This window comes from Oreochromis niloticus, linkage group LG6 (genome assembly GCF_001858045.2).
Source record: "Oreochromis niloticus isolate F11D_XX linkage group LG6, O_niloticus_UMD_NMBU, whole genome shotgun sequence".
Lineage (NCBI taxonomy): Eukaryota > Metazoa > Chordata > Actinopteri > Cichliformes > Cichlidae > Oreochromis > Oreochromis niloticus.
The window spans coordinates 31,997,166-32,068,133 of NC_031971.2; the positions used below are offsets into that span (position 1 = coordinate 31,997,166).

At 38.7% G+C, this 70,968-nt stretch overlaps 5 protein-coding genes across 9 annotated transcripts; all 5 read left to right on the plus strand.

The window, feature by feature from the left end:
- Positions 1-2,806: 2,806 nt before the first annotated feature.
- On the plus strand, positions 2,807-19,052 carry b3gntl1 (UDP-GlcNAc:betaGal beta-1,3-N-acetylglucosaminyltransferase-like 1). Its single transcript, XM_013274275.3, has 12 exons — positions 2,807-3,255; positions 4,117-4,233; positions 4,328-4,427; positions 5,616-5,680; positions 6,476-6,541; positions 7,388-7,483; positions 10,824-10,919; positions 13,605-13,729; positions 15,966-16,101; positions 16,224-16,292; positions 16,413-16,487; positions 18,024-19,052. Exons 1-12 carry the CDS (start codon positions 3,121-3,123, stop codon positions 18,102-18,104), a joined length of 1,161 nt encoding a protein of 386 aa, XP_013129729.1. The 5' UTR covers positions 2,807-3,120; the 3' UTR covers positions 18,105-19,052.
- A 6,091-nt stretch (positions 19,053-25,143) lies between these two features.
- metrnlb (meteorin like, glial cell differentiation regulator b) lies at positions 25,144-32,147 on the plus strand. The gene is made up of 5 exons (XM_005454857.4): positions 25,144-25,685; positions 26,807-26,990; positions 27,076-27,301; positions 30,062-30,121; positions 31,300-32,147. The coding sequence occupies exons 1-5, from the start codon at positions 25,591-25,593 to the stop codon at positions 31,614-31,616; spliced, it is 882 nt and encodes a 293-aa protein (XP_005454914.1). The 5' UTR covers positions 25,144-25,590; the 3' UTR covers positions 31,617-32,147.
- Positions 32,148-37,436: 5,289 nt separating this feature from the next.
- LOC102080822 (polymeric immunoglobulin receptor) lies at positions 37,437-43,353 on the plus strand. Of its 2 annotated transcripts, none has more exons than XM_005454858.4 (8): positions 37,437-37,554; positions 37,761-38,087; positions 38,611-38,931; positions 39,058-39,357; positions 39,981-40,040; positions 40,297-40,398; positions 40,487-40,563; positions 42,174-43,353. In XM_005454858.4, exons 1-8 carry the CDS (start codon positions 37,515-37,517, stop codon positions 42,336-42,338), a joined length of 1,392 nt encoding a protein of 463 aa, XP_005454915.2. In that variant the 5' UTR covers positions 37,437-37,514; the 3' UTR covers positions 42,339-43,353. The 2 variants fall into 2 exon arrangements, with proteins under 2 accessions (XP_005454915.2, XP_019203071.1); XM_019347526.2 differs by having other exon boundaries at positions 40,303-40,398.
- A 1,599-nt stretch (positions 43,354-44,952) lies between these two features.
- Positions 44,953-58,676, plus strand: LOC102078374 (CMRF35-like molecule 3). Of its 4 annotated transcripts, none has more exons than XM_025908257.1 (8): positions 53,687-54,280; positions 54,538-54,617; positions 54,807-55,133; positions 55,315-55,635; positions 55,760-56,059; positions 57,242-57,343; positions 57,432-57,508; positions 57,797-58,676. In XM_025908257.1, exons 2-8 carry the CDS (start codon positions 54,581-54,583, stop codon positions 57,953-57,955), a joined length of 1,323 nt encoding a protein of 440 aa, XP_025764042.1. In that variant the 5' UTR covers positions 53,687-54,280; positions 54,538-54,580; the 3' UTR covers positions 57,956-58,676. The 4 variants fall into 4 exon arrangements, with proteins under 4 accessions (XP_025764043.1, XP_019203072.1, XP_025764042.1 ...); XM_025908256.1 differs by having other exon boundaries at positions 54,553-54,617; XM_019347527.2 differs by lacking the exons at positions 53,687-54,280; positions 54,538-54,617; positions 54,807-55,133; positions 55,315-55,635 and adding exons at positions 44,964-45,052; positions 45,169-45,495; positions 45,786-46,106.
- A 4,808-nt stretch (positions 58,677-63,484) lies between these two features.
- Positions 63,485-69,022, plus strand: LOC102081010 (polymeric immunoglobulin receptor). The gene is made up of 9 exons (XM_019347523.2): positions 63,485-63,586; positions 63,859-63,923; positions 64,109-64,438; positions 64,618-64,938; positions 65,071-65,367; positions 66,772-66,843; positions 67,110-67,211; positions 67,300-67,376; positions 68,333-69,022. Coding segments are annotated over exons 1-9 (1,425 nt in total). The 5' UTR covers positions 63,485-63,584; the 3' UTR covers positions 68,492-69,022.
- Positions 69,023-70,968: the final 1,946 nt, after the last annotated feature.

A 70,968-nucleotide genomic window follows, 5' to 3' on the forward strand; every position in this document is an offset into this window, starting at 1 on the left:
TATACACATGCATCAAGAAGAAACTGCAAAGAAATTCGATTCCTCACACTGTGGTTTGTTAACATTTTTAAAACAAGACATCAGAACCCTGAAAATTAGACTTTTAGTTTCACAGACAGGTCTTTGGACTGCCTTTGCTCAGAGAAAAATCTGAAGGGTGTTATGAAATGAGAGGGAAAGTTATATTTCCATGTTAAGGTTCTGCTATCATTAGATATTTTCCATTTATTACCCATTTATAATGGTATTTGTCAGCTTCCCATCTGCATGGGGTCCTGCACAAGATCAATTAAAACAACTAAAAAGGCTTTCTTGCAAACTCTCAAAAGGTCAAATATCTGGGTTTCCAAAAGTGAAACTAAATGAATCGAGAAAATCCAATCATGCCTGTACACCCAGAAACACTCGCACACTTCCCTTTCTCTTTAATGTCTGGCATTTCTGTCCAAACAAAATCAAGTGCAGTCTGATCGCAGATCTAAACAGCTGCAGTCTCAACCTTCTGATACAGTAAATCAACTGGTGTGCACATTTGATATGCAACATTGCCATGTGGTGTTGATTTGGCGAAGGCAGGGGTGGGGGTAAACAAGCAGCAGTGAGTGATTGTGGGAACAGTTGCGAGTGCGAGTGAAGACTGTGTTCTAATGCAAAAGTACCGATTAGGTTGTTAGAGACCTTGTGGGCCTGCATTGCAAGGAAATAGATAATCTTCACTTCCAGTCAGTACATAACCTCTGCTTGAACCTCTAAGACTGAAATGTCTAAGTATTATAATTGTGTTTTAGTTAATCGTGCATGGCTCACTGCGACTATCTATCTCTATCAATCAGAAATTAATATCTGCCTTGCTTCAAAACCTCCAGCGCAACAGTCTAGTGAAGATAAATTGATAGTTTGTAATTGAAGGACTCGTGTTTCAAAACAATAGATTAAATAAGACTGCTGTTTGCAGAGAGAAATAAGAGACTGATTACACATACAGGCACACATCCATAAGAGCATAAGCGCAAACAGTCATTGTAGCAGGTGTGGGCCAATGAATCTGTGCATTGAGTCTAAATATTATCTAAATTCTACTTATCATACATTAAAAAATAATTCCTGGTTTGAACCTCATCTGATGATGCTAGCTGTTGTTCCTGGCCTGCAGTGAGGCAGCTGTCCAATTTAAAGGACCATTCAGAGTTATAGATTAAGCTAAGCCTGACTGAGATGTTACAGTAACATGGGAACAATTAGTCTCAGCACGTACACATAAACACAGTGTGTATTCACTTAAAGCAGTTTTTTAAACGACATCCTGTCCATGCAATGCCCTGATTAGGGAGGACCGTGTGTGTGCAATAAAATTCAGAACTTCATTAAAGATTATCTCAGGACATTAACCAGAAGAGGAAGGCAGTTTATGTCTTCATAAAGTGGATAATACACAAGTTAAGCAGCTTGTGTTCCTCCAGGCTTTTCTCTTTTTATTGCTCATGAATGGTTTTATCAGTGCACAAAAAGAACAAATGAGGATTAATTTGAGAATAACAAGGGGGTTTAGCAATCTATACAGTGGAAGTGAAGCTAATGTGTAACAGAGTTTAGATATCATGACTTCAGCATCACTAATTCCTACACATACAGACAATCTTCCCTTGTGATTCTGTTACTTTTGAAAATAAAAACTATGATATAAAACAATGGCCCATCCTGTTTTTCTGTCTGCTCACCAAGACAAACATCCCATGCTATGGCTGCCAACATTAACATGAAAAACACACTGATCTGGTCCCTATTCAACATGAGAGCTAAGAGCTGCACTGTTGTATGTCATCAGTGCTGAGTCTGACCAAACAAAACAAAGAAGCCAGAACGACACACCCAGCTGTTTACTTTAGTAAGTTTTTGGATAAATCTTCTTCCATTTACTTGAAAATAAAATTTAAAGATACTAAGATACTACAAACAACGCATCGGTGACATTAGCAGAGTGTATGACTTAGTCTTTTATTGTGCCAAGAACAAGTCAAGCACGAGGCACTGTTGTGCTTATGGAAGGACGTATTAAAACAATGATGAAATGTGTTTTGTAAACATTTTTAAAAAATGTAATTACATGTTAATGTATCTACAACTATTAGTCTATTAAAAATATTAGATAGATAGATCGATCGATGGATCGATGGATGGATGGATCGATCGATCGATCGATAGATAGATAGATAGATAGATAGATAGATAGAAACATTGGAAGGACTCAATTGAATTAAGCATACTTAGTTTATGCAGAAAGATCTAAAACGTAGCAAGTGCACCTCTGAACTAGATTAAAAACTGAAATTTTTATTTATTTATATTTTTTACTAATATTTAAATTCAAAAAGAAAAGGGGCGAATACATTTTCACACCACTGTAGATAGATAGGTCGATAGATTAAAATAAGTAAATAAGTCAGTAAACATAAATAACTATAATAACTATAAATAAACTTATTGCACGAGTCACTTATTTATTTATCCATTGTGATTTATTTTACTGTAGAATCTTAAGTAGGAGATTAGGCTTCTCTTTTGTAAATTTGCGCAATGGATTAATAACAATAATAAATAGTAATAAAAATCCCAATATCTTGAATTCGACAGTTTATTTTAATATTTAAGTCTCATCTTACATGTTACCGGTGCCATGTTTTCAGAAAGGCGGTATCTTCAAACAAACAGCAGCGCATACGCTTTGTCTACGTCACCGCTCTCGATGATTGACAGTGAACCGCAGCGAATCCGGTGTCTGTCCGTGTTTTGCAGGAGCCAATGAGCGCACGGGAGTCATTATTTGCGGAAGTTATTAAACTGCTAGCAACACTGTGGGTTTGAGCTACATCTGTAGGATAAATTGTCACGATGTCCGCTGTCAAAATTCACAGGACACCTTTTAGGTGATGTTTGTAGTAGAAATGGGTCCACTTCATGTTGAGAAGTGTCCTAAAATGGCTTTGCTTTAATCCACGTGGATTCCGCGTGTCTGCCTGCCTTTCTGTCCATGTACAAACATTATTATTTGCAGCCATTTCTTATAGCTTATATTCGATACCCTCAAGTTAGCGGTCGCTTGGCTGCTTTTTTATTGGCCCCATGAGTAATAGTGAGGACACAGGGCAGCAGGTCAGGGAGTCAGAGGTCGACATGAACCCGCCGAAGCGGCTCCGCACCACGGAAACGCTGACAGGAGGCAAAGATCGGGAGGAGGAGAAGAGCACTGTGGATGTGGTGGGTGATGATGACTCAATTTAATGTCGATACTGACATTAAAGAGAGTAAAAGTTATAAAAAGTAATATGGCCAGTATTACCACCCTAAATAGTTTGTTTACGAAGCATACAGGCTTATCCTCGTCTCTATTTCGGTGGTGTGGCATTTACACACGGTTTCAAATTGTTAAGAGCAAACTAATAGAGCAGCAGGCTTGACTTCTAGAGATACAGGGCTTGTGTAAACCATTACAGATACTAATAATGAAAGTGTCATCTGTTGAGCCACACCAGTCAGCCAACATCAACGGCTTCCATTTCAGCACAGGGCACTTAATGACAAGATGGAAAAAACAAAACAAAACTGTTCCATTAAAAATGAAAAAGTCCCTGAATTATTGGTCCAGTTTCTTACCCGATGAAGGACTGACATGAAGTCTATAAAACAAGCCTGACTGATGGCGATCCCACACCAGAAATCCAGAACCCACTGCTAAATTATCAGCACCAAGTACCACTGGATACCCCCACATGTCCTAAGTCTATACCTTAGTTGTGTCACTTATTTTGGCAGCTGTAACAGGTTCAGTACAATATTAGACAGCTACTTGATTAGTCTGAACCAAGTTGTGCCTAATATACTGGAAATGTTGTACATATAGACACTGGCAATTTCAACTTACTATGTAGGAGTTTGACTTTTGTTATTTCCATGCCCTTTTGATTTAAGAAGTGCTACAGTTGCAATTTTACTCATTTTCAAGATCACTTCCCTCCTGCACTTCCAGTATATACCATCCTGCTTGATTGTTGTTTTTGTGGTTGCCAAAGCAGCAGTTGAACTGAGTGTAAACTTTCTATTTGTGTCTTCTTTGCTCAGAGTATTGTCATGCCAGTGTATAATGCATCATGCTGGCTGGATGATTGTCTGCAGGCCATATTGGTCCAAGACTTCACTGGATCCATGGAGCTGTCGGTGTTTGATGACGCAAGCACCGTAGGTTTTGTAGGCATATTTACACAAGTGAAAGAATAAATTGTCTCATAGTTTGAGACATCACTTAACTCTTATGCATGTGTGTGTCTTTTAGGATGACTCGAAAAAAGTGGTGGAAGGTTGGAGGGAGAGGCTAGAGGCAAAGGGCATCTCAGTGGTGATCTCTGGTCACAACTCTGAACAACCTAAAGGAGGTCAGTAACTTTTGGGATACGATCAGCAGTCAGTCCACGCTCCCAATCAAATTATGTGACCTTTATTTTGTATTTGAACGTGAAGGCCTTAATGCTAGTGGATGCTCATAATTCCCGTAACATCTTCCCAGTAGTTCCTATCACCATTTGTGGCAGCTAACGATATCAAATGAAAGCCATTGTTACGTTCCCCAGAATAAACTATGTTTGAGGTGAGTACTGACAAGTTTCTGGGGAGAAATGGAAAGTATGTAAAAGAAGGGGGATTTACTTACATGTAAAATCGATTTATATGAACATGGTCGACATAAAAACCAGCCATGCAGCAGCCCTTATACTGAAACAACCAAAAACAAAGGCAAAAGTTCAACCAAACACAATCTCTCCAAAGAACAGTGAAAGCTACTGAGCTCATTAACAAGAAGGCAGCGTGAATGCTGCCAAATTGGCCTACTGGCAGTAAATGAGCCATTTCTAACAGTCTTTATACTCTGAGCCCAGCTGATCAGTAGTGGGATCAGCTGCACTGAATCTGCACATTCACCATTTCATGAGGGTTACTGGGTTGAACAAAATGTTTCATTGAAATGGTGTCCAACAGGCTTTGAAGTACTTTTACTTTGTTTGGTGACTGTCAGAAGCGTTACACAGTTAGTAGCGAGGTGTGTATACAGCCCATTGTATTAAAACAAGCAGTGCAGACAATAAGTCAGTTTCCATTGGTGCAACAGCTTATCAGGGGCCATTTAAGATCTGGTCCTTAAATTCTTCCACTCTGTGATGAGTGTTGGAGTTATTCTTGTGAATGCTCAATTAAGGAGAAGTGCAGAAATACAGTGCAGACTTTTTTTTTCTGTGACTGAAACAGGAACTGGTACTCTGCAGCAATTTATACTGATTTCAGATGGATGTGTTAAGTTCATGTCTCTTACCTATTTGTAGAATGTGCATCATAACGTATTGCAACACATTTCAATGGGCTACAATCTGCAGTACATTTTAAAGGCCTCAAGCTAGCAGAAATGTAATAAATGAGCCTTTACTTAAGCGCTTACACACCGGCAGCACTTTTTCACGTTGTCGGATTTGATGGTTGATTAAGAATCCAAGCACACATTTAACTGTCTCATAAAGACATATTTAAAACCGTAAGAACAGATGAGCATGAAATGTTCTTTTGTCTTTCAGTGGGATATGCAAAGAATAAGGCCATATGTCAGAGTCGTGGACAATACTTGTGCTTTCAGGATGCGGTGGGTGTGACTAAGCATGCTTCATATCTTTCATAACACATACAATAGTGTGTCCAAAATAATGAAATCATATCGGGGTGTTCAGTTATCCAGAAAATACATGCAAACACAGATCTCAGCAGTCGAGTTACCGACTGATGGGCTAAATGAGCTGCGAACATGAAAGAGAAATTCAAGTTGGATGAGAATAGCTCTGTTTTTGACACAGTGCTTTGTAGCTGCTTATCTGAAACACTCATCTGACACAGCCAAAAATGAAAGCTCCAAACATCTGACAATCTTCGAACCTCTGATCGCCTCTGGCTATATTTGCTCTTATCTTTCTGAGTCGCATCATATCAACTCAGCTGTTTTCTGCTAACTTTTCACAGAAAACACCCAGTGCCTATAAGATTGCTTTATCTAAAAGCAGTCAGCTCCTTATGTTTATTCTCATGACTCTTTTTCTGGTATTGCTGATATACTGATATATTTTACCCTCTTAAACTTTAAATTTAGCCTTTATCTCAACCACGCTATGAAGATAAACTCTTGTTCTGTGTACATCACGTTTTTTCCCTATTTTCTATCTATCATTGCAGTTAGACAGTCCCCTCCAAGATTATAAAAAAATTGTTTTTTATGTTAAAATGCTATAATTGTAAAAACTAACAATAGAAAATCCAACCTAAACCATTTTGACCAAGCTCTAATATAGTTCATTAAGTGCAAATGAAAAAGGATTGTGTGTATTGTGCATTTGTTGTCACATGTTATTGGCATAAACATTTAAAATGATTATTTTCTTAACTTTAGGATGACATTATGTTGCCCCAAAGAATTCGTCTGCAGTATGATGCGTCCGTCTTGCACAAAAACTCTGTAAGTTCTCTCTTAAGCTTTTGCTTAATCACTTCCTTCCCTGTCTTTTCTTCTCACTTCTCTTCCTCCTCCTCTCTACCTTTCCCTCTGATAATCGCACTGTTAAAATGAAAACAACAACAACCCCAAAAAAAAAGATATTGATGTGAGAGTGAGCATGTGCATGCGTGTGCATGCTGCTGTACAGTTGGCATGTAGAACAGACTGAGTATCCGGTGTTGATGCTTTCTTTGACCCAGCAGGTCAGGGGTTATAGGTCATGTGTGTGTGGAAAATAAGGGCGACAGCATGGAGACAGCAGGCTTGCTGTCCTCCATAAACAACCTGCCTGGTTTGTTCCAACTGTAATTTTTTTATAGTTGTAGGCAAAAAAATGAGACCCGTATTTTGTTTTTCAGTTTTCTATAACCTCTCTCTTTATGTAAGACCTCCTCTGATTCTGATGTAATTCTTTCTTTACTTTTTTTGCTTGAATATGTCTCAAAGGAAACACGATATGAGGCAGTAGTTTGCATTATTTGGGTGAACTGTATTAGAACTTTTCGATGAATTATTAGTTATTCTGCCAATAATATCTTAGTTTTTTATTATGTGAAATAAAAAAATATGTTAAAAAATTCTATTAAAATTCAAAATCAAGTTAATATTTCAAACTCAGCCTTTAGTCTGAGGGTAATTACTCAAATCGTTGGAAATTTGTGCAGCTCGATTTACAAAAAAAACAAACACAGAAGCTCTTTTCTGATACAGAATTTTGTCTAAAATGACTGAAAATGTTTTGGGTGGTTCTTGGAGTGAAAATATTTATTTTACTCACAAAGTTGGTAATGTGTGTTTCCATGATAGCTGATTGGCTGCAGAGTCCAGCGGGTACCAGAGGGATCTACAGAGCGTTACACTCGCTGGATCAACACACTCAGTCAGGACCAGCTCATCACACAGGTAAATGAATGCAGCTTAGCGGAGCATGTTTTGATTGTCGACAAATGTGTGTTTTCGGGTGCATATGTGAATGTGTGAGGTCACGTGACAGGCAGCTACTAGGTCAGTTTGAAACAGGATACATACCTGCTGTACGCAGTTTCCACGGAAATGTGTTTGTGGAGTGGAGAGAGGACGCTGCATCACTCCTGACCTCTCTGTCTATCACAATCCCAGCGGAGGAAACAGGCCCCAGTGCCAGCTGTCTGCTGAGGGCAGCCTGTAGTGGAAGCTGGTAACTGTGGAAAAACCTTTGAGCTTTGTGTAGAAAGCCTTGTGCAGCTACCAAATCATCATACACAAGCACTTTTGTTTTATTATACTGTAAAGCTGTCTGAAAAATTGAGTGTATTACTATTACATCATTAAAAAAAATAAGAAAACAGGTAGCTCACTACTCAATAAATCTACATGCTTCAAACTGTTTCTGTGCTCCTTGTTATATTTCATACATTGATGGCATCTGCAGTCATGTCAAGGACTCGTTATACTATGAAGTACTGTGAAAACTAAGTACACCCTGTTATTCAGTAGCTTATAGAGCCACCTTTTTAAGCAACAACTTGAAGTAATTGGTTTCTGTATGACTTCATCGTTTTCTCACATCATTGTGGAGGAGTTTTGGTCCACTTGTCATTACAGCGTTGCTTCAGTTCATTGAGGTTTGTGGGCATTTGCTTATGCACAGCTCTCTTGAGGTCTTGCCACAGCATTTCAATCAAACTGAGGTTGGGACTTTGACTGCACCATTGCAGCACGTTGGTTCTTCTTTGCTGCTGTGTTTGGGATCATTGTCCTGTTGCATGACCCAGTTTGGGCCAAGCTTTAGCTGTTGGATAGTCTTACATTTAGCTCTAGAATACTTTGGTATACAAAGAGTTTATGGTCTACTCAAGGTGCCTGTGCCATGTGGTTGCAAAACAAGCCCAGATCATCATCCCTCCACCAGCATGCATGTCAGTAGGTATGAGATGCTCTTTTTAGAGGGATATAAGCCAAATAAGCCATGTTTGTTCAGTCTTTTTTTAATTGTCCTATGATGAACTGTAACATATAAGTTGCTGTGTGCTGTGAAAACTTTCTTTTTCACATGACTTTAGGAAATTAATTGGTAAAGAGCTCCATAAAGACATAAAAGGTCATGTTAAAGATTCTTGACCTAAGTGCTGACTACATTAATGGAATTATGATTTCTGTCATAGATGTGAAGCCATAAGGTAACCAGTGAATACACCCTGATAGATGCATAACAGATGCACAAGCTGTTGGCCCTGGCAGGAGGAACTATGAACTAGTCATGAACCTTACTAATCACTCAAAGCCATGGAAGATAGCACGGTGCATTTGGTCACTTGGCCAGCTTGGCCACGTTTTTGCTGTAATTTATGACTTTATGCTTGTACTCATAATCAAATTGAGTGGGCAAGTTTTGAGAGTTGTGTCCTCTGGTGTTTGCATACAGGCGCTCTAAATGGGCAAAATCAGTGTTGGCTGCATAAAGTAATAGTATTATTTATTCACACTATAAGTATTTAGAAATTTTACTTTTGGAACATTTTTTTAGGATTTCTTTGACGGTGTGAACAAGTGAAAATATTTCCATAAAACTTTGCATTTGAATACTTTACCCATTTTTAAAAAGTTACATTATTCATAAAGTGATAAGAGAACCAGTGATATAAAAGTAAAACCCCTGGAAGTATGTCTGTTTTTGTAAAGATGGAAGTCTGCTGTTTCTGACTTAACAAAACACGCTGTCACTAAGGATACAAGACAACCTGGACTGGCTCACTCTCCCTAACACACACACACAAGGTCTGCATAACTCCTTAGCAGACATTCCAGGATATTTATATGATATTAAGTTTCATGGAGCATGAGAATGAGATCATACATTGATTCTGCAGGCTTAAAAGCCGCTCCTTTTCCTTCCCCTTCTCTTTCTTGACTCTATCTGCCTTTGCTTTTACTTTCTTGACAAAGAAACTGGACTTAAGCGAGTTAAACTTTGAGATTTACATTGAGCACTGCTTCTTTTACTCTAACATTCATCTGTAGGGCATTAGATATGGTTGTCTAAAATGTTCTCTACCCCTCTGATTACTCACATTCACCCTAATGCTCTCAGTCTTTCCCAGAACTTGGTCTTATTCCTCTTATTCATGCTTTTGGCCACAGCTTACATCTGCAAAATGTTGCAATATTACTACAGAAAGGCAAAGAGATGAACGTAGGCGGACACACACACACACACACACACGTACACATACTCATACGCTCTAGATTCTGTCCAGCTGTTCGACTGCCTGAGTCCAGATGTTTTGCACAATTATTTTCATCTGTGATGCATTTCTGTTACGCAGTAGTATTTCCACTTCAACCATGAACAATTACACAAATACAAATGCATATGCACACAGTGTGTAAGACAGAGTGATGTAGCTGGAGAGGGAAGTAGGACCACCTGAAATGACCTTTAGATTCAATATGCAAAAATATTGCTGTTACAAAATACACACAAAGAGGAGGAACATGCAGGGGTGGGGAACTGAGAGGGGGCTGGGCACTGGTGTAACAAATGAGTTGGGGGGCTGCATCTGTAAAAAGAGAAAGAAATATAGAGGACATAATGCGATCCTGATGTATTAAAAGAGTTTTACGGTCAGAGAAACGAGGAGAAGCCAAAACAAACTCATTAGTCAAAGAATCATATGCGAGAGGATGGAAATGTGTATCCTTCCCCTGCACACTTCAGGAAGCACACATACTGCTTTAAGAAAGCACATGTGGCTGCACTCTAACCTATTTTGTTTTCAGGAATAGAACTAAACTTCTCCTGAGTGCAGCTTGTTGCTTAAATACTATTGCGAAATTTTTCAGAGCCAGTAACTTCAAAATCCATCCAGTAAAGTTCGCACAATGTGAAATAACAGAAATAGTATAAGAAAATAAAAACATAGTAATTAAATATCTTTATTAACTGAAAGTGGCACAAGAAAAAACGTTTTTTTAAATGTGTTGACGTTGCCTGTGCTCCACCCGGCACCCTGTGAGCTAAAGGTAAAAACGTGTAAAAACAGATGCATTAGATACATTAATTCTTGAATAAAAATGTGCATGAAACCTTTTTCAAATGAATCTCAAGCACAGCAACTCTTAATTTAAGTTGGACAGTGTGTAGCTAATATGACACTGTATATTGTCTCTTTATTAGGTTTTTGAACAGAATATACTCCTACAAATCTGCCACAAACTGAAAATTTATGAGGTTTATGAAATTTTAACTGTTTGTCGGTTTCAGGTGTACACCTCCCATGGGCCCAGTGTTGTCATGCCAACATGGTTCTGCTCACGGGAATGGTATCAGAAAGTTGGGCCGTTTGATGAGGGAGGCAAGGTAAGTGTTCCTATTACTCAAACTGACTCTCTGAGGTGTTCACAAACCCACTTTGTTGCTCTTGTAGACTCACCAAATGTCAGAAATAATAGTGATTGGTCACCTCCACACGCTTAAACAGTCACTTCTTGAATGTGTGAATTTGTTGTGAATGTCAGAAAGAATTACCCAGACGGAAAGGTGTGGAAAAGGAGGAGTTTTCAGACCCTGTTCGAACAGCTGATAAGAACATCCTTTAAAGCATTCGACTTCTCACCCTTACTCACATGAGCTGTTTTCACACATGAAAACTAGGAAATTCTGTGAAAATCCAACTGAAACCTTGCCTGAAATTTTCCTTTCTCACATCTAGCACACTGCTGAAAAATAATTGTGAAATGTTCTCACTACCAAAAATACATTTGATATCTGATATACAGTGGCTTGCAAAAGTATTCGGCCCCCTTGAACTTTTCCACATTTTGTCACATTACAGCCACAAACATGAATCAATTTTATTGGAATTCCAGGTGAAAGACCAATACAAAGTGGTGTACACGTGAGAAGTGGAACGGAAATCATACATGATTCCAAACATTTTTTTACAAATAAATAACTGCAAAGTGGGGTGTGCGTAATTATTCAGCCCCCTGAGTCAATACTTTGTAGAACCACCTTTTGCTGCAATTACAGCTGCCAGTCTTTTAGGGTATGTCTCTACCAGCTTTGCACATCTACAGACTGAAATCCTTGCCCATTCTTCTTTGCAAAACAGCTCCACAACTGCCCTGTGACGGCCTCAGAGGTTGTCTCAGAGAATATTGGGAGCAACAACACCATGAAGTCCAAAGAACACACCAGACAGGTCAGGGATAAAGTTATTGAGAAATTTAAAGCAGGCTTAGGCTACAAAAAGATTTCCCAAGCCTTGAACATCCCACAGAGCACTGTTCAAGCCATCATTCAGAAATGGAAGGAGTATGGCACAACTGTAAACCTACCAAGACAAGGCCGTCCACCTAAACTCACAGGCCGAACAAGGAGAGCGCTGATCAGAAATGCAGCCAAGAGGCCCATGGTGACTCTGGACGAGCTGCAGAGATCTACAGCTCAGGTGGGGGAATTTGTCCATAGGACAACTATTAGTCGTGCACTGCACAAAGTTGGCCTTTATGGAAGAGTGGCAAGAAGAAAGCCATTGTTAACAGAAAACCATAAGAAGTCCCGTTTGCAGTTTGCCACAAGCCATGTGGGGGACACAGCAAACATGTGGAAGAAGGTGCTCTGGTCAGATGAGACCAAAATGGAACTTTTTGGCCAAAATGCAAAACGCTATGTGTGGCGGAAAACTAACACTGCACATCACTCTGAACACACCATCCCCACTGTCAAATATGGTGGTGGCAGCATCATGCTCTGGGGGCGCGTCTCTTCAGCAGGGACAGGGAAGCTGGTCAGAGTTGATGGGAGGATGGATGGAGCCAAATACAGGGCCATCTTGGAAGAGAACCTCTTGGAGTCTGCAAAAGACTTGAGACTGGGGCGGAGGTTCACCTTCCAGCAGGACAACGACCCTAAACATAAAGCCAGGGCAACAATGGAATGGTTTAAAACAAAACATATCCATGTGTTAGAATGGCCCAGTCAAAGTCCAGATCTAAATCCAATCAAGAATCTGTGGCAAGATCTGAAAACTGCTGTTCACAAACGCTGTCCATCTAATCTGACTGAGCTGGAGCGGTTCTGCAAAGAAGAATGGGCAAGGATTTCAGTCTGTAGATGTGCAAAGCTGGTAGAGACATACCCTAAAAGACTGGCAGCTGTAATTGCAGCAAAAGGTGGTTCTACAAAGTATTGACTCAGGGGGCTGAATAATTACGCACACCCCACTTTTCAGTTATTTATTTGTAAAAAATGTTTGGAATCAAATACTTTTGCAAGCCACTGCATAAGCCTAAATCCAAGAAAGCTGGGACGCTGTGGAAAATGTTAATAAAAACAGAAGGTAATGATTTGCAAATCCTGTAAATCCACATTTTATTCATTATAGAACACTGAAAATATATCAAGTCATTTTACTGTTCCATGAAAATGTGAGCACAGCAACACAAAAAGTTAGGACAAGGTTTACGAAATGCTTGAAAAGTAAGTGTTGCTAAAAATCATGAAACTACAAACAGGACAGACAACACCCAGGACTGTTAACCAGCTGGAGTCCTATATCAGATAAGAGTGCAACACGTTAATCTCCCAAACTTCCAGCAGCGGGTCTACTCCTTATTTGTGGACTGTTGTTAAGAAGAAATGAACCCTTAATGTTAGCATTTAAATGTTGCTATATTGGATTTTTGGAATCAGAATTTACAATATTTAGACTAGAAGGTAGTGTGCCAAGTTATCAGCTAGCACTTCCAACCTGGACTAGCAAACTGCATCCATACGCTGTATGGTTGGGATACACAGACATGCATAAACAGAGTAATGAAACAATTTTACTCACCAAAGCTCAAACACAGAGTTCTCAGATGGTCTTTATTTAGCCACATACCAAGTCATCTTATTTGTCAGACAATTCAGTTTAAAAAGCACCAAATACTCAAGAGGTTCAGTTCAGTGACTCAGATTAGTGGAGGTAAGGCCTAGCTGCAGCTCTCTGTGTTTGGGCATGTGTCATATCATACCGTAATTCTTCTTCTCTGTCTCCAGGGAGTCCCAGAGGATCTTCTCTTTTTTTACCAGAGTCTTCGTCACGGAGGGCGTCTGTTCCGGGTTGACCAGTGCCTCCTGATATATCGTTATCATGAGAAAGCAGCCACTCACTCCGTCACTGAGTCAGTCCAACCATCGTTCCTCTTCAGCTGCATTCACACACACATACTTGGACATGGTGTTGATCCTCCACCTACTCACAGCTGCCCACTGGCATCCCAGATTTTCTCAGAGCTCAGTCCTCTTACACACTGATATGCGCACACACACATACACAGACACATGTTTTAGTAAGCTTGAGATTTTCAGGCTGTGTTTGTGGAATTTCAGTCACTTTCCCAGCGTATGAATCAGGAATTTCTATGCGTTTTCTTCTCTCTGTGGAATGTTCAGTATCTGTCCAGTGGTGCTGGGAGGGAATCGGATCTTGTTGTGAACCGAAATGTTTGACATATTGCATAGCGTTTTGTGTGTGCACGTGGACGCGTGTGTGTGGGTGCGCACGTGTGCGTTCCTGCTGTTGCCTGTGCATCAGCATGCAGTCTCTGCAGGTGTGTGGGTCTGCCTCTAAATCTAAAACACACCAAAGAAAAAGGTCTTTCCTGCCTTCTCTCCACTCACACCGCCTAACCTTTCATCCCTTCTTTCCTGTTATCCCATCTTCCTTCCCTCTTTCCTTCCTTTCTCCCTTGCGTCTAAGTGCTCGTATATCTGCCCGTGTTGACGCACTCCTTCACCAATCATCCTCCTCTGTCTTCATCTATCATCTATTTTTGGAGATCTATTTCAAGCTAGACTGCCTTCCACTCTCCCCTACTTCTTATTACCCCTTCCCATGTACTGCCTACTTACTTCCTCTCTTTAGTGAAATGAAACCATTATCTTATTTTTGTCTATTTACATCCATCTTGCTCATGCATGTAATTGTAGATGTGCTAAATGTGAGGTGTGAAGTCTTTTAAAAGATACTGCCAAACAGTAACTGAGTTGGGAGGCTTACTTACACAGAAATGCAGTGTTTGTAAATGAGATGAAAAGGTTTGTGTGTAGTTAATCTCTACCATATTGCTGCCCTGCCTTAGAATCAAAGCCTGTATAGAGAATGCATAATAACCAAGGAATCTGGAGACCACCCGAGCTCCACGATGGTGGTGGAATCGGGTTTGCTTGCCATATGAGGCCCAGTACTTAAAAAAGTAAGAAGTTCACATCAAGAGATGAGAGTGAAGTACTTTCTGAGAATGTCTGCTTGATTTCTCATTATTAGTGTCTTTGTTTTAAAATGTGAGTAGAAGGGAGTTAAGCTTGTAAACATAGACAGATTTAATCTTGAGGGTGTGTGTATGTGTGAGAGAGAGAACCTTGTACACAGTTGTGCAGAGGTTACAGGAAGTCAAGCTAATTTACATACATAAAATTTTCCATCTACTTAAAACAGCAGATCATGACTTAATAAATGTAGTACTTGCCGCTTTGTGGAGGTATGACACCGAAAGGATGGTTTAAATTTGTAGTTTTAGCTTTCATTTGTATTTACTGATAATTTACAATAGAGCACAACTGAGTTAGGCTGTCTCAATCAGACCGGTTGTAAACAAACTGACCAACATTTCATTGACTTCATTCAGCGTAGCTGCTGTTTTTCGATTGGTCATTGCAAGGTCTGTTTTGTACCCTTACACTTGCTCCTTCTTCAATCCCGGAGCTTTTGCAGTTAGTGTAAATGACGACTGCTCAACTTAAATCTAATTGAGAAAGTGGATGAAGGGATTCATTTCTGGTGAGATAGGTAGGTGATAAGAGAAGAGAAAAAAAAGTGGTTTTGATGTATTTTGACTACAGCACATGTAACATGTCACCAATGGTAAATATTCTTCCTCAGCCACTTTAAGAAGTTACAGTAGTACAGTTTTTTTTTATAGGAGATGAATTAACTCTTGGAAAGTCAAATACACAACAAACATACTTGTAGAGTCTTTTACTGAAAGCTGTTGTTTAGTCCCTAGCTCATAGCCAAAGAGCCAGCTCATGTCACTAGTAGTGACTCATAAAGTGAAAGTTTGCTCATTTTGACTCAGTAGGTGATACTTGCTCTTTGAGCCCCAGTGTGAAATCCCAAGCACAAGTGGTCAGAATGGGACTTCCAGAGAGAAATCTTAGAAAAACAAAGAAAAAAAACCCTGCAGGTGTTAAACGGGTTCAGAGGTGAGCTTCTCCCAAGACCTTCAGCTTCTTTGAAAGTGTTCAACCTGCTGCCTAAATTCAGCTGCTTTTTTCCCATAATAAATAAAAAGAATCTTAGAGTTGTAACTGTGACAGTCTGATTAATTTAGACTTCTCTGGCCTCTCTGTTCACAGAGAGACTATTTGGAAGCTGCGAGTAGACTTCCTGCAGGAGAGAGTTCTTAGCCAATGGGAGAGCTTCACCATATGGAACGCTGGTAAACAAGGCCGAAAGCTGTACCGATCGCTTAGCCCAGCCAATCAGAAGAAAGTATGTTGCCTTCAGATGGAAATAACCAGCCAAATCAACCTGCTTCCTGTGTCTCAGTAGATACAGATAATGAAAAATGTTGTGAAATGCGTGTTTGAAATTAGTGTCATTCTGTCATTTAGGTCAAAGCTTTCTGTGATGTGGATGAGAACAAGATCCAGAAAGGCTTCTATACATACGAGGAGTCCAAGGTGAGATCATATTTGTTACACTAAACAGGGCTCCAAGATGGCTTTATTCCACTGATTTATTTTTTCTAAAAATATGACCAACTTTTTATAAACGTCTCTCGTGTTCCTGTATTTTTCTAGGAAAGGCCTAAGCCAAAGATTCCAGTTCTGCATTACAAAAACGCCTCTGCCCCTTTCATCATCTGTGTCAAACTGGTGAGCAAAAAACATGTTTGTGTGTTGTATGTTTGCTGTTTCTGACCATCTGTTCCTCAGGTCTGTAATCTATGTTAACAACATAATGATCAAGGGCGTGTGCCCACTACACGACATAACACACACAAACACAGGAGAGGCTGTCAGGAAATGGGTAGAGACAGCAGCCTGATCTTTGATCGCATGATGCTTGTACAAACATTACATGTTTTTGCCACTATTGTGTTTGCATATATCACATATCATGGTTTGCATTTTATGCTCCAGATCTTGGCAGTACACATAGGCTTTACCTACAACAATGGCATTGTTTTTTTTATTCATTGCTTTTCAGTATGTAATGACATACACATCCATTGTGGCAGTTAAATCACTTAATATCTATTTATCACACAGCCAAATTCAGATTCAAATCTATGGTGACCCCCACCCCACCCCACCTCAGGGGTCTACTAATTGCTCAATTATGGGAATTGGGAGAAGTAATCAGAGTCGGAGGAGATGGAGACCTGGACCCAATCATGCTCTCTCTTGCTCTCTATGACATCCACATAAACAAACACCTGGACTCAATCACACTGGGTTTACACCCAGGTGTCAAATATTTATTATCAGCAAATATATTGATTTCAACCTTTCTCAAAGACTCTGGTTCAACCTAAATTCCTTTAGTTTAGTCAAACATTTATTGTTGTATTACTTTTGGCTTAAAGCCGAGGGAGTCTGTCATGTTTTTCTATCATCGGGCAAATTCCATAAGAACCTTTTAGCATTTTGTAATTCAAGTAGCCTCAAAAACAAGACTTCTGCAACTCCTCTTGGATCTGTTCAGGATTTTGAAAATTTGGCCCTTGACAGGAGAGTTTGGAATTCACAAGAGACGGGATGTTCCAACAAACTGTTGTTCAAATCAGGCATTCCTTCATATAAAGGAATGCCTGATTGAGTGGCAGAAAATCCTGCAGGAAAATTAGATATTCCAACATTAGCAACAGCTGCCTGCACTGGAAAACGAAAGAAAAAAGGGGGCAAATTTATCAAAACCAGAGTGTCAAAGATGGTCTGATAAGTTTCTATTGTACGTTTCTATTGTATCAGCCTCAAAATGCACATCGAGCATGTCGTTCTTTTCTTGCATAGTTAGTCTGTTAAGCTTACTTTCAGATGCAATCAAAGGTAACAGCTAGCTATGTAAAAAGCTCGAAGACACAGTGACACAGTTTGTGTTGCACACCAGTAACACAAACTAACATAAACATGTGCATCTACCTGTGCCAATCAGGTGGCAGAAGCTTAAAGACAAAGCTGCAGGAAAAGGTTTTTTTCTCACTATTTATTTCCTTTTCCTTCTTGCTTGTTGCTGCTTTAAGTAAGAAATACCAAGTCAAAATTCTGAAGACCACAAACCCTGATGGCTGATTTCAGCCTTGAAAGAAAATGATGATCTTTGTTACATAAGTTGTGTTGTAGAAATTTTGGCCTGCCATGATGTTTTCGGTTAATGTTCTTTCTCTCATGGCATCTTTTCATTCGTAGGACATGACTGGAAGCGACCTGGAGGAAAATCTAAATTCTTTGCAGCTGAAGGAAGGAATAGATTATTACCACTTCAACTGACTGTTCAGGGAGACGGGGACGACTGGAGGAGGTTTGCAGGTTAACAGGCAGTGGAATGCAGAGGAATACGTCACTTTCACATATATGCAAACTGAGAAGTAGGCAGGTAATAACAGGAAAAGAGTGAACACTGGAAATAAGTGCACATTTAAAAAGATGAGGGTGGGAGAAGGCTGTCGTGTATTTTAAGTCTTAAAATGGGTTAAATGCCATTTTTTGTAGTTTCACTTTGATATATCGGCTAACAAAGTCACAACAGGATATCCCAGCTCTGACTTTTTCTGACCCTCTCCTTAAGCACAGCACAAAGGTTTGTAAGGTTAATTCCACATTTCTTGCTGAGTGATGAGTAAAGGTTGATACCAGGCTCATATATTACATCAAAGAAAATATAAAACCAAGTGAAATGTAACATAACAAAATGTAACATAACAAAATGTAACGATAATTACAGCCTAACACCTTTGAGTCTCCTTATCTTTAATACATACAAAAATGTACATAACAGATCAAATGGAAACAAAACAATTTAGTGCCTTACAAAGGTGCACGTTATGTCTCACTTTTTGTACAGATTAAATTAAATAAATATAATTTTTCTGTAGTGTGTGTTTTTTAACCTATGACAGAGTCAGGCCAGCTCTTCCTCAAAGACTGTATATAAAACATGGAAGTGAAGTCAGAGCTTAAGTTCCTTTAACCTGCATTTTTTCTAATAGTCAGCAAAGTGTGACAACTTTGCTTGAAAAAATGAGTTCTGTTATATTGCAAAGTTAAAAAAAGATGCTTTCTCTCTAACACCACAGGATGGTGATAGCTGTGGTTGCAAAAACAGTTGGAGAAAAAGGCTTGACCGTTAGGGTTAGGGTTAACACTTTCCTATTGACTTTATTGGCTCAGCCACTTGTTTTCGATCATATTGAAATAAAATTGTATGTGTTTTGTAAATCTTGGTAATAGTGTTTTTCAGAATAGAGGGTTATCTTTTGTATGAATCCCATTCTATGCTCATTGATTAACAAGTTGTCAGTCATAAGTCATTAGCCAATGAGCTTACGATTTCACATTAAGTCCCGCCTTTCACAGTACATCCCCTTTTTTAAACCCTTTCCAACAATGACGGAAATGTGAGGCCTTAAAACAGAACTTCAGAAACCAACGGGGGACACCGCAGTAGCAACGTTTATACAGTTTGTGGTTTTTGGGGCCATATTTGCTAAACAGGCCAAGGTGTGGTTATTTTATTGGTGATTTACAAAAAACACACTGTTTTCTAAACACTGGTGCACTAAGTTCAATTCAATATCAAGCGCAAAAAATAAGACCTGATTTTCTTCTGAATTAAATAGCTTCGCAATTAGCAGCTACTGACATGTCGTAAACATCACTAAAATAGTTTGGATGCTTGATTTAAATATTCTCCTCCCTATATTTTGCACCTTGAGAAAGGAACTCAGCTGTGATAATACACTAAGCTAAGCTGACTGACTGCTGACACATGTATTTTTTTTTTAAATTAAAAAGTGTGTGTATTTCCCAAAATGTTAAGCTGACACTTTTAAAAGCGAAAAGTAACGATGAACTGAACCACAGTTGAAAGAGGCAGCACAAGGGAAGATATGAAATGATAGAAACAATAACTGAATCACAAATGTGAAGATCTGAAACCACAGATGACTGTTGTATATCATGCAAGAGGACATTGCCAGTGTTCATTACTGAAGGAATAAAATGTTACGGTTTTCTAAGTCTGTGAAGCCAGTTCGATAATTGCCAACCTGTATTCTTGAACTTGTAACTGAAGTTAAAGGGAAGTGCAGTCATGACAGAAAGTACAATTTATAAAGGGTGGGATGTTTTATGACCACATTTCTTAACAATTGTTCCCTGATGCAACTGTGTAAAATCAGATGCACGCACACATCTGCAAAGAATGTGCAAACACAGATTCAACTCACATTTGTTTCTCTTTCCCTGGGTCTCTTATGAAATCTAAAGAACAATAACCTCTTTAAGAGGGCACAATTTTGATACGTAAACACATAAAAAAAACGTTTATGTTACCTCACAGAGTGAGGAGTTTTTCTGCCCAAAGGTAAACAGACCTATCCACACAAAATATCCCCCAATGTTTGCTGGTTTGGCGACGTGGTTTGCATTACTGTAAATTTGGCCACAACAGTTTGAAGGGCAGCGATGGTTAAAAAAACGGTCGTCATCCCTACCAAAGTTTTATTTTCGCTACCTTTGTTATCATAGGCACAAAGTGACACATAATCACTCCACCACATTAGTAGGTAGGATTGGATTTAGTGTTGGATAAATAGCAGGAATGAGTCAGGTTTGAGGTGAAAGCCCCTTGCCTCTGCCACCCACACCGCACAGTGCTTTGTTTGGGCAGAGAAAAAAAGAATCACATCCACTTAGCCACTAGCTTCTATCTACAACCCCTCTTCCCTCTCTCCTTTAAACTCAAAAACTTAAAGGAACAGTACAACCAAAATCAGATTTACCCATTTTCCGCCTCCACCCTGGAGTGTGTTTTATCCATCTAGATTGTTGTTTTGATGTGAGTTGCCCCGTTTTGAAAAACAGGCTGTTTAAATGTCTGTCTTTGATATAATAGAGCTAAATTAATGGAGCTAAATGGCACATTTTAGTGTGCTGGGCAGATTGTTGTGTCCACACCAATGACCTAGGTGATTAAAAAAATCCCATAACATTGAATGATTTTTTTGTAGGACTTATTTTCTTTCTACTGTCCATGTCCACTGAAAAAGGAGGGTGCAGCTAGCTAATATTACATCTCAGCTGAGTGTGGAACACCATTAATGCTTATGTCCTGCCGAGCTGTCGCCTACTTTTTGTCACAGGTCGATGCTTTGTTCTGCAGATCGATAAACTCAGCCGGTATAGTTTTTACAGTGCCATTTAGTTCTTTTATATTCAAGAGAGGGGTTAATACTTCTGTAGCTAATTTCTCCAAAACAGAGTGACTCACACCAAAGTAATGTAAAAAAAACCCAACAACAACAACAACAACGATTTGGAGGTGAATTTTCCCTTTAATCAACGAGGCCTTTTCCAGAGAGAGACTTTACATGTGATTTGGGGGTTTTTACATAAATGATTTGCTGTTTTGCTTAAGGTGGGGCATATTCGAAACATAACTTTTCTCTGCTTCCGAATGCAACCCGTCATTCAAAGTGTGTGCAGTCATAAAACTGTAATATTCTTTGGATGAATGAACACAAAATATTTGAGAACAAGCTGTTTAAGTAAGACCGCATCCTGTCTAAATAACGCACTGTCCTTTTTAGCCACTCTGCCCTCATGATGAAGCACTTGGTGGATGATCAGAGTGAGCTCTAATGGAGGATCTATGAAAGAGAGTAAACAGAGCTTTACTCAGTGTATACACTCTGGTGCTCTGCAGACATCAGACCTCATAATGCACACACACAAGCGGACCGAATGACCCTGACCCTGGAGCCTGCTTGCCCTCGCTGGTCAAATAAATCTACGCGTGTGTAGAAGAAATATACACACGCATTCTTACGCAGCTGCATGAGCTCTGGCAGTGCAGCTGATAAGAAAAAGAGATAAGTGAGTGGAGTGTTTGAATGAAGGGGGGTCACGGGTCAGAGACTGAGGGCTTTTTCATTCACCTGGAATGATACAGCATTCCTTTGTTTCGCCATCTCCCTCCAGAAGAGGTTTTTGTGTCTGAAAAGGAGATGCACATGCATGCTGTATAAAATGCTGCACTATAAAGAGAAAGCACGCTTACTATTTGCAATAATTACCATCTGTTTTACCATTTGAAGTGTTATGCAATAGCAGTGTTTAATCAAATTAAAAGCAACTAACTGGGCGGTTCGATTTTTGATTGAATCTCTACAGAGCCACAAAACATCTTTGAACCTTATGATGAAGGCAAAGCAGCCTGTTTAACTATAAATACTTTAGCTCTGGATTTTCATTATTACAGTGTCATGTTTTGTTGCAATTATAGGCCTAAAATAACAAAAACTGATACCTTTGTTAATTTTATCACCAAGTAGACTGGTCCTTTTCTACGATTATTGAGCACCCACAGCACTTAATACAACATGCTTTATTCACCAATGCACCTTTTTTTCTATGTCTAAATCCTCTTTAACTCGAATGAACACTTCGGAGAGCAGCGTGGGATTGAGTATCTTGCCCACTGATAGTTTGGCATGCAGACTGGAGCAGTCACGGATAAAACCACCATCCTTCTGATCATTAAACACCATTGCTGTACCTCCTGAGCTACAACCACCAGCAAAACAACTACTGTGAAGTGGAAGAAAAAGTATCTATTTGCATGTACTTGCCTACTTTGAAATAGTAACTACAAAGCTGGTTGGGCTGGTCTGATTGGCCACACACAAGCCCTTCCTTATGAAGTTTGCACGTTCTCTCTGTAGGTGTGTGGGGTTACATCAGGTACTCCAGCTTCCTCCCAGAGTCAAAAGACATGTTGGGTTAACTGATCATTCTAAATTGGCCACTGATGTGAGGTATATGAAATGTATAAGTGTACAGAGTAAACCCCTTAACAAATGTATGGTCAAATGATCAACAAGGCCAGAAAACTGCTAGACATTACAAGTCCCTAAAGCTAATAGCTGAAATTTAATTTTTCGTCTGACATGTACCATGAAGCTCTCAGCATCATTAGCAATGAAATAAAAAATCAGGCCACAAACTGATTTCCTCCATGATGTCTTTGGGATATGAAATCTATAGTCATGCAGTCTTGGACATGACTATCCAGAAATGGATAATCTTGTGCAAGACTATGCATTTCTGTGTATACATCCACAGTAGCTACTGCCATTAAGACACTGAAAAATTAAGAGGATCGGGCACCAGGTGATAGGTGTAAACTAAGACAATTATATACAGTTGCTGAAGCATTTTTTTTAAATTCTAGAATTTCAGTGTATACGCTACACATTTTTACAATTAGAAAATGAAGAGAATCATTTACACACTCCTGTTGAATGTAAGCATTCAGAGTACCTCAGGTTACTGGCTGGTAATTAAACATTTACATTGCACTGAATGACTCTAGAAAGAAGAAAATTGTGTTTGTAGAAACTGTGTTTATTTATTTTTGATCTGTTGTAGTGATGACAATTCTGCTCAACATATAAACAGTATAAGAAAACGAATCATTACAGTCTAAAGTGAAGTAGATGCTCAGCCCAAAAACATATTACTCACTTTCACTGTCTTCCTTTGTAAGGAAGCATGAACTGGTGTTTCATTGGCGTGTGCTCAGTGTTCCTTCCTTTTATTCAACAACTACTGTCAAGCTGCCACACTCAGCTAGCTCGTACGTAAATTAGGATTTCTTAATAACAAAAATAAACCAAAAAAGACAGAGAGAAAGGAAGTAAAGGCCACAAAGGTTGTAATGGGAGATAGAGCAATTGTGTGTTTGGCTCAGTGAGGAAGAAAAGTGTAGACAGACGTGGCGTTCCTCCTGTCAGTCTGCTTGAGAAGAGCCAGGTGACTGCAGGGGAGAAGGTCAGAGGTTCTGCTGTTCTGTAAATACTTCACATGGTGCAGGAGCATCTGAGGTCAAACAGCACATCAGCAAGAGTCCTCTGTGGTGGTGACAGGATTAAACTCAAGAGTCCCTGTGTAGGCAGTGTCTACCCCTATGTCAAACCTAAGGGGAGATGCATTTTAAGGATAAGCACTTGTTTTCTGATTCATTACCAACGATAACTATATTGTACTACTTTGTATAAGCCCTTTCTGAGAGTGTTTATTCACGCAGTTGTTCACAAATCAATTCAAATACGAGTTCCAAAATCATAATATATAAGAAAAATATTTGTGAAGGCTTATAAGCAAACATCATGCATATATAAATCCCCAAATACATTACCATGGTTACCTAAATCATTAAAGATCCCAACATTACCCTGGGAATCCCAACATAGAAATAACAGTAAACACTGCATCGAGACAGTGGCACATGGAAATTATAGTATGAACCTCTTTTATATATACGCTTATTCTAAATTTGTGGTTTTCATAATGTCCAAATTATTTTTTTCACAGCCTGGTATTCCAAAATATTCATATTACACGGGGGGGGGTATTCTTTACTGTAATTTTTATTTTATTTAATGCCAGAAATCCAAGGAAATGCATTTTTATTTATCAGTTTCACAGGGAGGCATTATGGAATGCGTGTGGGGGGGAGGTAGGGGGGGCAGAGGAGTTGTTGCAGCATTTCTCGAAATGCGTCAGATTTCTCTGGCTGTCCGGGGGAATGTGACGAGTCAGTAACATGCTTGCCTTCTGACTGTTTTCTCACGGGAAAAACACCAAAGAGACAAACAGACGCTTAGAGCACGTATGTGACTTTTTTTTCATGTCATTTTTTTCTACAGGTTTGTATTTAGACTGAGGAAACCAAGCAGCAGGACTGTAATAGCAGCGGCGCAGGGACATTAGCCGCAGCTACTGCAAAAAGTGTTACAAAGAATAAAGTCACTCGTCCTTGAATCGGGTTAAACGTCCTAAAACATGACAAGGAAAAGCGCTAAAAGGCAAAGCATTGACTATTTCACATGTTTTAGGGGGAACGTTTGAGGGAGCTGCAAAACTCAGGCTGCTGTTCCAGACCTGCATGCTGATCTAATTTTCACGCTGATAATATGATCCATGTGTTTATAAAGCCGGCATGCACACAAACACTCACATAAGCAGTTTGAATAGGGGAAGCATAAGGGACCTGTTGGACTTAAAGGAAGAGCAAAGGTGCTTACCATGGTAGAAAAAAAAATATAAATATATATATATAGGCACATTAAACTTGTGTTTGCATATATATGAAAACACATGCAAACACAAGTTTAATGTCCCTCATATTCAACTTTTAATTCTGCCTAATAAATGTCAGTGTCTGCTGTGTTTTTATCTTTCAGTGCTTCCGTGTCATACAAACTAACACGAGTGCTCATTCCCAGTTAGTGGGTTCAGTTTTGTGTGTAGCTGGCCAGTATGTTCAGTGTTCCGCTTGGAGCTCTGTCTCATACACATATCTTTCCGGTGTATCTGTGGGAGTGGTTTGGAGTCAGCGCTCGCGTGTCACTCAAGCGGAGTCAGCTGCTGGCACGCGCCCCCGTTGCCGTGAAGCGGTGCTCACAGAGCGAAAGTTTTTTTTTTTGGTTTTTTTTCAATAGGCTCTGTTGTCTTGCTGTGGGCGCACTACTCCTTTTACAGACTTCTTGTCCTGATGCTTTCCAACCTCAGTCGCAACTTTTACCTCGGTTGATCCAGCAATGTAGCCCGCAGGCTTGCAGAGGAGTATTTTTGTGAAATATTTTAACTGGATACTTTTGTTTCGGGGGCTACAGAGCGCGCAGCTGGTTGGGCTTGTCTGGTGTTGTGTGGTTGTGCGGGATCCGGTGACCGCTGGGGCAGACAGGCCACCATGCTCCGGCCGTGGGCTGCGCACTGGGTCGCAGCTGTGCTGCTGTGTCGGGCGGTGGCACAGTACTCCAGCGATCAGTGTAGCTGGCGAGGAAGGTGAGGATGGAGACGAACAAAGGATTTGTGGTCTTATCAGTTCAGGAGCAGATAGCTTTTCATTTGTGAATGTCAGGCTGATAATCTTGAAGCATTGCACCGTTTTAAGTGATGGCACGGACAACACATGGTTCATTCATATAGGCATAGATTATTAAGATTTTGTTAAAACAATCTTGTGACTTAATGTGCTGTTTACTTACCCCGTGTTTTTTCACAAGTGATGAAAGAAAGAAAATTCAACCGTGTGTTAAAAGGATAGGTGTTTCTTTGAGCCAGTTCTGTTGTTACGCATGGTTTCGGCGTTAGATGAGTGGTTACATGTTTTAGTAAGATTTAACTTTATGTTCAAGAGGAGCCCTCATGGCTCAGAGTAAAATAAGTGAAAGAAATGTCAGTGAAAACTGGAGATGTTTTGGAAGTGCTTGTGGTTATTGCTGAGAAATGTAATGACGTCACATTTCATTATTAATCCTTAATTCATTTACCGGATTTTCTTTTTTTCTTTTCTTTTTTTTTCCAGCTCAGTCAATACTCTCGAAAAGGAAAGTGTCAATATCAATATGGCAAACAGATCATAAGAGTGATTTTCGTTGGTTTATTTTGACAGTGTTCCTCTCTATAGTTTCTCTAAAAATGCTTCCTTTAAGATTTTATGTATGCATGATCACAGGAATGTCTCTAATCTAGGTCCTATCTTAAGTAAATACAGCCACATGGCGCCTTTGATCACTCCTCCAAGTCCCCAAGTCATAAAAAATGAAAGCCTGTTCTTTACACTCTGTGTTGTAAAGTTTATCCGCCTTAAACTTCTAACAACTTAATTAGTCCCTGATGCTGAGGTGGCTTATCAGCACAAGAGACAAGTGAGAGATTTGCTGGCAGACAGCTGCAGGAGTTCTCCTCATCGGCGTCTTAATCCCTTCTATATGTTTCTTTAACTTTGTTTGTCCAGCATGTTACAGATGTTTCTACATCCACAAAAATGTTGTCTAGGTTCTGTAGCCTAGGAGTACAATCTCTTTAGTACTGGTTAAAGGTTGATTTGATGATGTAGTACTATTATAGTCCTTTTATGCAGCTATATGTGATGAAAAAAATCATCGTCTTTTTCTCTACAGCGGTTTGAGCCATGAGTCCCATCGCAGAGATGTGGAGCAGGTCTACCTTCGCTGCTCTCAGGGATCTCTGGAGTGGCTCTACCCCACAGGGGCCATCATTGTCAACCTGAGACCAAACATAGAGCCTTCACCAGGTCATATGTCAGGTCTCCATGTGTGCATTAAACCTCAAGTTTACTCCCAGGTAGAGTATGAGACCAACGATGAGAAACAGGCCTTAGTGTATAATCAGGAGTTCTGAATGTGTCTTCTTGGCCCACCTTGTTCAGGGTTCTCATGTGTACCTGGAGCAAGCAGGGGATCTGAGGCTGCTCCTGGCAGAAAAGGACCAGGCTCAGGGAACAGTGCATTGTTTCAGCCTGGCAGAGGGGGTACTATTTGTGGAGGCAATCCCACAGGCAGACATCAGCCGGAGGATCACAGCTTTCCAGTATGAGCTGGTGTACAGTCAGGGGCCAGCGACACACATGTACCCATACCTGCAACCTGGTTTAGGTAACAGCCTGCATTTTTTCGTTTTCATTATTTTGTGTTAAGCTCTTGTGTGACTGGTGAAATTCATTTTCTGGTAACTCGATGTAATACTGAGTAATTTCCTCTTGATGCATGCTACTTTTTTTTAGCTCTCGGTATTCAGTACTCAGTCCCAGTATTCAGTGTTACTGTTCGTAACACTCATTAAAGATCAAATACTGAAACGTATTTCTCTATTTGCTCAAATATCAAGCTATACAATCCAGAATATTTTAGATTGATTTCACATAATATTAAAAATGAATTGACTCAAATTTTTTTTTTTTTTTTTTTTTTTTTTTTTTTTTTGTCTGTCCCATTTGGTTCTTAAGCCGTCAGAATTGTTGTCTGAAGACCAACAAGGATACCAAATGGATTTATTTTGCCAAATGGATCATCATGGCATTGCCGTATTGGTCCATTTGATCAAACTTTGTTGTTATTATTTATTTTATTTTCAGTTGTTACAGATGGGACAGACATGACTGGGGGATAGGAAAGGGAGAAAGAAAGAGAGGAAGGAAAAGAAAAACAGAAGGGAAAAGGGACAGTGAGAAAGGGCACTTACAAAGACAAAGAGAAAGAAGAAAAAAAAAAAAAAATCTCCTGGATCACCTGTTGAGAGAAAAAGAAGAGAAGACAAGCAAAAAAAACCAAACAAAAACAAAGCAACATACTAAACACAACACCATCACGTTAATCTAGCTGAGTGTGAACAGCAGTAAATACTAAATATTGAAAGTTGTTGTGCAGCACGCAGGACAGACAGCGCACAATGTGCTTTGAAGTAGCAGCTAAGAAAGGTGTAGTTTATGTCTACGAACAGTGAACACCCGTGTGCACACCTGTGTGGATCAACGCGCTTGTATACAAAAGGTTTTCCCATGTAACGGTCTGCTAGAGGGTGTGGAGGCCCATAGCCCCGTCCCCCAGGGCATGAAGCAGGCATGGAGGAGATCCAGGCTCCAGACATCCAGAGGACCCAGAGTGCGAGAGCCCAAGGAGTACCACCGGAGGGGCATCCGTGCCACCTTCCTGGGAAGGGCTGAGGAGATCCCCAGACGAGGGGGTCACCCAGTAGCCACGGAGCAGAAGCCAGAGGGGGCTGCACTGGCGTGCCTGCCGGCTCTGCCGGCAGCCAGCTGTGCCAGAGTGAACCGAGTTGCAGGCCCCGAGGCCGGAGGCCCGAGGGCCCCCTTTGCCCCAGAAGAGGCCTGACCAAGCGACAGGCATCGGGCCCCGCCAAGTAGCCACCGGGAGTGAGCCGGTGCATACCTGAGCGCCCAGCCCCGGACACCAAGAACCACCAATGCACCAACCCCTGAGGGCATCAGTTACCAGCAGGGAGTGTGGTGAGGGGAGATAGGCCTCCACACTTGGAGGGCCTGGGAGTACCCAGGGAGGTGGAGTCTAAGACTCGACCTGACATATAGACACAGACAAACAGGCACACACAGACATAAACATGCTTTCCCACCCTCATGCACACATATACAAACACTCAGCACTCACCCAACGTAGGGACAGACATACATAGACATGTACACACAATCATACTCCCCAAACATACTCTATGCCCTGGGTCCAGGTACCCTCGCCCCCAGAGGGGGAAGCGGCACCCAGACCCAAGAGATGTGACCCTTTCCCCCGGGGTGGAGGCAAGCAGACCGCCCCAGTGAATTGACTCAAAATTATGTTGTAAGCAGGGACTATATAAAGAACAGTTTATTAATGATGCAATAATAACCTGATGTGTCAACATGAATTCTGGTAAGCTCAGAATTCATGTTGAGCAATCTTGTGAGAAATGATATCTAAAATGTAAATAATGAGCAGACAGTGGTGACAATTTCCTGAATGCAATGTCCTAATTTCAAATGATACTTAAACACTGAAAAAGGTCAAATATTCATTGTATTATGGAAACTCAAATAAATTCGAAGTGATTGCAGCTCAATTTTCGTTTTGGAAACTGTCCACAACCTTTTGGTAACTTGCTAAAATGCTACTTATAGCTGGCAGTTTAGTAACGTGAACTGAGGCTGACAGACCAGAGTTGGATAAACAAAAAGGTTTGGTAAGCATGAGGCCTCGTTACTGTTTCACCCTTGTTTCTTCATCTCACCTTGAAGTAGCCCCTTTTCTGACACCCCACCCCCCTCACACACTTCCTCACTCCCACTCTTCCCCGTATCAGCCAGACATATAAAAACAAGCAAGCCAATCGAAAGGTCTCACTAGGGTCAAGCACAAGGGTCAGCCAATCGTCTCCCAGCTGTCAATCAAGAGCAGATCGTTGCCACCCCCATTAGAACAGGAAAATTTGAGTAGCCCACCCATATGAGGGAAGTGGTGTTGAGAGGAACTGTGGTGGGTGGAGAGTCGCACTGGACTATCTTTATGAGAGCGAAGAAAGCCTTCCCAGTGAAACTTCCTGTCTGAGTGTGTGTGTCGGTGTGCCTTGGTGTTTTATAGCTGTTTTTATAGCTGGCAGGGTCAAGGGGTAATTCTCCAGCTATGTCTCTTCCCTCACCTGCTGTATTCATTCACATGCTCTCTATACCTCTTTTGATGTCTGATGTGTAAGAAAAACCCACCAAGACTTAGAGCGTGAAATAAATTAATGGTGAACTAGATTAGATAAATATAAATATACACAAACTAAGGAAAAATGTTTTTTTTTTTATAGTAGCTCTTTAATAAAGTTTTTTTTTCCCTTTTTTGTCATGTTTTCAATTTCAGTTGCCTGCAAGCCTTGTTCAGATGAAGAGGTCCTTATGGCTGTGTGTACGAGTGACTTCGGTAAATATCCACATGCTTACACATTAAAGGAATGATTTCACATTTTGTAAAATATTCTATGCTTATTACCATTAAAAGGTTTGGAATTTAAGCCTTGCATTAGATTATGGGCAGCACGGTGGCACGGTGGTTAGCACGGTTGCCGCACAGCAAGAAGGTCCTGAGTTCAATTCCAACATCAGGCCAGGGTCTTTCTGTGTGGAGTTTGCATGTTCTCCCCGTGTTTGCGTGGGTTCCCTCCAGGTACTCTGGCTTCCTCCCACTGTCCAAAGACATGCAGCTTGTGGGGATAGGTTAATTGGATAATCCAAATTACCACTAGGTGTGAGTGTGAATGGTTGTCTGTCTCTGTGTGTTGGCCCTGCGACAGACTGGCGACCTGTCCAGGGTGTACCCCACTTTTCGCCCTATGACAGCTGGGATAGGCTCCAGCGCCCCCCGTGACCCTGACAAGGATAAGCGGAAGCGAATGGATGGATGGATGGATAGTGCAGTGTTCTTATATTAAATTTTCTAGTACTGTCTTTAAATGACTCCATAGCTGTAGCATAAAACTATCTATCTATCTATCTGTATATATATGTATATATATATATATATATATATATATATATATGTATATATACAGATAGATAGATAGATAGATATGTATATATATATAAAACCAACACTGCAAGCTGATCTGTACTTTCCCAGAAATATAACCACATGCAGCCCACACTGCGACAACTGTGATTAGTTTCCTAATCACATTAATTTGCTGCGTAAACAAATCATATCAATTAGCACAAATGTACTCACACATTAAGCAAAAAGTAATGGGATATAATTGTATCTGATCACAGTGCTAATTAATGCATTAGCCTGTTCTGCTAAGCAGGCTTGAGGAATTTTCTTGCTTTTATAAATCTGACAATCATGTATAGATTTAGTCTAAATGTTCTCTTCATTCTTCTTCTTTTCATTTGAACATTTAGATATAGTTTACAAAGTCAACAGAAAGACTCAGACTTGCACAGTAATATAACTCTGATATTAGCAGTACACCCGGGTAGGGAGGTTATGACAGCAATTTTTGTTTTTTGTTTTTTTAAAAAGCTTTCATTGCTTTCTGAAGTTTATTTAATTTTAACCTGTTGATTTAATTTTCTTTTATTAAACCTGTTCCTTCTCTGTAGCTGGCAGTGGTGTCTTCCAAGGCGTCGCACCAGGTACTAACAAGCACTCCCTGGCGACAGTGACTCTGAGACGACTGTTTCGCCAAAAGAGCGGGGTGTTTTCTTGGGGTGGAGCCAGAGGACGGAGTTGGAGTGGTCGTATCAATGTTCCTGCACAGTGCAGTGTGCGTCCTGGAGGGGATGAATATCTTTTGACTGGGTCTGTCCATTTTGGAGAAGCCTGGCTTGGCTGTGCACCACGCTACAAAGACTTTCTAAAGCTGTACATCCAAGCACAAAATGCAGGAACAAACCCATGTCAAGTAGACACAAACTGAGAGATCTGTTCTCAGCTATGATTTTAAACAAGGAGTGCTTCAGTCAGTGAAGAAAATGCGCAAAGGTTACAGTTTGGAAGATGGGTTAATACGGGACTGGAAGGAATCTGACTTACAGATTTATTGTTTTCGTTACAGGCTACGTTTTCAGAATCTTATCAGTTTTATGACATTTTAATAGCCAATGTGCTACTTAAACCGAAATGTCCCTTTGGCTTTAATTTGCTACTGCATATGTAAATATGATTGTAAATCTGTGCATGAGTGACTGTGAGTGAAAGAAGGAACGAGAGGCTTAAATTTAAACTTGTGCCTAACTGGTTAACATTTTTATTCTCTTGATGATACTGCTCATTCTTGAAATGAAAGTTTGCTTTGTAAAAAGCTTTCTGTAAAATTTAGGAGTCTTCTGACAGAAGTGTATAGTACGCAGCTCTGTGAGTCTTTGTGTGTGTGCTGCTAATGAGTTCAAAGGGACTGTACATATTTACAGAAAATAAAGATATGTGTCGTTATCTCACCAAAAAGGTACACACTTGGCGTGTTTTTCAGGTTGTGAATGTGTTAGTATGACCTCTATCTATGGCCCTGCTTTACAATTTATTAACAAATCTGCCACTATTTGTCAGATACTGCACGGCACAAAGGGGCTTAGTGTGGTTGGCATGCAGATAATTGAAAACAACTGACAAGTGAAGTTTGTAGTAGGAACAGAAAGTGAAGGACCAAAAGTTACCAGGCTTTCTGTCCACCCACATGGATGCAAACAAAGACTTATTATCCACCTAACTAACCAAAAGAAAAAACTATTATGAGTGCTCAGTGACCATTAGCTGGCAGGAGAGCAGCAGTGCGTCAGTGCTGGCGTTGCTGCCCCTGTGGAGCTTTGATGAGCCACTGTTCTGTTTGGCATCTGCTTTCCCTGCACATGTATATGTGTGTGTTTGTGTGCGCGTGTGTGTGTGTGTGTGTGTGTGTTCACTACTGAGTGAGAGAAGTGGAAGCAATTATATTTTCCACCATAATAATCCGGGTAGCTCAGATACTAATGTGCTAATGTTTTTCTCTCAAATTTTCAAGTTTAAACTACACAAAACCTCTACAGTGTACAGTCCTAAAGGTACAGGATATTCATTGTATACTTAATGTAGGAGTAGTTTTGAATTGTAGACTAATGGCAGGAGAAGCATGTCTGCCAAAATAAAAATGGACTGCCAGATGGATTGATGGCTGAAACTACTAGGACTTGATGGGCGGAGAGCTGAAAGACGAGGCGGATGTGTGAATGACCTTAGAGGCGTGTATGTGCACCTTTCCTGCTGCCTGCTGTCAACAGTCTGTGTGTGTGTGTGTGTGTCAGTTTGTGTGTGTGATGTTTTTGCTTTTTCCTCAGGAAGACCAAGAATGGATGGAATGTTCCCCTTTCACACACACACGTTTGTTTAACTATTGTTGTGAGGACACTTGTTAAAATAATGATTCCCCAGGCCCTTACCTCAGCTCATCACAACAGAATGCCTAAACATATTTCTAACCTTTATTATAAAACTGCGTGTGCACCTTCAAACATCTCTTTGAAGATGTGTCTTAAATTGATTACAGGCCAAAATGTCCTCAGTCTGAAATTTTCAGTCAGCTCATAATAATGGTTAGCCAAGCAAACAAATACCTCAGTCTGCAGAGACAATCAATGTGTCTTGTAACACAACACTAAATAAACCATTCTTTATTCTTTTGGTTAACCTTTTCCAAACTGGAATAGAAAAAAAACATAAGGTTGGATTCTACTTTTATTTTTTAAATTGCGATGGTGCCTGCGATGGTTTCTTTTTCTTTATTAGTGTCTTTTAAGCCTATATGCTGGGCATATTGCTTAATGCATGACACAATAATAGAATTAATTCATCCTCATTATCTTGGCCATAATACTGACATACTATATACTGAGTGCTTTTTTGTTTTGTTTTTTGTTTGTGTTACTTCTATTGTGATATTGCTGTACAAAAGAAATCAACAAAGCATTTAAACCTGTTGCTGAGCACTTCCAAAAACACTTCAGCTACTTAATACTGCAGTTTTAGAAAGTTAGATGACTCACAAGAGCTACATGAAATAAAGAATGTTCAACACAGAAGGCTGAGATAATCTGACCTTTGATGGTGTGTACAGATAGAAAACAAACCCAGTTTTAAGGACTGGATTATTCAGGTTTAATGGAAAACGAGTGTGGGTTAAAACTTATACAGTGTGACCTTTACATATTCCAGTCTTTATGCATGTGTTCAACAACTGCTGAGAAACTATAAGAAAAGCACGAACAGAACTGGACTTCTTTATTGATCAACAACTAAACACAAGGACACAAGGTTAAAGTTGCCATCGATGGCTAGCTTAAAATGCAGCTAATATGCAATGTGTGCAGTAAGTGCTATTTGTCATAAGTGAGGATGGATCTGACTGAAAAACTATGAGGAACTGAATACTAATATCATTTTTAAAATAATGGGATACTTTCATAAGATGTTGTACATTCCATCTGGAAAGTACTCACAGCGTTTCCCTTGTTCCACATTCTGTCATGTTACAGCAAACTAATTTTACCTCCGAAATTGCAACAACAGTCAACTCAAGGCACTTTATAGTGTAAGGTAAAGACAAGTTATTTCATTATTATTTATTACTGGGTAGGGTGTCCCAACTTTTTCCTCTGTACGAATGCTATTTTTTTCATCTTTTTGTTTAATCTATAAAACAAGGTTAATTTCTGTTATTTACTTGCAGTTAACATATAGAGACATATAGAGAGGCAACAACACATACCATTAAAGCTAAAGATAGAGCCCATAGACCTGAGAGGGTCAGTACAGTGTAGAGCATGTTAACATACTAAGGTTCTGTGTGTGTTACATACAGTGTTGGGCAAGTTACTTTGAAATAGTAATTCAATTATAGTTACTAGTTACTACTTCAAAAAAGTAACTGAGTTAGTAACTGAGTTACAATATTCTAAAAGTAATTAATTACTTGGAAAAGTAACTATTGCGTTACTTAAAAAAAAAAACAAAGAACGTTTAACCCCCTGGGGTCCAGGGTATAATTGGCCATTTTTTTACTACTCTTGATTTTCTCTCCACATTTTACCTTTAAAAACTATTTACTTTGCCTTGTTTGGTATCATTCTTTTTAGCGCAACCTCACGTGCCTGAATTTACAGTTCTGTTTTCATTTTGACATACTGTATAACCAGAATTGATCTAAAATCAGACAAAAAACATAAAATCACAGTAGAAAAAGTTATATTTTTACTGTAACAACCATAAACATGTTTAATGAATCATATTTCATAACTTCAAATGCAAATATTAATTGTCAATTTTAAAATCCTATGCACAAGTTTTGCAAACAACAAAGTTATTTGCATCCATTTACCTTTTACCCTTTTTTTAAATAACCATTTCAAACTATTTAAAGAACAATCAGCTGTTCTTCAATAAGATGCCACAAATTATTTGTGCCACTCCAAAAAAATCATTTCTGTCCACTATAAAGGAGAACATCACAGCCTGATACCTGCAGGTCTGACAGCAGCAGGTGTATCACTCCTGTTTCTACCTGGAGACAGCAGTCGCCTCATTGTTCTGACACACAACACAAAACTATCCACAACACTACACACTAACTACACAAGACAACACATTAACTACACACTCCAAACACGCTAAACGTCACAAATCTCACATCTCAAAACTCGCTCTCTCTCTTTTCCTGCTCTCTCTCTTTCTCTCTCTCCCTCTCTCTCTCCCTCTCTTTCTCTCTCTCTCTTTCGCTCTCTCTCTTTCTCTCGCCGTCACTCCTAAAACTTTTTTTGTTTTGTTTTTTTGCTCATAAGCAGAGAGTGCTTGCTAGCGCTAACGTGGCGAAACTATTGAGGAAAAAACGCCGCGTATATATTGTTTATCATATCTGGTTTTACGTGGTCTATCAACACAATTTAAAAACTGGTACCTTGTTGCTTTGTCTTTAAGTGGTCATGTGATTGACTTACCACGACTACTTTATTCTTCCTCAGTCAAACAGCAGCACTCGATTGTTTTGCCTCCTTAGCTCCAGGTGTTGTGCTAGACGGTGATCGTGATTACCATCCGCGGGAGCGCGCAGCTGCTTAAAGCTGTAGCGTCCAGATTACTTACAGCTACTTCCGTGCAGCTAATATAAGATGCGGTAAGCTGAACACAGCTTCAACCGTCTGTTTGTTGAAAAATAGTAACGGACCGCGTTACCTTGTTAGTAACTGTAACGCCGTTGTAACGATAGGAATAGTAATTAGTTAGATTACTCGTTACTGAAAAAAGTAACGCCGTTAGTAACGCCGTTACTTGTAACGCCGTTATTCCCATCACTGGTTACATAGGTGTGCTTGTCTTGGGTTGTAGTCTGAGAAGACCACAACACACGCGCCCTGCACACTGCCAACATGCACAGAAACCCAACCCACAATAGCAAACACCCAATACCACCTGGCAACCCATCTTGGCAACGGTCCAGCTTGCCTTGGCATCCTCGCTAATTCGGGACACACTTATCCTTCTGCATGGGGGTCTTAATGCTAACCTTTAACTGTGAGAGTGTGTGAGATATGGAAACAGTTTGTGCTGCAGTATGCAAGGGGCACAGCTGAGCGGTCAGCTGGAGTCCAGGGAATGGCTGAGCTCAGGGAAAATACACATGCATGCTTCCACCCACATACTGTATACTACCAGTGGTATTTTATAATGCAGTGGTCAGGGTGGGGTCAGTGCTTTTCACATGGTGGCACAATATTTTAGGTTGTAAGTATGTCTGGTTTCTGAAGAAGAAGGCTGTTTGTGTGTATGTGGTGTTTGTGTGTGTGTGTGTGTGTGTGTGTGTGTGTGTGTGTGTGTGTGTGTGTGTGTGTGGTGGGGGCATATAGGGGTGTGATGGGGTATGTTTATAACACTCTTGAGTCTTTAGAGACTGATGCACTTAATCTTTAAATATAGAATGGAAAAAACAACTTTAGTAGTAAACAGAAGTAGACGCAGCGTGCCATTTCCTGAAATTCTTTTTTTGTGTTTCTGTGACTGTGTTCCACAGTGATCTTGACGAAAATATTGAGAAAAGGATGATCTAATGATTAACTTCTAACTATTACTATTATTAACTATTAACATTTTGAATGATTTTTGTTAAAAGAAAGACAAAAAAGAAATGAAGAAGGAAAGAAGGAATACTTTTGGAAAAAGAACTGTTTTTGATTAATATCAGTTAAAAATGACTTTTTATCGTCTAATTATCAAGATGTTTGAGAATTATAATAAATAATAAATAAATATTCTAATACCATAAGGTTAGAGTGTTCATCATGATCCAAATTGATTTGCACTGGAAATCACAAAAATGAAAAACTATTCAAAGCTTTGTAAACAAATCCTGCAAACAATATAAATCCAGAGCTATTTTAACACAATGTAAAATTATTAATCAGTGTTAATCAGGGAATCAGTCACGGTCCTGCTGAACATGAACCTTCTCATTATGATATTAGGTTGTAGTGCCCCTCAGTGGCAGGGAAATAAAGTGCTATTCTAAATGTTAAATTTGCCAGCTGTCTGTTTTAGTTTAAAGGAACAATGTTCCTGCAATTCATCAGATAGAACTCATTTTTTAGTACCAGTCTTATCACTTCGAATTACATTAAAGAATGTTGAAAAATTTCTACGTTTAAAAAAATGCAAATGAGCACGAGTTGAAAAACATTTGGATCTCAATGCAGAAGTGAAAGCTTCAGTACTGCCAATGACACGTAGTAGCTCAAACTGTGGGTGTCACATTTTCAGTACGTTTCCTGTCAGGTTTCTGTTTCTATGAAACAAAGCAATGATGTGGATCCTTCACAACCTGCTGTTCACCATCTGCAGTAAGTTGTCTAAATAGCTACAAAATTAAACAGATGAAAAGTACAAATTTAAGATTTAGATTTAAATGCATTAAATCTTTTTGCTTTTGTAGTTAAGGTCAGAAAAACAGCTTTCATTAGGCTCAGGAATGTTATACATGAATCTTGCTCTGACAAAATAAACAATTATATGTATTTTTTTTATATATATTTTCATGATTTTACAGTTGCTCTGAGGTGTGTGATCAGTGCTGTAGGGGTGATCCATGTGCCTGGATATGTGGGGAGTGAGGTTAACGTTTCCTGCTCCTATGATGAGGGTTACGAGTCTTATGAGAAGTATCTGTGTAAGAACAACTGTGGTAACAGTGATGTTCTTATTACAACATCAAATCCAGTGAAAAACAAATACAGGATCCATGATGACAAAACAGCACGAATCTTCACAACGACCATCTCTGATCTTCATTCTGTGGACGCTGGGAAATACTGGTGTGGGGTGACCAGAACTGGAAAAGATATCTACACTGAAGTCAAGCTTAAATTAGTACAAGGTAAATAAAGTAATTCTTCTCAAAATGTAGTCTGTCTGTCTGTCTGTCTGTCTAATCTTGCCTAATCTAATGTATCAGGACCTAATCCTTTTAATCAACAAATAATACATTAACATGCATTAACACATGTTAACACTAGTTAAGACATATTAACATAATACATTAATGATACATTAACATTAACATTAACATTAAAATGATTTTAAATGTTATTAATTAAATATATATATATATAAATATAATATAATTTTATATTATATTTATATTATATATTATTTATATATTATATATATTTGTAAGTCACCTAACCACATGATGGTGAAAAAAAAAAGAGAGTAGCCTTGATCATTTATTTCCACTGAAAATTATTGTGGTAATTATGTGGTCGGTGAGATCAATGCCTATCTGAAAGCACAAATGCGTGTGAAGCAAGAAAAAACCCACAAGAACCTGAATATAAAAATGTCATGCTGCTCTTCTGCGACTCTAACATGTCATTTGACACTGTTTCTATTTTTGACAGACAGATGCTGTGACACTGTGACCAAAGTTCAAAGTTATGAGGGATACTCTGAGTCTGTCAGTTGTACGTATGAATCTCAGTACCAGAACAACCTGAAGTACATCTGCAGAGGAAACCGGCCCTCCACATGTCTGCAGCAGGCACTAATCACCTCTGACAAAAAACAAAATGGGCGATTCAGACTTGATGATGACAAAGTGTTAGGAAAATTCACAGTGACCATTAACAGCTTGGTCAAAAGTGATTCAGGCTCATACCTCTGTGGTGTCCAAAGAAACTCTGACCTGGATGTTTTCTCTGCTGTTGAGCTGAAAGTCAAAGGTGAGAGGTCATAGTACTATCACTTTACACCAACTGAAAGACAGCTTACTGTACAGTTTTCTGCAAACACTTTTTAGGAAAGCTGAATAGTTTGTGATTTCTCAATTTTCTCTTTCCATGTGACAGAGTGGTGCTGTGTCAAGTCAAGTCAAATAAATGGTACTGTAGGACATCCACTAACTTTGCAGTGTCCTTATCCTCCACAACATCGGGATAACAGGAAGTTTCTCTGTAAGGGAGACCACCGCAACAAATGCACAGACATGGTGGCGAGTCAAAGTAGATTCGTAATAGAAGATAATGCATCTTCCAGCTCTTTCTCAGTGACAATCACAAAGATACAAGCAGATGATGCTGGAACATACTGGTGTGGGTCAGACTCTCAGTGGAGCCATGAAAACTACACCAAGATTCATCTTTCAGTTGGTGAGACGAATACTTGTGTACATGAAAATAAAATGGTTAGAGCTGTAAGTTTCACACTTTTCTCAGCCTATCGTGTCATCGTGTCATTTGTAGCGTGATGACTACACAGGTGTAAAAATAGGACAACTGAAAACCTCATTTACCACTGCTTACTTACTTACACTTTTTGGTGGCTTCAATATAGACACAGCCTCTTCCAGCCTCGGAGGAGTGTTTCTGATTGTGTACTTAGTTCTCCAAGCTAAAAGCTAAAACATTACTATTATACATAAACATATTATTATTATAACTAAATATTCTATTTTCTTATGAAATATTACCGAAAATGAAATCTATCTATCTATCTATCTATCTATCTATCTATCTATCTATCTATCTATCTATCTATCTATCTATATGTATACATACATATATGATTCAATTCATTCAATTCAGCCACAGAAAAACAGGCACCTATAACAGGTATATAACAGAGTGTTTTACTGTTTAAATTAATTAAAGTCTAACTTCAGCTCAGTGAATACTTTCAGAAAGACTTAACTGACTGTTAGAGTTCTACTCCCTCCTGGGGGTTAACCTTTATTTTTTTAAAAACGTTGCTAAGAGCCTTGTTTCTCCAACAGTCTTTCAGCAGCACACCGGCAATGGATCTTCAACAGTGAAAACACCAGCACAAATTTCAGGTATACTTATTAAGGGTACAGTATATACAGTATGCATCTTTTAGTCTATAGTGCTGTTGATCAGTGTTGTGAGATCAAATATTTTACCTCTCCATAAGCTATGGATACTTTTTGGAACTAGTTATAGTTTCATGGCAAAACAGAGAGTGTGTGCGCCCGTAGCCAACAGTAAATATCAATAAAAAGAAACATTATCACAAAGGATAATGTTTGAGGATGTTTGTTTACTGTTTCTGTTTTGGTTTCTGTTTTTCAGATGCAGGACAATATGTGGTTTACACTGTGCCCGCTGTGCTGCTGGTACTTATATGTGTCCTTGTGCTTATAGTTTATAAGTGCAAACATCAGAAAGCAAAAGGTATATTTTGGATTCATAGACATGCACAAATGTACTGAAATGTACATGCAAAAAGAGCATAACCATGTTTTATGCTGTGTGTTTTCAGGTAATGAAGCTGCCATGAACAGAAATACATCAAAGACAGGAGGTTTAGAGGAAGTAATGGGTGCAGCAGAAAATGGCGTAAGACAACAACAGACAACAAGTCTCACTATACCACAACTAACTGATTTTATTCTTAGCTGTGTTCAATACAGTACTTTGCAAAAGACTTTCATGTCATTTTTTAAAGTTCTCCAGGCTTTCCGAAGGTCTTTCAAAGTTTTTCTTTGGACATTGGTTCACACTCTCGTTTTGGTTTGTTTTTTTGCAATAAAAATAAAAGTAATGTTCGTATCTCCACTTCTCCAAAGCTGTACAGCCCTACCATATCCTCCTCCTGCATATGAAATGAAATCAGCTGATTGTAGCATGAGTGAGCAGGAAGAGCAAAGCATGTTTGTTTTGATGGGTTTTATTCTATCAACCTGGAGCACATATAACTGAAGAACCTTTGTAATGCAAGTAACAACATAATTGTAACTGTAGGGGAAATACAAGCCATCCCACATCATAAACATTTCATCATTTATGAGTTTTTATTATTTAATAGAGCAGAATAATGCCAAAGTGACGTTTGACACCAGATGAAAGCACTGCTACTGCTATGCACAGCATCATAGAGCCTATAGCACGGCTTTAGTCTTGTCATGTGACAGTGTTGGCGTTTAGTAAAGGTCACCAAAACTGCAATTCAGATTCTTTTAAGCAATTTCACTTGGAGAACAAGAGGTTTGGAGGCATTGATAACTATGCCTTATAACCTTTACTGTTCTGAGCATGATATCACTGAGAGCCCCGGAGAAAGATTCTACAAAACAGGTGTTTGAACTTAAGGATGAACATAAGCATTAATTTAGGATTTGATCAAAAAATTAAACTTAAATGTCTGTGTGACCACAAAAAAACGTTTTTACATTTAACTCAAGAATTCACACACTAATAATATCAGTGTTCAACACTAATATAGGATCAAATGATTAAGTAATCACATTTAAAATCACCATAATTGCAACAGGTGTGACAGTGATTTGATGACACAAAACTTGATGCTCATCTTGAAATTGTGGGGATTTTATAGGATTGACACTGATTTGAATTAGTCATCACAACAACTAGCATGGTTTAAGGAAGATATAATCAGTTAAGATTTTAAAACATAAGAGAAAAAAGAGAAGTAATCCCTTGGCTGGTTTTGCAGTTCTACAGTGTGAAATTAACCACTGACTAAAGAAATTTATAGTAGTGGATTGTCTCATTGAGGTATTTGGGGGTAGCACGAAATGTTTTTGATGACAGACACTGGTCCACAGGCTACACTTGAGAGAGCTGCAGCTTTATACTTTCTATGATGTTGAGCTGAGAACTTGTGAGAACAGTTTTAGACTTTTTAACTTCTTTTCACACTAAAACTTAGATAAACTATGGAATTTATCTGCAGCAATATTTGAAGTATTATTTAATTTAAATTGTTGTCCAAATATAAAGTATTTTATACGTATCTCTTATTATAACTCTTCATATTGTGAGTCTGGGTAGATGTGGTTGAACTCATTGGTGGTGAAATCAGATCATAAGACAATCTTAGTTTGAAAGTGGTGCTATTGTCGGAAAAAAATATTTTTTTTAAAAATATTTGCTTTATAAAATGTTTCCATAACACCATCATGTGTTTTCCATTGGTCTCTGAATAGATTTATGGAAACGATGAAGTTGTGAGGTATTCAGAGAAGCAGACCTCCAAGAGTGCCTGTAACGACTATGATGATGCAGGTGAAGATGAACCAGACTATGAAAACGTCACACAATCTGAAGAAATCTACTGTAATGAAGATTGTCATAAAGCCAATAGAAGATGAGATTAATTACATCTGTGCATACATTCAAAAACAGATTCAAAGTGTTTTATTCACCAGGGCTTGCACTTAATAAATGTTCCTTTGTTTTCTTTTCTTTTGCTGTTTTCACTGCCTTAGCACACTAAACCTGTTCAGGTTAAGGCATTGCTTGCTGCTGACAGCATGATGTGGACTGTTTTTTCTGAAACTGTGAGAAACCAGCCAAAAACTAAATGTAATCATTGCATTTTTCATTTTATGATACTTTTATTCTATTGGTTGCAATTGAAGATTTCTGACACAAGCAGTAACTGGATTCAATTTTACAGACAAAAGTAAACATTATTCATCAACATGTGTCACGTAACCATCTAATATCTGCACAAATGTGGCAGGTTTCCCCCACCGAGTGCTTCTATTAACCGACGCATATTTTTGGTAATGCTTGGTTTAATTTTGGTAGTACAACCACAGTACTGAGTAAGATAACCGCAGTATTGTATTGCTTAAATTTATAATGATGTATTTATATTATTGTTGTCTTGTTTTTCATATTTTTCTATGTAGGAAACTTTTTTCTAACTTCTAGAGAGTTTGGTGCCACTTGAATGAAACCCTCAATTTTAATTTTCTTCTGAGGAGATAAAAAAAAAAACTTCCTTCAAAAAGTCTCACTTTCATTGTCACTGGTTAGTGTGTCAGAGTGACGCTGTGGTTACACCACCAGTAATTTTACTGCAGTATTTTACAAGAGTGCAGATTGCATCACTTGTTAATGGGTATAAAGATTGGATTCAGGTATGTTTGTTGCAAAACTTTAGTTCTAACCTTTGGTTTTATTGTAATTTAAAAAAAATAAATGCTATATGTAACATTATAAGTCACTTTTACTTTTCACTTATGATGTGGCACCAAAACATTGGTTATAGGCATAAAGGGAACAATTTTGATGGTACTTGAAATGATTACATTTCCTTTTCCTGGGGGACCATTTTGGACTTTCCAGACAGACAGAAATAAAGGCGACAGAAAAACATGACTGTTGTTCCTCTTTTGTGATGAATCTTTCCATGAAAATTAGAAGTGACTGTAGTGGTAAGCATATTGCAAAGGAAACTTTTAAATATAAAAATAACAGCACACTTCTCACGCTAGATCTGGATGTGTCATGAAGTTGCTTAAAGAGAAAATCAGCTAAAAGTTTTCTATGAACAAATCTGTTGTGATTTGTGCTCATTGCATCAAAACAGAAGTTAAATATAATTCCAAAGCACAATATGACAAGGGAACAAGGAACAATTAAGAACATGTTGGCATACATGTTATCAGCTGTGCTACCAAGCTTAAACCAAGAAGGATGATTGTTGCTATATTAGTATTATCTGACAGAACTAGTTAGCTGCTTTACCAAATATATGGGGAGTTTTTAGAACTGTGACTGTAGAAATTCTTGGTTTACTGAACAAATTTAACTAAAAAAAGTTTTGATAATTATTCTAATAATTGATTAGACCAAATTTTCAAGGACCCAGCTTTTTAACCTCCTAAGACCTGAACTCTTTCATGGCATGCATTTTAATTTCTCTTTGCTGTTTGGGCTGATTGGGACCTGATGAAAGTAAAAACAAAGAAGTACCTGATTTTTGGGGGGATTTTTGTTTCTGAGAAAAATGAAATCCACATATGAGGTCATTTGTTTTAAATTTTGATAGAAGAGTGGTAGTATAATCTCCTCATAAGTGGATATCAGGCCCTTGTAGAGGTAAATTTGTATTTTGGTCTAGACACCCAAAACGTGATGTCCGCATATGTGGACGCCAGGTCCCAGGAGGTTAAATGGGCAAATTCAGCAGTTTTAGTTTTCTGGTTTGGCTACTGGTTGGACAAAGCAGCGTTGTGGTGGTGTTAGTTTAGTTAGTTTTTTAACCCTTGTATGGTGTTCGGGTCTGTGAGACCCATGCCATTTAGAGGCTGTTGCCCCTTTAGGCAGTATATACCATCAAAACCTGCAAAATATGGTATAAGGATATGTACACTTGATTAGAACTGATTTTATTTTTTTTATAACATTTTATTGACAAAAAACGAGAAGCACATTAATTCATAAATGTGATTGAACAAAGGTAAAAGGAAAAAATTAACCATGTTTGCTGTTCACATGGCTCGTAATTGGGATAAAGTAAACATCTGTTGAGTAATTTAACATAAAATTGTTTGATAGTGTTAATTGGAAAGCCAAAACTCGGGTCCACCAGACCCATGAACACTGGCTGAGTAACAAAAATACGAACACCATACAAGGGTTAAGACTGTTGCTTATTAAAATAATTAACAGAGAATAAAATGCATGTTTGCTGTGCTTCTTTTATGTGAATGCATCATTAATAATAAGACATAAAACTCAAAGGGCTGGTTTGTCGAGTGATTTTAGTTTCAGTTCTTTAAGCACAGTTTCCCAAATACACTTAAATACTTACAGTTAACAATTTCAGTGTAAAATCTAACTTTAACAGTGTTCTTTGTGTGAAGTCTGTGAATATTTCTTTCAACACCAGGAGGCATACGTCAGTTACAAATCCTAAAATGCTTTTAGAAGATGTCCAGTCACCTCTGTAGTGATAGTCTAGCTCCACCCTGGCTTCCCCGTTGTGTGTGAGTCATTCCTGTCAAGTTTCTGTTTTGATTAACCAAAGCAAAGATGTGGATCCTTCAAAACCTGCTGTTCACCCTTTGTAGTAAGTAGTTTAAATAGCTACAGAAGAATAACAAATCTGTTATTGGGAATGTTATTATACATGATTTTTGACATGACAAAACAAACAATTATTACATTTTTATACTGTCTTTACAGTTGCTCTGAGATATGTGACCAGTGCAGTAGGGGTGATCCATGTGACTGGATATGTGGGGAATGAGGTTAACGTTTCCTGCTCCTATGGCAAGGGTTACGAGTCTTATGAGAAGTATCTGTGTAAGAACGATTGTGGAAACAGTGATGTTCTTATTAAAACATCGGAATCAAGGAAAAACAAATATGCTATCCATGATGACAGAACAGCACGAATCTTCACAACGACCATCTCTGATCTTCATTCTGTGGATGCTGGCAAATACTGGTGTGGGGTGAGCAGAATTGGAAAAGATATCTACACTGAAGTTGAGCTGAAATTAATGCCAGGTAAATAAATTCTTATCAAAATTTATTGTATAATAAAGTAAAATAATTAAGATGATGTTAAAGATAATCAAGTTTGTGTTTCCAGTGATTACAAGGGGACATAAAATTAAAATATAATGTGTAAAGGATTATTTCCTTTATCTTTTTGACAGACAGCTGCTGTGACACTGATTAAAATGACACAAACTCTGGGTCTCAGGCAATCTTGTTGCAGCAAGCTAAATATGAAACATCATCTCTCTATTCTGTGGCTGCACCACATTTTCTGATTCCGTTTATATTTTTGACAGACAGCTGCTGTGACAATATGACCAAGCTTGAAAAGTATGAGGGATACTCTGAGTCTATCAGTTGTCCATACGAGATTCAGTACCAGAACAATTTGAAGTACATCTGCAGAGGAAATCAGCCCTCCACATGTCGTCAGCAGGCACTAATCACCTCTCATAGCAGAAAACATGGGCGATTCAGACTTGATGATGACAAAGTGTCAGGAAAATTCACAGTGACCATTAACAATTTGGTCAAAACTGATTCAGGGTCATACCTCTGTGGTGTCCAAAGAAACTCTGACCTGGATGTTTTCTCTGCTGTTGAGCTGGAAGTCAAAGGTGAGAGGTCATAGTTATATGTCATTAATTCAGCCAAAATAAAACACTGTTAAAGTTGAATGTGATTCTTAATTAGTTGGTGGAAATTACACCAAGATTCAGCTGTCAGTAGTGAAGTTGAACAGCCGTGTATAAGACAGCAAAATTAATATTTTTGTTTGCACCCCACTTGTTAACCATGGACTGCAGCTTTTAATTCAGTTGTCTGATGTGATGAAATAGTGCAGTAGCCAACTGGTTTCACACTAAATGCAAGAGATCTGCCAAAACTGGAACTGCTGAGAATACTGCTTACTGAAGTAGACATATCACTTTCCACAATATTGCATACGTGTTGACAGGGCCTCTTCTAGACTCTCAGTGATTATATTTTTGTCACCGATTATAAAGTAGTTTTTGACTTTCTTTCATATAAAACTGATGATGAAAGTACTATTGACCTGCAAGTTCTTTAACAGCTTTTATATCTATCTATCCACCCACCCATCTATATCTCTATCTTTATATAAGCATAAATAAGCATATCTTGCTTTATCCACCACAGCCCCTAACACAGTTTTTAATAGTGTATTTAGTGCTAAAAGCTAACCCCAGGTGTTTATATAGGGGGTTATCATTTATACAATAGAAGACAAAAAAGATATGTACTACCTTTTTATGCTTTCTATGTTATGTATTAAATTTGATTTTTTTTCTCTTTATGCCAGTGAAATACTTTGAAATTTACATAGGCTATATGAGGCTTTATGAGTAACAGAAAGAGTGAGTGTCGGAGCCACAATCCACAATGAAACACAGAGCATCCGGGAAATCCTGAGATGAGCTGCTCCAAGAATGTCTCAGGAAGCTGAATACAGATGATGATGAGCCACAGAAGGAGGAACTGTCATGGATGACCAAACCGCATGGGATGCACCATCAACAGATAGAGGAAGTGGCTGACATCAAGACATCCTACCAAAAAGTCTGGCTTAAAGGACAACACAAGAGACTCTGAACAAGGAGCAGAAGACCACAACTAAGATAAATCAGAATCCCACCAGAGCGCAACATCAGGAAGAAGGAGGACAAGATAACTGTGAAGTACCAGGGGCTGAAGGAGCAAGCAGACCAGTGAAAGGAGGTAAAATCCAAAGTGATCCAGTGGTAATTGTACAACAGCTTCAAGTACAGCTTAATAGTGGTTGTAGTAAGCAAGTCTCAGTTTCATCTGTGAAAGGAAGACTTCGAGCTACAGTTTTGACAAGATGAGTTGCAGCAAGAAAGCCATTGCTAAGAATAAGACAAAGAGGCTTGTCTGGGCCATGAAACACCACCATTGGACTACTGAATATTGGAAGAAGGTATTATGGACTGAGGAATCTAAATTAGAAATCTTCGGTTCATCACGCAGGATTTTTGTATCCCATCGAGTAGACGAAAGGATGGTTCCACAGTGTGAGAGGCACCCTGAACCAAAACTGCTACCACAGCATTCGGCAGCACCATGCGATACCCTCTGGTAGGAAGTTGGTCAGTGGTTGATCCTACAACAAGATAATGACCCAAAACATAAGTCCACGCTTTGGCAGAATTACCTCAGGAAAATAGAACAAGATGGTAAGCTTGAAAACATGAAGTGGCCAGCACAGTCTCCAGACTTAAACCCCATTAAGCTGATTTGGGATGAACTGGACGGAAGAGTGAAAGCAAAGACACCTACAAGTGCCACACATTTATGGGAACTTCTGCAACAGATATGAGAAAACCTTTCTGAAGAATATTTAATTTCTGTTCTAGAAACAACGCCACAGGTGTGTTCAGCTGTTATAGCTGCCAAAGGTGCTACTTTGCTGGGTCAAAATTTTAGAATACATTTTGGTCTATTAATTGATTCCATGATTTCTTTTTTCACTTCAGTTACTTATTTGTACAATGCTTTCATTTCAGAGTGCAGTCAGACATTAAACTGCATAGATTTTTTATAAAAAAAATGGAAAAATTGGGGTGTTCTAAAACTTCTAAAAGTGAGCCGTAGTGTATATATAACATTTGTAATTTTTTTCACATGTTTTGGATGGGTTTGGAGCAGAGATAAGTGACTAGTTTGATCAAATATGTGAATGAATCCGTCCCAACTTAAACATTTCTGTGATTATCTCTTTTTCAGACCATTCTCTATAAACCCTGGAGGTAGTGTTTTCTGACTGACCCCTCAGGCTCCAACAGTCATAAAATGTTCAACTGAGCACTGAGTTTCTGACATGTGATTGGCTTATTAGATTTATGTCTTCATGAGCAGTTGAACAAGTGTCCCTTACAAAGAGGCTGACAAGTGCATATTGGTCTGTTAATGTGGTTATCTTTAGGTGATGTGTACAGTTTCATGGTTACAATGTGGGTAATTCCCCTGGGATTAAACACAAGTAAAGTCAATATGCTCGTAAGTGTCAAAACAGCTGTGTAAGTGTGCACCTGTGATCAACAGTTATGCTGAAATGCCAATAACTGAAATGGAACTTTCTATTCTCTTCTTAATTGGTTTCTGTTTTTCAGAAGCGGTGCACTACGCAGCTTACGCTGTTGTCCCTGTGGTTTTACTAATATGTGTCCTAGTTTTTATTTATAAGTACAAATGTTACAACGTGAGAGGTATGCTATAGTTTATATTTACACACATATTCAGACTCTACACTCAAATGTGCATGCAAAAAGAGCTTAAAAATTTCTTAAACTGTATTTTCAGCAACTGAAGCTGTCATGAGCAGAAATACACCCAAAGCAGAGGATGTGATAGATGCAGACGAAGGTGGAGTAAGTCCAAAGCCTATATGTGTATAATACGCACACACACACACACACACACACACACACACACAAACACACACACACACACACACACACACACGATTATTGATATTAAACTGAGACATTGACCAGCTAACTGGTTATCAGTCTGCTTTGGTTTGGATTTAAACTTGTTATCTCAGGGACGCCTGTGGACAGAAGGAGTTTTTAAAACTACAAATGATTTAGTGATCAAAAGAAACATTACAGAGTGGTGTCGACTACTGTGATATTTAGAACAGAAAAGTGAAAATTTAAGAGAAGAGCTCACTCAGCCTGTTTTATGCTTCTTTAGCATAATGTGACATTAACTGCAAATTAATGGATTTTATAGTGCAATGATGTGTGGGAGTCATCCAGTTTTAGAACTTGTAGCTACTTTAAATCAGCTTCTGTGGTTCAGTCAATATCTATCTTAGATAAAACATCTGCATTTAAAACATTTTTATTATATTTCTTGTAATAAAAGTAGTCACTACATATATTATTTGAGCCTATGTATACTCATATACAGCAACCAGGGTCTCTGCAGCATGTGTGGTTCTCTAGTCTCTAATTATCTTTGTTGATTCTTTAGATTTATGGAAATCAAGAATTTGTGGTGACTTTCAAACAGCAAAGCGCCTTGAACCACTTGGATGACCCAGGCGGAGATGAACCAGATTATGAAAACTTTACAACTGAAGAATTCTACTGCAATGAAAATTACCATAAAGCTAACAGAAGATAAGTATGTACTGTGGGTCTCAATTGTATGCAGATCCTGTTTGATTCATCCTTAACATGAGGTGCTCAAAAAATGTACCTCTGTTGTTCAACACTGTCACTGTCTTGTGATCAATACTTCATTACTATCATGAAAAACACCCTGTGAATATTTATAGATTAAATTCATAAATGTAAAAATATTTCTTTCACTGATGGACATCATGTCACGGTCCTGGGGTCGGTGACCCAGTGTTTCTGAGTTTTGTACCTTTTTTCGTTTGGATTTCCTCATGGTTTGTCACTGTAGTGTGTTTTTCTCACTGTGTCTAGCTCCCTAGCCTTTTAGTATTTCCTGAGTCCAGTCCAGTGTTTCCTGTTTTACTTTGATAGTCCCTGTCCTGAGTGTAGTGTGTCTGATTTTGCTCCTCCTTGTCTCATCAGCCTGATTTGACCCAGCCTGTTTCTCTGTGTCAGTGTCGCATCGTTAATGTCTGCTCACCCTCATTCCCCACTGTGTTTTCCGTCTGCCAGTTTAGTTTAGTCACGTTACCAGTTTTGCTAGTTTTCTGTTTTGTTCTCTGTCCAGCAATAAAGCTGAGTTGTTCAAGTTCATTTTTCCCTCAGCGAGTCCAGCTCTTGGGTCCACCACTCCTGCCTGCCTGGACACAGCCATGACACATCAAGTCTTTTGCCTTATTATACAAGACTATAATCATATAATTGAAAGTATAAACATACTTTAACATGAAACCCTGTCACAATGTGATGGTCCTTTTTGTCTATTTATTTTAAATAAATGCACATTTCTTTGTGTTTTGGTGAACGATTTATGAGCATAATTTAAATGGAATTACAATGTCTGTAAAGACCTGAACTGTTATACATGAATACATCTCCTAGGTGCTTTAACACTGCTGAAAAAGGTGCTTCAGGTGCAGCAGGAGGGAAGTCACAGAGAAACTCAAAGTTTGTTGAAGAAAACCTTCCATTGAGCAGTTTAAGAGTTAAGAGTTTTCACTAAACTTGTTTTCTGAAACTGGTATTTTCTGCAACTGGTGTCTGGTCAGGCATTTAAGCCGTCCAACCATTTCTGACTTTTAGTAAACTGAAAGTGAAATTTAAAAAAAGAAAAAGCAAAACTCTCAGTTTTGCTGCTTAGTATGTCACACTGAGCCCTCTGCTGGCACTGTTTCAGTGTAACACTGAATACAGTAATTATGCTGCAGTATTCAAAATAAGCATCACTCATTCATATTGAGTCTGTAAAAATGTAAATGACAGTAGTGGTAAGAATTTCAGGGTATCCAGATATTAACATTTAAATAAAATTATATCACAATGTCTTCACATTAATTCTGGATGGTTCAACATGCTGTTTAAAGGCTACAAGAACAGTTTCTAAGAGCAAACCTACTGTGGTCTGTCTTTGTGATTGTCATTTTGATAGACTGGGTCATGAAATCACTTCTTTTTTTAATTTTTTTTTTTTTAGATATGTAATATTTATACAATTGAATTTATGAGAGAGAGAAAAAAAACGCAAACTCTGCATTCTTCTCTTCAAAACACTCCACAAAAATCAGATGAATGATTTTCCCCTCTGCAGTTACAGTGGCTGGGCCAAGTCAATACAATACAAAAGCTCCACACTCTGAGAGAAAGGCTCTCAGTCCTTGCAGTTGCACAACTCCATGTTTTTTCTTTAGCTGCTGAGTATCTTTTTCTTGTGTCTGAATCATAACTTCCCTCCCCCATTTTCTGAGGCTGAGTCAATGCTGGTTCCTCGGACACAGGGTGGTTAAACAAAGCATTTCATGTAATGTTTTGGCAGTGCAGAGCCTATCAATACTTCTTTCACCACTAGATGGCATATATCAACTATTTTATAAATTTTAAAATTCTTTTATGAGAAGGGCCACCCAAGAATGCTCCATCCCCGCTGTTCTGACAGTCTCTCTTTGCATTTGGCTTTAACATTTGCATGACACAAAAAGACCCCAAATGTGAGTACAACAAAATACAAAACCAAGCATGTGCTTTTTCAAGTTTCCTCCTCCATAAAACAAAGTCAAGGTGTTGAACCTTCAATACTTGCTTTTCACTTTCTGCAATAAGTTGCTTAAAGAGTAAGTAAATAAAAGATTAAGTATTGATGTAGATTAAATATGTATCTGTGTGTTTTACACATAGATTTTATTGTGTCTTATAATATATCCCTCAATGCCTCAGGCCCTCTGTACTAGTCTGACCTGCTGCACCCATACACACACACACACACACACACACACACACACACATTGCACTTACTTCCACACCCTGCCTACAACTAGCCAGTTTGATTTCATGGTTTTGGCGCTTCAATAGGGTTTCAGGCCATTTACTCCTTCCCTCATCTGTCAGGACTCTGTGTACAAAAAAGCCAGCAAGGAAGGAGACGCAGCGCATCTCAGCCTAACTCAGGTATATTATATCCTCCTCTGTCAACAAATATGCAGGCAGACTGGAACACTCCACTCCTGATCCAAAACTGCTGGATCAGGAGTTCATTCCAGGCAAAGACCGGGACCGGATGACCCAGAATGGCTTGGGTGCCATAAGTTAGCTCAGATGTTTAAGCCTGAACTGAAGCACTTCATATGAACTAAATTTGTTGAGTTGAAGGGTGTTTTTTTGATTTTTTTGTTTTATGGGTGTTTAAACATATTTCTTTGTGTTATTAACAGATTGAACTGGGTTGTTTTCATTCAATATTTAGAGCACTGAGTTTTCACTTTTCCACATCCTTTGTGTTGTTTATAAGACAACAACAGTATAATCTTACATGTCAGGAGACAGAGCTGGCTGGCATCGCAGAAGTTAAAGTCTAAGAGTCTAAGCAAACTGTTGTATTGTCATTTTGTGGCAAAAAGCAGACCTAAATAGCAGATTCAAATAATGTCTAGCAAGTTTAAAGTGTTTCTGTTTAAGGAATGACTTGTTTTTCAATTCAATTCAAGTCAATTTTATTTATATAGCGCCAAATCACAACAACGGTGGCCTCAAGGCACTTTATATTGGAAGGTAGACCCTACAGTAATACATACAGAGAAAAAACCCCAACAATCATATGACCCCCTATGAGCAAGCACTTTGGCGACAGTGGGAAGGAAAAACTCCCTTTTAACAGGACGAAACCTCCGGCAGAACCAGGCTCAGGGAGGGGCGGCCATCTGCTGCGACCGGTTGGGGTGAGAGAAGGAAGACAGGATAAAGACATGCTGTGGAAGAGAGACGGAGATTAATAACAAGTGTGATTCAATGCAGAGAGGTCTGTTAACACATAGAGAGTGAGAAAGGTGACTGAAAAGGAAAAACTCAATGCATCATGGGAATCCCCCGGCAGTCTACACCTATTGCAGCATAACTAAGGTTTCAAGGTCACCTGGTCCAGCCCTAACTATATGCTTTAGCAAAAAGGAAAGTTTTAAGCCTAATCTTAAAAGTAGAGATAGTGTCTGTCTCCCGAATCCAAACTGGAAGCTGGTTCCACAGAAGAGGGGCTTGAAAACTGAAGGCTCTCCCTCCAATTCTACTTTTAAATACTCTAGGAACAACAAGTAAGCCTGCAGTGCGAGAGCGAAGTGCTCTAATGAGATGATATGGTACTATAAGGTCATTAAGATAAGATGGGGCCTGAATATTTAAGACCTTGTATGTGAGGAGCAGGATTTTGAATTCATTCTGGATTTAACAGGAAGCCAATGAAGGGAAGCCAATACAGGACAAATATGCTCTCTTTCTAGTCCCTGTCAGTACCCTTGCTGCAGCATTTTGGATTAACTGAAGGCTTTTCAGGGAGTTTTTATTACATCCTGATAATAATGAATTACATTAGTCCAGCCTGGAAGTAATAAATGCATGAACTAGTTTTTCAACATCACTCTAAGACAGGATATTTCTAATTGCATTATTAATTATTATTAATTAATAATTAATTATTATCAATTTTATTATTATTAATTTTATAATTTAAAATTGAAGAAAGCAGTCCTACGTATTTCTTTAATATGTGCATTAAAGGACATATCCCGACTCCAAGGTTCTTGTTTATGGTTTGAAGGCAACTGGTAGTAGGTGAGGAGTGAGAGGAGCCTTGGAGGTAGTTAGTGGGCAGGTAAGTCCTTACTCTGAAAGATTACAGAAAGCTGGTGTTAGAGCTGGTAAGTAGAGCTGAAGGTTTCCACAGGTAACAGGTTTCCAGATATGCAAGAGTTCTGTGATGGTGTGGAGCAGGTAACTAGGAGAAGTAAGACAAGACTGGCTTAGAACAAACAGGTACTTGCAAGCAACAGGTAACAGAGATGGCCTAATAGTCACCATATACCAAGAACAATCTAGGAGAAAACTGTTGCAACCTCCAGCTTGATATACACCACAGCTAGGCAAGTGTAGGAAGGATTGTTTCAGTTGAGAGACTCCACCCAGGGGCGGAGCAGCAGAGAGAAGCCAGCCCACAAACTCCACCTGAGTTTTAAAGGCAAGGAGAAGTTAACATAAGAACATATTTCCAGCCTGCTGCCCTACAACACTCTCAAACCAAAAGGAAAAAATGGCACTGCAGCACATCCACCAACTTTGGAGTGTCCTCATCCATACATAATGTATGTATGTGTGTGTGTGTCTTGTGTTTACTTAAGTGCTGTGAGAACTAGTATGTTTGTGCACTATGAAATCATTTTAACATTTGTTAATCATTTGACAATAAAACAAAAAGAAGCAAAAGGTTGCATATGTCCTGTATGTGCAGTATAAATTATCTAAATCTAAGAGTTTAAAAATGTTGTCTAAATGCAGAAGGTAAAGGCTTCAGCACTGCCATGACATCCAGGAACTCAAACTGCTGTGGTCATATTTTTAGTACATTTCCGTTTAGGTTTCTGTTTTTACAAAGCAAAGCAGAGATGTGGAGCTTTCAAAACCTGCTGTTGACCATCTGTGGTAAGTTGTTTAGATGAGTAAATACATAAACAAATTAAAGGAAGATTTAGATTAAATATAAAAATCTGTTTTTGCAGTAAGGGGCAGAATACCACACCTTGTCCATCGTGTATACAGCACTAACATTGCTACTGTGAATGCTAACATAACAAATTAAACAATAAAATATGTGTAATACTTTCTTTGCAGTTGCTCTGAGATGTGTGATCAGTGCAGTGGGGATGATCCATGTAACTGGATATGTGGGGAGAGATGCTAATGTCTCCTGCTCCTATGATCAGAATTATGTATCTCATGAGAAGTACCTATGTAAGAACGACTGTGGCAACAGTGATGTTCTCATTACAACATCACAAGCGAGCAAAACCAAATACTCAATTTATGATGACACCAGTGCACGAATCTTCACAACAAGTATCTTTGATCTTCAATATACGGATGCTGGAAAATACTGGTGTGGAGTGATGAGAACTGGAAAAGACATCTACACTGAAGTCAAGCTGAAATCAGTACAAGGTAAATAAAGTCTTCTCCAAACGTCAAAACCCACAGTCACACACACACAAACATACACTTTATAATTGGTTCAACTGTATTTGTTTTTTTCTTAACATCTCATTCAGCAAGCTAAATATAAATCATCATATTTGTTCTGTGGCTGTAACACATTTTCTGATGCCATCTGCATTTTCAACAGACAGCTGCTGTGACACTGTGACCAAAGTTCAAAGTTATGAGGGACACTCTGAGTCTGTCAGTTGTTGGTATGAGTCTCAGTACCAGAACAGCCTGAAGTACATCTGCAGAGGAAATCAGCCCTCCACATGTCTGCAGCAGGCACTAATCACCTCTGACACCAAACAAAATGCACGATTCAGACTTGATGATGACAAAGTGTTAGGAACATTCACAGTGAACATTAGCAGTTTGACTCGTAATGATTCAGGGTCATACCTCTGTGGTGTCCACAGAAGCTCTGAGCTGGATGTTTTCTCTGCTGTTGAGCTGGAAGTTGAAGGTAAAAAATCATAGTAATAGCTCTTTACACCAGCGCCAAGAAGACATTATTTGCTGTCAGATAGTCTCTAAGAAACTTAAATATTTGATTATTCTGAAATAATGTTTCTCTTTCAATCTGACAGAGTGGTGCTGTGTCAAATCAACTAAAATAAATGGTACTGCAGGACATCCACTAACTTTGCAGTGTCCTTATCCTCCACAACACTTGGATAACAGGAAGTTCCTCTGTAAGGGAGACCACCGCAACAACTGCACAGACATCTTGAGGAGTCGAAGCAGGTTCACACTGCAAGATGATGCTGCTTCCAGCTCTTTCACAGTGAGGGTCACAGAACTGGAAGCAGCTGATGCTGGAACATACTGGTGTGGGTCAGACTCACAGTGGAGAGTTGGAAACTACACCAAGATTCAGCTTTCAGTTGGTGAGATGTGTTGTGTACATGAAAATAAAATGGTTAGAGCTTTAAGTTACACCCTTTTCTCAGCCTATCGTGTCATTTGCAGTGTGATGACTGAGTACACAGTAAAAATAGGACTGCTGAAAAACTCATTTACATTTTTTGGTGGCTTCAGTATAGACACAGCCTCTTCCAGCCTTGCAGAGCAAATAGATGTTAAAGGAAATAATCATACGATGAACTAATTATTATTATTCTAATTCTAATTCTTATTATTCTAATTCTATTATTATTCATTTTTCTGATGAAATATTACCATTTGCGTAAAAAAATTCCCCACTCGCCCCTGCGGGCAGTCTATCCTTCAAGCTCGGGTCCTCTACCAGAGGCCTGCGAGCTTGAGGGTCCTGCACAGTATCTTAGCTGTTCCTAGGACTGCGCTCTTCTGGAGAGAGATCTCGGATGTTGTTCCTGGGATCTGCTGGAGCCACTCACCTAGTTTGGGAGTCACCGCACCTAGTGCTCCGATTACCACGGGGACCACTGTTACCTTCACCCTCCACATTTTCTCGAGCTCTTCTCTGAGCCCTGGTACTTCTCGAGCTTCTCGTGTTCCTTTTTCTGATGTTGCTGTCTTTTGGAACCGCTACATCTATCAGTACGGCTGTCTTCTTCTGTTTGTCTCCCACCACTATGTCCGGTTGGTTAGCCACCACCATTTTGTCCGTCTTCTCTGGAAGTCCAACAGGATCTTAGCTCAGTCACTCTCCACCACCCTAGGGGGCGTCTCCCATTTTGACCTCGGGACTTCCAGGCCTTATTCGGCACAGATGTTTCTGTATACTATGCCGGCCACTTGGTTATGGCGTTCCATGTATGCCCTGACCGCTTGCACCCTGCTGTTATGTGCTGGATTGTCTCAGGGGCATCTTTACACAGCCTGCACCTGGGGCGTTGCCTGGTGTGATAGACCCCAGCCTCTATGGATCTTGTGCTCAGAGCTTGTTCCTGTGCTGCCATGATTAGTGCCTCTGTGCTGTCTTTCAGTCCGGCTTTGTCCAGCCACTGGTAGGATTGCTGTATATATGTATATGTATATATATATGTATGAAAGTTAAAATATTGATAAAAAGATTATCTATGCCGACAGTTCTGCATGTATGTACTTGAAAGTCTAATGTTTCTGTTTTGTTTCCTGCTTTTCAGATGCAGGACACTATGTGGGTTACACTGTTCCTCCCCTCCTGCTGCTACTGATGTGCGTCTTTGCGGTTTTAGTTTATAAGTGCAAACATCAGAAAGCAAAAGGTATATTTTGGATTCATAGACATGCACAGATGTACTCAAATGTGCATACATAAAGAGCATAACCATGTTTTACGCTTTGTGTTTTCAGACAATGAAACTGTCATGAACATAAATGCACAGAACGAAGACGCTTTAGAGGAAGTGATGCGTGTGGCAGAAAATCACGTAAGAAAATTAAAGTTCAAAGACTTAATAGTGTGCTGTATCTATAACAAGCCTTATTATAGCAAACTGGGCAACACAACTAACTGTACATATTATTTATTAATACAATTTGCACTTTTCTCTTACATTTTACTGTTTTTAATTTTTACGTTCTCTATTTTTAGAACTGTTTTATGTGTACATATACCCTGCACTATCTCATAGTATTAGGCCCTTGTAATCTTTGCTCTATAATGAATTTCAAACAACATCCATAACATCATCATGTGTTGTTCATTGGTTGAATAGATTTATGAAAGTCAAGAAGTTGTGATATACTCAAATAAGGAGACGGCCGAACTGCAGAATGCCGGTAATGACTATGAAGATTTAGGTGAAGATGAACCAGACTTAAACGTCACAACTGAAGAAATCTTCTGTAATGGAAATTTCCATATTGCCAATTGAAGATAAACAGTGTGTGCATTTGAGGTCAATCTTTGGCTCTCACCTGTATGATCATCCTGTTTAATTTGTCTTTAACATTAACAGTTACACAGCTAATCTTAATGTACCATAATCCAGGCTTCTCACTCTCTCACTGAAAACGTTGAGATTTTTGTTTAACCATGACAAAGAGCTGCTATTTATACATATATAGCTTCACTTCTTACTCATTTGCTATTACCCTTTCTTTCATTTTTATTGCTTAGTGTTAGCAACATAATCTACACTGATTTTCTGAAACTGTGGGAAACCTCAAATGCAAATGACTAACATCAATGTAATGTAAATAAATCTGCAAATTAAAATAAAACTTTAGTCATTCTTGTCTGTTTTTGCCCCATTTAAACATAAACAGTCACATTGTCAAGTCCAGTTATTTTTATGATACGTTTATATTTGTTGCAATTAAACATTTATAACAAAGGCAGTTACTGGATATGATTTTACAGATAAAGGGAAACACAGTGTTTATTCTAGTTCCATACATTGGATGGAACCATCAGATGTATGTAACAGTGTAGCAGTTTTCACTTTAGTGTAATCACAGTACTGTCATGCAAAACTTGGATTTATAATTAGTTTTTTAAATATTATTGGTTTAAATTTTTGCACTTTTATAGTTGAATGCTGTGTGCCTGTGGCTTTAACTTTGTTGTGAACTCTGTACTATTTATATTCTTTATCCTGCTTTTTTTTTAACACAATCATTTTCCTTGTTAAATCAATCAAGGGTATTAACATTAAAAGAACTGCTTATGTGAAGGCTGTGCAAACTTCTTTCACCACTAGGTGGCATATGTCAGCTACTTTTTGGAGAAAATGTATCTGAATATCAGGAACAGGACCACACCTCCACACATGTCCCATTACGGTCTCTGTCTATAAATGACCCCCTCCCAGCACTACAAGCTGTTCATTCTTTTTTAATTCATTCACTTATCATTAGTACATGGGGATCTGCCCGGCCTGAGTCACCACTGAGGCCTGCCTCGAACTGCAGCCTCAACTCTGCTCAAACCATCTGCTACTACACCTACTGAGGGTCTGGTCTCAGCTAGTGAAACAAATGTTAAAACGCCTTTGAGGGAAGGGCCAGAGGTTTCCACTTAAGTACAGACATTCTGTACTTAAGTGGAAATACAGGCACTAGTCTTAGGAATACTCCAGTAAAGGTTGAAGCACTGATTCAACTTAAAACTCATGTAAAAGTGAAAAGTACAGGCACAGGCTCTGAAATGTACTCAAAGTAAAAAAAGTAAAAAGTTAGAGGACGTTTCTACCAGCTATGTTTGTACAAACCTTGACGAACTTTGTGCTATATAAATATATATAAATTCATACACTTTTAAACTAGGTTGCCTTTCATTTGTATTTCTTATGATCTTTGGATCTGCACTGTTTTATTAACTTGTGTAAACCTGCACTATATTTTTTTGACACATAGTTACTAGATGCTTTCTCGACCAAGATTTTACAGACAAAGCAAACGGGCTGTGCCAGTCAGAGGGAACATGTTTTGCAGGTGTTTTTTACCGCTTATCCTTAAAGTATAATGTACTGATAAGATTCTGTATTTTAACTTAAAATAGTGAATGAATACATTTTTTTTAACCAAGCAAGTCTGAATATTGCTTCACTGATGGACATCATGTCTTTTGCGTATACAAGAATCATATAATTGAAAGTATAAACATACTTTAGCATGAAACCCTGTCACAATGTGATGGTCCTTTTTGTCTATTTATTTATTTTTAAACAAATGCACAATTCTTTGTGTTTTGGTGAATGATTTATGAGCATAGTTTAAATGGAATTATAATGTTTGTAAAGACCTGAACTGCTACACATGAATGCACTCTACTAGGTGCTTTAACACTGCTCAAAGTTGAAATATAAATAGGTGCTTCAGGTGCAGCAGGAGGGCAGTCACAGAGAAACTCAAAGTTTGTTGAAGAAAACCTTCCATTGAGCAGTTTAAGAGTCAAGAGTTTTCACTAAACTTGTTTTCTGAAACTGGTGTCTGGTCAGGCATTTAAGCCGTCCAACCATTTCTGACTTTTAGTAAACTGAAAGTGAAATTTAAAAAAAGAAATAGCAAAACTCTCAGTTTTGCTGCTTAGTATGTCACACTGAGCCCTCTGCTGGCACTGTTTCAGTGTAACACTGAATACAGTAATTATGCTGCAGTATTCAAAATAAGCATCACTCATTCATATTGAGTCTGTAAAAAATGTAAATGACTGTAGTGGTAAGAATTTCAGGGTATCCAGATATTAACATTTAAATAAAATTATATCACAATGTCTTCACATTAATTCTGGATGGTTCAACATGCTGTTTAAAGGCTACAGGAACAGTTTCTAAGAGCAAACCTACTGTGGTCTGTCTTTGTGATTGTCATTTTGATAAACTGAGTCATGAAATCACTCATGAAATTTTTTTTTAACATATGTAATATTTGATAATCCTCACAGATTCCCCCATAATCAGTCAGCTAGTTCGCACCTGTTGAAGCCCCTACCACAATGAATCCAACTCCTCCTATTCTTCAGCACCACACTCTGAGAGAAAGGCTCTCACTCCTTGCAGTTGCACAACTCCATGTTTTTTCTTTAGTTGCTGAATATCTTGTTCTCATAACTGCCCTCCCCCATTTTCTGAGGCTGAGTCAATGCTGGTTCCTCGGACACAGGGTGGTTAAACAAAGCATTTCATGTAATGTTTTGGCAGTGCAGAGCCTATCAATACTTCTTTCACCACTAGATGGCATATATCAACTATTTTATCAATTTTAAAATTCTTTTATGAGAAGGGCCACCCAAGAATGCTCCATCCCCGCTGTTCTGACAGTCTCTCTTTGCATTTGGCTTTAACATTTGCATGACACAAAAAGACCCCAAATGTGAGTACAACAAAATACAAAAAGAAGCATGTGCTTTTTCAAGTTTCCTCCTCCATAAAACAAAGTCAAGGTGTTGAACCTTCAATACTTGCTTTTCACTCTCTACAATAAGTTGCTTAAAGAGTAAGTAAATAAAAGATTAAGTATTGATTAAAAATGTATCTCTGTGTTTTACACATAGATTTTACTGTGTCTTATAATATATCCCTCAACGCCTCAGCCCCTCTGTACTAGTCTGACCTTCTGCACCCGTACACACACACACACACACACACACACACACACAAACACACACACACACACACACACACACACGAACACACACATCATTCCTCAGAAATCGGTCGTCTTTCTGTCCCAAACATTTAACAGTAACAAAAGCACACAAAACACTTCTGAAAGAACAAATGTAAATAGGAAGCAGACCTACATGACATCAAATCCATTTAAATCCTCATAAACATTAGATGATGAAAAAAAAATGTTTTGAAAGGGTCTAATAAAGTCACTGTGTTATAATTTGTTTGCACTGGGAAGGAATGAGAATTTGGTAGTTTAAAGTATAAGAACAGATAACTCCAGGTAGAGATTGGGATGGCTGAGAGCACAAGTGTAAGTGACAGAAGCAAAAAACGATTAATATATTTTCACTATGACATTGTTATGCTCAAATATAGTCCCACCCCAATGTTTTTCTATGGTTTCCTTTTCGCAGACAACTGCTGGATGTCCAAGTTGTGAGGTCATAGTTATACTTCATTACATCATCCTAAAGAAAACATTGGTTAGTGTAAAACAGTCGGATGCCCTCCCTGTATGTGCATTGAGTTTTCACTTTACCACATGTGTTGTTTATAATGTCTGTGAAGGTTCTCAGTCATCCAGGTCATCGTAGTCTAAGGAGCTTGGAAAGAAAAGCGTCTGGACTTCTTTAAGTTGCTTGAAGACGTTTCACCTCTCATCTGAGAAGCTTCTTCAGTTCTAGGGTCAAATGGTGGAGAGTCCCAGATTTAATCCCTGTGGGAGTGTCCCCCCACGAGGGGCAATGATCCTCTACCAAATCACATGAGCCAAGATGAGAAAACGGGTGCAGGTCACAATCAGCCAAGGTGTTGGGTGAGCTCATCGTGAAACCTAGCCCCACCCTATCATGTGATTTCCTGAGGTCAGGAGGCCCAGGATGTGAGTGGGCATTAAGGCGTCTGGGAAGGGAACTCAAAACTGGATCATAGATGGCAGACAGTTGGTGTCGTAAACCACCGTCTCTGTTCAAAGATGGTCGCTCACAGTGGACATAAATGGCTTCTTTCACTCCTCTTTCAAACCATCTGTCTTATCTGTCCAAAATGTGAACACTGGCATCCTCGAAAGAGTGACCTTTGTCCTTTAGATGCAGATGGACCGCCAAGTCTTGTCCCGTGGAGGTGGCTCTTCTATGTTGTGCCATATGTTTATGAAGTGGCTGTTTGGTCTCTCCAATGTAGAGGTCTGGGCATTTCTCGCTATATTATACAGCATACACTACATTATTAAGTTTGTCTTTTGGAGTTTTGTTTTTGGGCTGAACCAGTTTCTGTCTGAGTGTGTTGGGTCCGAAGTAAACTGGGATGTCGTGCTTGAAGAAGACTCTTGTGTGTTTTTCTGATACACAGGCTACATAGGGGACAATGTTGTTGTGTTTGTCTTTGTTATCCTCCCTAGATGGTGTCTGATCTTCTTTCCTGTGCATCTTTGCTGACTTGATGAAAGCCCAGTTACCATAACCGCATGTTTTGAGAGCTTCCTTTACATGTGTGTTTCTTCTTTTTCCCTTCAGGCTTTCCCTTCAGGCTTTCCAAGCTCCTTAGACTGTTGTTTATAATACGACAACAGTATACTCTTACATGTCAGTAGACAGAGCTGGCTGTCATCCCAGAAGTTAAGGTCTAAGTGTCTAAGCAAACTGTCGCACTGTCATGTTTTGGCAAAAAGCAGACCCAAAGAGCAGATTCAAATAACGTCTGACAGGTTTAAAGTGTTTCTGTTTAAGGAATGACTTGTTTGTGGTTTGAAGGCAGTTTGTGGTAGAATTCACCAGCATTGCAAACTGGCATATGGGAACTCTGTTAGAGAGGAGACAAAGGATTAACTGGAGTTCATGATGAAGACAGTGATTAATAGTCTTACTTGAGTTAAGAGTAAGAGGAGCCTTGAAGGTAGTTAGTGGGCAGGTAAGTCCTTCCTATGAGCGATTACAGAAAGCTGGTGTTAGAGCTGGTAAGTAGAACTGAAGGTTTCCACAGGTTTCCAGATATGCAAGAGTTCTGTGATGGTGTAAAGCAGGTAACTAGGAGAAGTAAGACAAGACTGGGTTAGAACAAACAGGTACTTGCAAGCAACAGGTAACAGAGATGGCCTAATAGTCACCATATACCAAGAACAATCTAGGAGAAAACTGTTGCAACTTCCAGCTTGATATACACCACAGCTAGGCAAGTGTAGGAAGGATTGCTTCAGTTGAGAGACTCCACCCAGGGGCGGAGCAGCAGAGAGAAGCCAGCCCAGAAACTCCACCTGAGTTTTAAAGGCAAGGAGAAGTTAACATAAGAACATATTTCCAGCCTGCTGCCCTACAACACTCTCAAACCAAAAGGAAAAAATGGCACTGCAGCACATCCACCAACTTTGGAGTGTCCTCATCCATACATAATGTATGTATGTGTGTGTGTGTCTTGTGTTTACTTAAGTGCTGTGAGAACTAGTATGTTTGTGCACTATGAAATCATTTTAACATTTGTTAATCATTTGACAATAAAACAAAAAGAAGCAAAAGGTTGCATATGTCCTGTATGTGCAGTATAAATGATCTAAATGTAAGAGTTTAAAAATGTTGTCTAAATGCAGAAGTTAAAGGCTTCAGCACTGCCATGACATGCAGGAACTCAAACTGCTGTGGTCATATTTTTAGTACATTTCCGTTTAGGTTTCTGTTTTTACAAAGCAAAGCAGAGATGTGGAGCTTTCAAAACCTGCTGTTCACCAGCTGTGGTAAGTTGTTTAGATGAATAAATACATAAACAAACTAAAGGAAGATTTAGATTAAATATGAAAATCTTTTGCAGTAACAGGCAGAATACCACACCTTGTCCATCGTGTAACAGCACTAACATTGCTACTGTGAATGCTAACATAACAAATTAAACAATGAAATATGTGTTATACTTTCTTTGCAGTTGCTCTGAGGTGTGTGATCAGTGCAGTAGGGGTGATCCATGTGACTGGATATGTGGGGAGAGATGTTAATGTCTCCTGCTCCTATGATCAAGGTTACGAGTCTTATGAGAAGTACCTGTGTCAGAATGACTGTCGCAGCGATAATGATGTTCTTATTACAACATCACATCCAGTGAAAAACAAATACAGGATCCATGATGACAAAACATCACAAATCTTCAAAACGACCATCTCTGATCTTCGTTCTACGGATGCTGGGAAATACTGGTGTGGAGTGACCAGAATTGGAATAGACATCTACACTGAAGTCAAGCTGAAATTAGTACGAGGTAAATAAAGTCTTCTCCAATCGTGAACACACACAGTCACACACACACACAAACATACACTTTATAATTGGTTCAGCTGTATTTGCTTTTTTTGAAGATCTCAATCAGCAAGCTAAATATAAATCATATCTGTTCTGTGGCTGTAACACATTTACTGATGCCGTCTGCATTTTCAACAGACAGCTGCTGTGACACTGTGACCAAAGTTCAAAGTTATGAGGGACACTCTGAGTCCCTCAGTTGTCCGTATGAGTCTCAGTACCAGAACAACCTGAAGTACATCTGCAGAGGAAATCGGCCCTCCACATGTCTGCAGCAGGCACTAATCACCTCTGACACCAAACAAAATGGGCGATTCAGACTTAATGATGACAAAGTGTTAGGAACATTCACAGTGACCATTAACAATTTGACCCAAAGTGATTCAGCATCATACCTCTGTGGTGTCCAAAGAAACTCTGACCTGGATGTTTTCTCTGCTGTTGAGCTGGAAGTCAAAGGTGAGAGGTCATAGAAATATCTCATTACATCAGCTGAAAGAAAACAGTTTCTTGTAAAGAAAAAAAGAAAAGTCTTTAAGAAAGTTTAATATTTTTTGAATCGTAAATAGTTTTTCTCTTTCAATCTGACAGAGTGGTGTTGTGTCAGGTCAACTAAAGTAAATGGAACTGTAGGACATCCACTAACTTTGCAGTGTCCTTATCCTCCACAACATCGGGATAACAGGAAGTTCCTCTGTAAGGGAGACCACCGCAACAACTGCACAGACATCTTGGCGAGTCAAAATAGATTCGCGATACAAGATAATGGTTCCAGCTCTTTCTCAGTGACGATCACAAAGATGCAAGCAGATGATGCTGGGACATACTGGTGTGGGTCAGACTCTCAGTGGAGAGTTGGAAACTACACCAAGATTCAGCTTTCAGTTGGTGAGATGAATGTGTCTTGTGTACATGAAAATAAAATGGTTAGAGCTGTAAGTTACACCCTTTTCTCAGCCTATCGTGTCATCGTGTCATTTGCAGTGTGATAGAATAATGACTGCGTACACAGGTGTAAAAATAGGACTGTTGAAACCCTCATTTAGCACTGCTTACTTACATTTTTTGGTGGCTTCAATATAGACACAGCCTCTTCCAGCCTCGCAAAGCTAATACATGTTAAAGGAAATAATCATACACACACACACACATATATATACCAGTCAAAGCAGATTGACACTACAAGATAATGTTTCTTCCTCTTTCTCTGTGATGTTCTGTGATGTTCACAAAAAGTCACCAATTAACACATTTAGATGAAAATAAAAATAAATAGTTGTAAGTTACATCGTTTTTTCAGTCCACATAGACTATGTAAACATAGACTGTGGATGGTGGTTTAGTTATTTGTGGTGAGGCAGTACAGAAAACTGCGTACCCAATTTTTCTAAGTTCTGAAGAAAGCAGAACTTAAGGGTTGTGCAGTGTTGCTGACTTATAGGTCTTCCAACCTCCCATAAGTCATATTTAGCCATAATACTAAAATACCATTTGAAGTTTTTGATCTTTATTTATAAATTATCTAATTCTATCTGCTGAAACAAGACTTATGTACAGCCACTTTAGTGCAATTTCTGATTATGTACTTTGTGCTGTGAGCCAAATGCTAATGCTAAATATTAAAATACATTTTTAGAGTGCATACAATGCAGAAGAAAAAGAAAAAAATAAATATTTCTAATCTGTGCATATAATTAGCAATTTTTTCAATGAAAGTGAAACTTTTAAAAAAATTGTCTCATAAGACAAATATTAGATTTATATATGAACAAGTAAACATGTAAAAATGAGAAATCAAAATGGAACCACTTTTTATATGTAAACAGATTACGAGACATACACTATAACTTTGATAAGACTTCAATTTAAATTTAAAATTTAAATCATTGCCAGTGTCACCATATGTTTCTTAAATAAGCCATAGATGGTGAATATTCCACACGACTCATGGCATTCAGTGGACACTGACACTGAGGGGCACCTCAATAACAACTACATATACATTTAATTTTGTGTAATATACTAGGATATTTATAATTAGAGCTATTTAGAATAGAATAGAATAGAATAGAATAGAATAGAATAGCCCTTGTGTAGCGATTTTCTTGCATTTATTAGAGCTATTTTGTTACATTTTGTAACTTTGTATTATTTTGTTTAATTTAGGTACATTTAAAGTTCTTACTGTCTTGGAACAACTGTGACAACATAATTTCCTTTCAGATTAATACAATATTATGATTCTGCTTTTTGTATTAAAATAAAGCCACTAAGAGTATTGTTCTCCAACAGTCTTTCTCCAGCACACCAGCACTCTACCTTCCACAGTCGAAATGCCTGGAAAAACTTCAACACAAGTTACCGGTAAACCTGTTAAAGATGTCTTTCAGTACGAACTGCTGTTGACTAATATGTGCCTACTCCAAAATTAATGTTTAATTTTTGGAATGGAGTGAATGTAAGTCTCGCCAAAATGATCCTGAGAGTCAAAAACAGCTGTGGGTGAGCGGACCAGTAATATAATAATTATGATAAAATGTAAAATATTGATAAAAAGATCATCTATGCCGACAGTTCTGCATGTATGTACTTGAAAGTCTAATGTTTCTGTTTTGTTTCCTGCTTTTCAGATGCAGGACACTATGTGGGTTACACTGCTCCTCCCCTCCTGCTGCTACTGATATGTCTCTTTTCGGTTTTAGTTTATAAGTGCAAACATCAGAAAGCAAAAGGTATATTTTGGATTCATAGACATGCACAGATGTACTCAAATGTGCATACGTAAAGAGCATAACCATGTTTTATGCTTTGTGTTTTCAGACAGTGAAACTGTCATGAACAGAAATGCACAGAACGAAGACGCTTTAGAGGAAGTGATGCGTGTGGCAGAAAATAACGTAAGAAAACCGAAGTTCAAAGACTTAATAGTGTGCTGTATCTATAACAAGCCTTATTATAGCAAACTGGGCAACACAACTAACTGTACATATTAGGCTACGTTCACACTGCAGGTCTTAATGCTCAATTCCGATTTTTTTGATCAAATCCGATTTTTTTGTCTGCTTGTTCACACTACAAATAAAATGCGACAGCAAATGCGCTCTAGTGTGAACGCTCAACGCGGGCCGCATGTGCAAAAGAAGACGTCACACACAACGCGCTCTGTTTAGACCCAGAGCAAACAATATTGTTTGACTGATTGCCCTTAATATAAAGACTTCGGACTTTACGTTTTCAAATTTTTGCTTTAAGTTATTTTGTTATTTACATAATAATGTAGATAACCTAATAATTATCCTTATTGCTGTTTTAGAGGAGCGGTGCTTCAAAGGATAGTTGCAGATTTCTGTCAGAATCTGCAGATTATACAGTACAAATAAAATGTTCACGTTTCTCCAACGTTGTCTTCCCAACAGTTTCACTAACATCTACACTGGATGGCCAGGAAGCGTTCACGATGTCTTCGCCGGCGCTGATAATTGGCGTCTGTCTTGTGTCAGTGACGTAAAAGACGAATTTAATGAGACATGACCGTTCAAACAGCGGTCGCTTTCTAAAACATCGGATAGCCTATGTATCGAATTCAGTACGAAAGTGACCCAGATCGGATTTGAAAATATCGGATTTGTGCCGTTCACACTGTCATACCATGATCGGATATGGGCCGCATAGGGTCAAAAAAATCGGATTTGATGCGCTTTCGCCTGCAGTGTGAACGTAGCCTTATTTATTAATACAATTTGCACTTTTCTCTTACATTTTACTGTTTTAAATTTTTACTTTCTTTATTTTTATCACTGTTGTTCCAAACAACATCCATAACATCATCATGTGTTGTTCATTGGTTGAATAGATTTATGAAAGTCAAGAAGTTGTGATATACTCAAATAAGGAGACGGCCGAACTGCAGAATGCCGGTAATGACTGTGAAGATTTAGGTGAAGATGAACCAGACTTAAACGTCACAACTGAAGAAATCTACTGTAATGGGAATTTCCATATTGCCAATTGAAGATAAACAGTGTGTGCATTTGAGGTCAATCTTTGGCTCTCACCTGTATGATCATCCTGTTTAATTTGTCTTTAACATTAACAGTTACACAGCTCATCTTAATGTACCATAATCCAGGCTTCTCACTCTCTCACTGAAAACGTTGAGATTTTTGTTTAACCATGACAAAGAGCTGCTATTTATACATATATAGCTTCACTTCTTACTCATTTGCTATTACCCTTTCTTTCATTTTTATTGCTTAGTGTTAGCAACATAATCTACACTGATTTTCTGAAACTGTGGAAACCTCAAATGCAAATGACTAACATCAATGTAATGTAAATAAATCTGCAAATTAAAATAAAATTTTAGTCATTCTTGTCTGTTTTTGCCCCATTTAAACATAAACAGTCACATTGTCAAGTCCAGTTATTTTTATGATACGTTTATATTTGTTGCAATTAAACATTTCTGAAAAAGGCAGTTACTGGATATGATTTTACAGATAAAGGGAAATACAGTGTTTATTCTAATTCCATACATTGGATGGAACCATCAGATGTATGTAACAGTGTAGCAGTTTTCACCCATGATGTACTTACATCTATGGAAATGTTTCAACAGTGGAACTTTAGTGTAATCACAGTACTGTCATGCAAAACTTGGATTTACAATTAGTTTTAGTCTTTTTTTAATATTATTGGTTTAAAATCTTGCACTTTTATAGTGTAATGCTGTGTGCCTGTGGCTTTAACTTTGTTGTTAACTCTGTACTATTTATATTCTTTATCCTGCTTCTGTAATTGTAGAGGCTAAGCCTATGCTTGAAGCCACTGAGGTGGTCGTTAACGGGGGTGACGCAATGTCACTGGCATGTATGAATTAATTAAACAGTCCAGTAACTCCAGCAGTACTTATCTTGTCCTTTTTGTTCTTTATTCCAACATCATCTTGACATAACAGCGCAGCGGTCACAAACTGTTTGCCTTCTCACAATTAACGACACACCTGCCGCTGATTACGTGCGTCTACCTTAAATACCTTTACATGAACAAAAGAGAAAAAGGTGACCTCTAGCGGCCACATAAGGTATTAACCCCAAAATGGCTCCTACAGTAATATAATAATTTTCCTTGTTAAATCAATGAAGGGTATTAACATTAAAAGAACTGCTTATGTGAAGGCTGTGCAAACTTCTTTCACCACTAGGTGGCATATGTCAGCTACTTTTTGAGAAAATGTATCTGAACATCAGGAACAGGACCACACCTCCACACATGCTCCATCCGGGTCTCTGTCTATAAATGACCCCCTCCCAGCACTACAAGCTGTTCATTCTTTTTTAATTCATTCACTTATCATTAGTACATGGGGATCTGCCCGGCCTGAGTCACCACTGCAGCCTCAACTCTGCTCAAGCCATCTGCTACTAGAAATGCTGTCAAACCTAAAAATGAGGGTCTGGTCCCAGCTAGTGAAACAAATGTTAAAATGCCTTTGAGGGAAGGGCCAGAGGTTTCCACTTAAGTACAGACATTCTGTACTTAAGTGGAAATACAGGCACTAGTCTTAGGAATACTCCAGTAAAGGTTGAAGCACTGATTCAACTTCTTTACTCAAGTAAAAGTGAAAAGTACAGGCTCTGAAATGTACTCAAAGTAAAAAAGTAAAAAGTTGTTCTTTAGAGGACGTTTCTACCAGCTATGTTTGTACAAACCTTGATGAACTTTGTGCTATATTAAAATAATAAAGACAGTAACATGTTATTACATGAATACAATTTGAACTTTTAAGGGAATTTGAGGTAAAGGAAGTGAAACTGTAAATGTTCCATTGGTGACCCTTCCAGTAAATCCACCCAGCATTAAGGCAATGAACCTTTTTAACTAAGGCTGACAAACAAGAAATGGTGAAAGAGAAAACGGAGAAACAACAATCCCAACAGTGAGAAGGAGCCACCCTACTTGTGGCCAGCCAAAAATTGCACAGTCAGAATGATGGTTCCTCCATTCACTTCTTTAATCTTTCAGCAAAGATGTTTACCAGACTTAATTTATTGACTTTGTTCTAACACCTGTTTATGAGGCCGCAAAGCTACGTTCTGTACAGTTAAGGTGGAAAACTGAGGAGCAGGGAAAGAGAAAACCGGCAAAGCAGCATGCCACTGGCAGTCTGTCCAGGTTCTGCCACAAGCCATTAATACAAATGCGCCATGTTCATACAGGGTAAAGTGGTGTAACAGGAACTCTAGTTCTTGTCCGGTCAAAGTTTTTTCCCTGCGTCAGGAGGATGGGATGGCTCATCAGATAATTTGACTTTTTATAAAACTGAGAAGAAGAGTTGGGCAGCTGAAAAGTGATGGGGTTTTTGAATGTCACAATTGTTGCTATTTTTATTTTCATGATCATTATTGTAGTTTTATTTATTGATTAGTGTTATGTATTCAGTTTGGTACATTTTGAAAGTGTCAAGGTTTATATGGCAGCATGGACAAA

Coding starts and splice junctions, on each gene's coding strand:
- b3gntl1 (XM_013274275.3), top strand. CDS start 3,121: ATGAGTAATAGTGAGGACACAGGGCAGCAGGTCAGGGAGTCAGAGGTC. Junction 3,256..4,116: donor AGAAGAGCACTGTGGATGTG/GTGGGTGATGAT, acceptor TTCTTTGCTCAG/AGTATTGTCATGCCAGTGTA. Junction 16,293..16,412: donor ATACATACGAGGAGTCCAAG/GTGAGATCATAT, acceptor GTATTTTTCTAG/GAAAGGCCTAAGCCAAAGAT.
- metrnlb (XM_005454857.4), top strand. CDS start 25,591: ATGCTCCGGCCGTGGGCTGCGCACTGGGTCGCAGCTGTGCTGCTGTGT. Junction 25,686..26,806: donor CAGTGTAGCTGGCGAGGAAG/GTGAGGATGGAG, acceptor TTTTCTCTACAG/CGGTTTGAGCCATGAGTCCC. Junction 26,991..27,075: donor AACCTCAAGTTTACTCCCAG/GTAGAGTATGAG, acceptor CACCTTGTTCAG/GGTTCTCATGTGTACCTGGA.
- LOC102080822 (XM_005454858.4), top strand. CDS start 37,515: ATGATGTGGATCCTTCACAACCTGCTGTTCACCATCTGCA. Junction 37,555..37,760: donor CCTGCTGTTCACCATCTGCA/GTAAGTTGTCTA, acceptor ATGATTTTACAG/TTGCTCTGAGGTGTGTGATC. Junction 40,399..40,486: donor CAAACATCAGAAAGCAAAAG/GTATATTTTGGA, acceptor GTGTGTTTTCAG/GTAATGAAGCTGCCATGAAC.
- LOC102078374 (XM_025908256.1), top strand. Junction 54,618..54,806: donor CCTGCTGTTGACCATCTGTG/GTAAGTTGTTTA, acceptor CTTTCTTTGCAG/TTGCTCTGAGATGTGTGATC. Junction 57,509..57,796: donor TGCGTGTGGCAGAAAATCAC/GTAAGAAAATTA, acceptor TTGGTTGAATAG/ATTTATGAAAGTCAAGAAGT.
- LOC102081010 (XM_019347523.2), top strand. Junction 64,939..65,070: donor TGTTGAGCTGGAAGTCAAAG/GTGAGAGGTCAT, acceptor TCAATCTGACAG/AGTGGTGTTGTGTCAGGTCA. Junction 67,212..67,299: donor CAAACATCAGAAAGCAAAAG/GTATATTTTGGA, acceptor TTGTGTTTTCAG/ACAGTGAAACTGTCATGAAC.